This window comes from Rhododendron vialii, chromosome 9a, assembly GCF_030253575.1.
Source record: "Rhododendron vialii isolate Sample 1 chromosome 9a, ASM3025357v1".
Lineage (NCBI taxonomy): Eukaryota > Viridiplantae > Streptophyta > Magnoliopsida > Ericales > Ericaceae > Rhododendron > Rhododendron vialii.
Window position 1 is genome coordinate 30,664,973 of NC_080565.1, and position 68,105 is coordinate 30,733,077.

The window sequence follows — 68,105 nt, forward strand, 5'->3', positions numbered from 1 at the left end:
TTTATGCCCCATATCACCGCCTGCTCGGGCGTACAATCCCTCATCGATATTCTACCGTAAAAACCCATAATCCAACGGCCTCCTTCATCACGGATGACCCCACCAAAACCCGCCTGGGATTGATCATCACTCAAGCTAGCACCAATGTTCATCTTTAGCTTCTCTCTCTCATTAGTCTTTTCATCCAGGAAGTAACCCTCGAATTTTTTCATGGGGTAGCTGCTGGAACTTTCAGTGAAGCCGCCTCCAGCGCCGCTGGAACTTCCAGCAGCTACCATCAATTTCCCTTTGTCATTGGTCTTCTCATCTTCTGATGCTGAGGATGATAAAAGCTTGGTTACGGCCCACCCCGCAGCCGCCACTGTCGCCACGGCCGTCGCTACCCCCACCGCAGTCGCCACCGCAGTCTCCGTGTTTTCCCTCTGTCTCTGAGCCGAATCCTCCTCACTACTTCCGGCGGCGTTCGACTCGTTACTCTCAGTATTTCCCATTATGTGCTCTGCTAGATATCTATTCGGATGTTTGTTATAGATGGGTGAGAAATGAGAAGGGAGGAGTTTGTTTTATATAGAAAAAAAAAAGACTGAGAAACTCCGTTAGGGCAGTTTAACCGCTCAGTGGTGTTTTCGCTTATTAATCTAAAATAATTATTTTTGTCTTTGCTACTTTTGCACTTAGGTTGGAGGACTTAATAGGCTGCAATGCAATAGTTGAAAGACGAAGTAAACGAGTTTGATAATTTGAGGACTAAGTAGAAACGAGTTTGATAATTTGAGGTCTAAGTAGAAAAATGGTGTATAGTTTGAGGGGGAAAAAAAAATCTCTTTGCTGTCATTGTCCATAGTTTTGAAGTTCTTTTTTATTATTATAATAGGTCAGTAATTTTCGAAGAATTAACTCAGAACTAGAAAAGATGAAAAATATTTAAATAAAGACAAAAAAAAAATTATTTTTGAATTATTAAGTCAAAACACCTCTTATTGTTCCTTCATTCCATGATTTCAGAAAAGATATGAAAGGCAGAAATAAGTGCAACAAGAACAAATCTTTAGTTGATGATAAAACCTGATGCATGCATGGATTGAGGAATTCGTGGGTGCAAATAGGATACGGTTGACGTGGTATATTTTTCGCACATTTGAGTCGTCAAAAAATATAACCAATGGTTGATATTGAAATTCACTTTTCCTTTTTCTTTCTCTTTTTTCAACCAAGAAAGAATTTATCGGATGCATGAAAGCAAAAGCAGCAGCATCAACTATAAAAACTCCAATCAAGCAAAATCAAAAGCTAAAGCAGCAGCACCAACTATGAAAACTCGAAGCAAGCAAAAGCAAAAGCAACAGCACCAACTAAGAAAACCCCAAGCCTACCCATTCAAAAGGTTGTGGGATCACTTGCTACTATAATTGTTAGTACTATTATTCTACAAATGTAGCATCCCCTGAGAAAAAAATCCTAAAGGCCTACCTATTCAGAAGGTTGTGGGGTCACTTGCTATTATAATTGCTAGTACAATTATTCTGTAAAAGTAGCATCCCCTGAGAAAAAATCCTAAGGGCCTATCTATTCAGAAGGTTGTGGGGTCACTTGCTACTATAATTGCTAGTACTATTATTCTGTAAAAGTAGCACTCCCTAAGGAAAAAAAACCCTAAGGGAATTGATTTTTTCACCCTTATTTTATCTAAGTGCATTTATTTTTTTGTTTGTGTGCATACGAAGTTATTAAATTACCATTTTATGTGTGAAGAAAGAATATATCTATAAAGGATAACTTTGTAATTTTTACATCGATAAATACAAAAAATAGAGTACACTTAGACGAAGTCACGAAAGAAAGTGCTAAAATCAACCTTGGTAATGGATGACCTCTCACATATCTGATGTCATGAAGGAGCCTTAAAGGATAAGCTAAACAAAGTCAGCAATTCCTAATCAATGCAGCACCTATGGACCTTGGCCTTTGAAGTTTTATGTATTTTACAAATCAGTCCCCAACCCCTTCTCTACAAACAATGACCTCAACTTCTAGTTTCATTCAATCAAAAAGAGAAGGAGACTATTGCAAAGAGTGAGGAAAGAAAGATTGCAAGAAATACTCTATATTTCTTGATAGTTCCTGAAGTGATTATCTTTTTTCTATACCTGGTGTCTTGCATTTGATTCAACTTTACAATAAGTGCTACAGTATTATTATTGTGTAAATTTTCATTAGCCATAATTTGACCCCATTAAAAATACAACCCATGCAGTCATGATAATTAATAGTCCATCTGTTTCACAAAGTTAGCCCACTATATACATAATTTAATTTTTTTTAAAATACACTATAATATTAAAAATCTCAATTAGTTTGTATATTGTTGATTCTTTTTTGATTGGCATTGGGTTCTTTTCTTTTCTTTATTGATTGGCTTTGGGTTCTTTTCGTGATTTCTAGAACAGTAAAAGAAACGCTACAAACTCATGAATGATGAATCTTTGAAAAATTATCGTACGTGTAGTTCTCATAGCCAGATGATAAGATTGTTAAACATATTCTTGGGGAAGGGGCGGCGATTTGAGATCTCTATAGGATTTCTAGAGAGAGAGAGAAGCTCTCAACACTCTCTTTCTCATACCACAGTACTTCATAGGGTCATATAAAACTAGTTAACATAAAATATCTCAAATTTAAAGGGGCTTGTAAGTCTATCTGTATGGAGAATATCGTAAGAAGAGGCCCATCGTATTAACATAACCATGCAGAGCAAAACATTAGGAAGATTGGTATAAACCTCTAAGGAAAAACATAGCAGGCTAAAAAACAGACGAACAAAGGAAAATAACATCAAGATATATAGGAAATTGAAATCGAATTCCTTCCGGGGGCTTTCGTCATGTTCCTTTTTCTTCTTTTTTTTGCCCCCCCACCCCCCCCCCCCCCCCGAGGCGTGAGCGAAGGAAAAGATCACAGAACTAAGAAGAGGCCGGCGCGACATCCGCGGCAAGCAACCTCTCTTAATAATTATTATTTCCGTTTGGTGGAGTGGTGAAGATGGTGAAATATTTATCACTTCGATCCCTTTCATCGCTTGGCCAATTTATCTGCTGCTAACTCTGTTTCCTTCATGAATCTCAATTTTCCAATTTCCTATGGGTATTGATTTGTCGTAACAGTAATCTGTTTGGAAGGGCAACAAGTAACAAGGCATGATCTCATAAATTATCTAACTTTTGTTTTTCTCTGTAGTAGTATATGTTGAGTAAACAGGGTTTTATGGCTAAATTGGATAGGTTATTGGTCTATGATATTTAAATGGTAAAATTTGAAAGAAAACAAAACAAAATGCTCTACTGGAGCAGGAGGAGTTCAATTCGCTGCTAATCACCATTATTATAGTTAGAATTAGAATGCCATTGCTCAATTTAACCGAAGTTGGGTTAGTGTCATGAATGAGACAGACACGTAACCTACACTTCAGTTAAGGATTCTACACTGACACAATCATGTATATACTCCTATATGGAGAAAATTCTACATGAACAGAATTTTCTTTTTTGAAATTACTATGAGCTAAGGATAAAGTCAATAGTTTTGAAATGGTGGAGAGCAAATAGACATATATTTATGCCCTGATGAAATTCGCCTTAATCTTACCGGAAAATGATGGCCCAGGACATATTTTGATAATTAATACCCCCGTCAAAGACATACTGAGAACATTTGTTAATGCTGAAAATGTCTTTGGCTAGTAGTATTAATTATCAAAACAAGTCATTGGCTGTCTTTTCTCCTAATCTTGCTGAGTTATCCTTATATGTTACTCCCTCCGTCCGAATTTAATAGTCCTTTTTTAGAGTTCGTGTTATTTTTCAATTGATTATATCTTCCAATTTATAATGTTTTACGTGATTTCGAAAATATTATATTATAGAATTAATCGAGATTTATCAAACAAGATCTATATTCGATATGAAATTCATTACGGATTCAAAGATATAACCCGTTTTTTTAGCCGGTTAGAGCATCCATAATGGGTTTGTTAACTAGTGTGTTCTAAGACTTTGCAAACAAAAATTTATTTTTTGTGCCACAATGCTTGTGTGCTAGAGTGTGCTAAATCTAGTAGTGTGTTAGCATGTGTGCCAAATTTGACAAAGATGCTAGCAAACAATAAGTGGGTCTCACCTCTATAATTCAAACTTCAAACTTCAATCATAAAATATAAATATCCGCTACTTCTAATACACACTTGTGGGACTCATTTTTATCCTTACAAATATTTTAACACACAAATTTACCAAACTCATTGTGGATATTCTAACACACTTCTATATTATCAATGTCTAACACACACTTGCGAGACCTATTTTTATCCTAATACACCTTTTAACAAATATTTTAACACACAAATATATTAAACCCCATTGCGTATGATCTTAGAATAGAACTATGGACAATTAAATCTGGACGGAGGGAGTAATATTTATATACAATACTGTAAGTTGGCATGCCTACAAACTATAGTACGCTTAGTTAAATTTTATCTTGATTAGCCTGAATTTTATTTGTCTAAATATGAGCTGGATATTTTTGTTGATCATCTGATTCAACAGTGCTCATAAGTAGATCTATCTCAAATAGCGGCATTCGGCTTTGGACCAAGGTATTGCATTCCTCCGTTTGTAATAAATAGCTCTCCATATTTTGAGATTTGAAGCAGAGATGGATTTTAGAGCTTGATTGGACCTCGTTATTATTCACCCTCAGTTGAAGATATGGAGTTGCAATTTGTTGCTCTAAGAAACATATATATAACATAGTGGAATATTGAATGCTTATTTTGATGGATTTAGAGCTTGATTGGACCTCATTGGTATTCAATCACTAATGAATGTATTGTATTTCTTATGTGCCTATAACAGAGATTTGGGACAAACAATCACTCCCAGAACCAAAGAAAGAAGCTGAATCATTCTGCAAACTTCGGTTGTTGAGGGTATGGCGTTGTGTCCAATTGGTGTATGCATTGCCTTCCTATATGCTTCCTCAATTACAAGAATCTGCAAATCCTCGAGATGAAATATTGTGTGAAGGTGGAGTTGCTGGTCTCAATGGAGCTGAAGGAGAAATAAGCGACCAAAAATGCCTGATAGCTAGTAGAACATTTTCAATATTAGACATTTAATGCCACCTATAATATATGGGTTTATTTCTTGGTTAAGTTGTTAGGCTTGGTTGTTTTGTGGACTCTCGCAATTGATATATTGTCCCGTTTGTTATTCATACTTCATATATGATGTAAATGATCTCTTTTTTTTTTTATCGGGGATTAATTCACTTCTAGTAGTACTCCTAAAATGGCAACAAAAAATTGGAGGAGAAAACGTAAACGCTTTAGGGTTGTTTCCCATTTGAACTACAAAAGGTTTTTTTTGAAATTTCAAAGGATTACCTGTCTCAACATAAACTAATTACTTAAGAGAATTGGCTCAAAAAGAATTTAATTAACTTCTTGAAGATCTTAATTAATTGTCCTCAATGCAATATCCTCTTTCGATAACTTACAATTTTCAAGGATAATAATTCAAACAAGAGTCAGATATAGCTAGCAACACTTTGGCCTCGAGCATGTTGTAGAAGTTAATCACCAAAACTTCAGGAACAAATCCTAGTTTTGATTTCGACATGAACTGTTAATCAAATACTGCTTGGAAATTTTGTTAACACCTTTCAAGTAAGGTTTTTAATCTCGTGTTGTACCGACCAGCCGGTACATACTAGCAGAGTGAGCCTAAGTTAAAGCTCGAGGTGCAGTCGTTTTAGGTCCCAAAAATTTACAAACTGTAAGGGCCCTTATACTTGGTACCCAGTTACCCACTATAATAGCCTGATGAAAAAGGCCCCTATTTTTAAATTTTGTTGTAGGCCCCCGAAAAGTGGTCCCGATGTACCGAATTTGCCTAACCCTTCTATTTTCATTTCACTTCGAATACCCATCAATACCAGCCATATCAGAAAATACTGGACTGGGTGCACCGGACAATACCAATCCTACTATACATTTTTTTGGGAGGGTAATTCCACAATTAAGACCTCGGACTAAAAAAGTGCATATAATTTTTTTATTTCTTAATATGTGAGCTTCATAATCATGAATAATAATGTTTTTGCTCAATATTTTCATGTTAGTTGATTTTTTTGGGATCTTTTTGAGCATACATTGATACATATAAGTATGCATATTAACATAGATATATATATATAGCAAAAAATTCGAAACGGTACCTAAAATTATACTACTACGGGTACTTACTGTACCACTAAAAAATACGGTACAGCTACCGGTATGACATTCAGAACCTTGCTTCAAAGTACAAAAATATTCGGAAAATTTAGCAAAAATGATATAGATGTTTGTTGTTAAAAGATGAGTTGGATGGTACCGTACATACTCTGTAAAGTGTAGACACCTTCAGATTGGAAAAAATAAATATCTACATCGGAGATGTCAAGCCAACAAGGTCGTTGTAGTATAGTGGTAAGTATTCCCGCCTGTCACGCGGGTGACCCGGGTTCGATCCCCGGCAACGGCGCTTCTCTTTTTTCGAAACCCCTGTTCCACTTAATTTTTTTACGAGTGGAGGGAATGCATAAAAGACCGAAAATTCGTTCCCGCCATTTAAGCCTCTCTCTCTCCTCCGATTTGTTGAGCTCGCAGCGTTTGAGTGGGAGACAACGATCCTGAATCACTTCAATGGGAAACCCAACGAAGAGAAATCGGACGGCCTCGAAGTCATCTCAATCGGAAAGCTGTACAGTGGCCCCTAGGACAAGAAATACTGGAGCTCCTCTAGGGTTTGTTTACATGTTCTGCTGCGCTTATATAGTATACGCCTTTATATATATATATAGACAAGCAAAACAATGTGTGCTTGTTATCATGTTTGAAGAGTGTTGTTTCAGTGAATCTGTGAGGATTTGAAGTTAGGTCGAAAATGTCATTCGGTATACACACAACAATTTTCGATTAGGTTGACCTGTATGTAGTCGAAGGATTGTTTGCAGTTATTGATTTTAGAGATTGACTTATTCACGGAGGAGCCATGAACATGTCTTAATATAATTCGCGTAATCCGATTGATGACCCAATCAATCTATCTATCTAGTCCCAATTTCCGTCTCAACTAGACAGGAAGTTTCCCAGTGATGATCAAAGTTCGAGTCCCACGAGGGACAGGGCTTTGGAAGCAAGAGTTATGAATAGCCTCTAGACCTCTCACGTGCTAACTCTAATACACCCACTAAACCCCTCTATTGTATACAATATTGACAAAAAACAAAAACTAGACAAGAGGTTTTGATTAATGAGTGGTTGATAACCCGATCGATCTGATTTATGCTTTTGATCTCTTTTAAAACCGATTGATCTGATCGCTGAAGACATCCAACCTTTGATCAGTCGATTCACTTACTCGCAATTACATGAAACATGACTCCTTTCGCTTAATTTCTATACAGACTCACTACCTCGAGAAAAGTTAGTGTGGGCCCTTTCAAAAGAAAATTGAATAGCTGACGGCCCAACATTACTATATGTTTGGGCTCAGTTTAAGGGCCAGAATTGTGTAGAGAAACGTTACCCTTTTGTGAAATTAAATGTCCGATCCCAAGGAATATTTAATCCAAAGTCAAAAGAATTTGATTGAATACAAAATATGTGACCAGAGAGAAGGTCCTTCTAAACATACGAACTCATGCTTTGCAACTCATTCGAACTCGCAATCATCGCATTAGATAGTTATTAGATACTTATTACACAAGGATATATGAAAAAGAAAAAAAAAAAAAACAACTCGTAGTAGTATCTAATACTGCGTAAAGGAAACTAAAGCATTACGTATATGAAAAGCCCTAGCTAGTTGTCTTCAATGGTTCTGCAACACAGGGTCATCACTTCATTCCTGCAACACCAACTAATTAATTAAACACCAATCTTGCAAAAGAAAAAAAAGGGGGGAATTTCTTTGTAATTTTACTTTGTTTTTGAATCCTAAATTTATAGAGCAAAAAGAAGGTAAGAGATATATATTGGCGTTACTATATCCCTTGCCATATTTTTCACTTCACAAGAATTCGTCTACAAGTTCTACATTCAAACAAAGCCATACATATTGGAGATCGAAAAATTCCGTATAATAATAGGAAATTTAGTGATATTTTTTTTTTTTTTTAAATTCATGTTTTCATTCGCTCCATATATGCATCGATAGTTGATAATTATCGTTTCTTGATTCAAATACAGTGTTTTAAGGAGTAGCTGATTTAGCATTTGGAAGATTAATTGTCAATCCACATGGAAATGAGTTTTGTTTTTTCATTCAGTTCCTTAATTTAACAGAAAACATTGGTTAACGACTGAAAAATGTGTACTTACAATTAATGTTGCTGCACCCAGACATTGACCCGCGGGTTGGCGAATTAATGCGGACCGTTCCTGGCCCACTTTATAGTAATTTGCAGTAATTAGAAATTAACCAAATAATTAAAAGAAGGAAATTAATTTTAGCATTTCAAAAATTGATGAAGTAACCATCAATTTTTAGGGTGCCAAAATCGCAATCCTTAAATGAAGCTTGTTTATTGGTAACGCACACATAAATATATCAGCTGATTTTAAATAACACTTACATTACGTTTAGCGGTGACAAAAGCATCTTGATGTGACATATGAGGATTGGCAGTTTTGAGGCGGCGTATCTCCTCGCTATCATGGAATAACACATATAAATACAGCACACTTGATATATATATACACGATGCAAAATTGAGAGAAAGGCTGAGATTGATTTGATCTAAGAAATGAAGTGTGTTTTCTAACTCTATTAAGAAAGTGCCTACACTCCGTCAAATATTTTACAAAAATGCCATTAGTTTTTTTTACCCACTGGTCATCAACTTCTATCGTTAGGATCACCAAAAAAAAAAACAACGCTGTCTTTTGGGTCTCTCTCTCTATTCTGCCCATTCCTCTACTTCTCCAGAGCATTCCACCACCGTCCGCCGACGTAAACTCAACTCATTCACCATTACAATAAAACACAAGGGTGTGGGGTCCACACAAACACAAGTTAAAAGAATGGCTGAGATTGATTTGATCCAAAAGATGAAGTGTGCTTTCTAACTCTATTAAGAAAGTGCCCACACTCTCTCAAATATTTTACAAAAATGTCATTAGTTCTTTAGGTTAATTTTAGAAATAGTCCCTCTAGTTTTTGTGCAATCTCAATTTCGTCCATATAGTATTAATTGTGTCATTTTTAACCCTATAATTTATATTTTGTCTAAATTTGGTCCTTCTCATTGACGCCATTATTAAAACTAATGAAACTCGTGGGCAAAATTGACATTTTGCTCTTAGAGGGACGAAATTGAGACAAAATACAAACAAAAGTGACTAATTTAGAAAATTTACATTTTTTTTATTTTGCAAAGACAAGCTCACACCTAAAATCTTTCTCTGATTGAATAATCAAAATGTATTGAGGAAATTAAAAAAAAATATTTTCAAATATATTACAAATAATATTATGAAATTCGAAAAGCATCCCTTAGTTAAATACCTTTGCATTGATTTTTTTCCAGTGGATTTATCTTAATTTTTACAATCCCGTTATATATGTTCTTTTCTATGCAATTACGAAAAAAATTGTTATGAAATACTTTGTTAATCTTTATATGAAACATTTTTCTTCTTTCTAATAGCGAAAATAAAGAATTTTTTTTCTGGTGATTAAGGAAAAAGTTGTGATGAAACATTTTGTTACGAAACATTTTTTTTTTTCTAATAGCGTAAAAAAGAACATAATGGAATTGTAAAAATCAAGATAAATCCATTGAAAGAAAAAACTCAGTGCAAAGTTATTTAACTAAGGGATTCTTTTCGAATTTTATAATATTGTCTATATTATATTCTAAAGTATTGTTTTTTATTTCCCTAATATATTTTGATTATTCAATAAAAGAAAAATAATTAAGGTGAGAAAGTTATTAGGTATGAGTTTGTCTTTGCAACATCAAATGTAAAATGTAAAATTTTTAAAACAGTCCATCTAGTTTGCATTTTGTCTCAATTTCGTCCCTCTATGAGTGAAATGTCAATTTTGCCCCAGAGTTTCGTTAGTTCTAATAACACCGTCAGTGAGAGGGACCAAATTGAGACAAAATATAAACTACAAGATTAAAAATGACACAATTAATACTAGAGGGACGAAATTGAGATTGCACTCAAATTAGCGGTGGCAAAAGCATCTTGTAATTCATTGTAGAATGTCCCCGAATGAATTTCCAGGGGGAAAGATCAAAACAAAAATTTTGCAACTTTTCAAAGCTATCCATATGTGTTTGCGAAATTGAAAAGAAGTGGGAGAGAATTAGGAAATAATATTATTGCATGTACCAAAAGAAGTTCAAATTCTTGTAAAAGGATCAAAGAAATGAGACGAAAGGAGGAATAAATACTTGCGTCATGGACTCGAAGGTCCGAAATACGAATACCTATTAGTGCGGCATATTGTTTAGTAGATTAATTACAAAGTCACTTTTTTTTGTTAAAAAATAATTATTTCTAAAAATATTTGGGTATAAGTAAAAAATATATATATATACTTTTTCGATTTCTCTTGTCGGGACAAATCAATAACCACAAAAGTTTGGAGCAAAACTAACAAATGCGAGAAAAAAAAATTCGAACAAGGACAAAACTCTCAGATTTAAGTTAAGTTCAAAAGAACACAGCCTAAGTCTTATTGCTGCTTAAAATTTCTCTCTTTAAGTAGGAAAGGATAAAATGGAAAAAAATCTGAAAGACAGAAGAGAGAAGGAAGAAGGTAGTATAAATTGGAGGTTGAATGAGGAAGTAAAATTCAGTAGGGGGTAGGGTTACTTCATGAAATAAAATAAATCTCAATTGAAAATAATTAAGAGGGCTAGTTCAAAAATTTCTAGAAATATAGGTAAATTTACGTGGAATTATATTCTTACCTGACGAATTTATTGTATTTGGTTTGAGGTTTGGGGTTTATCTTAGGAGCTGCAAAACAATTAACACAAAAAATTCGAAAACTCATGAGAACAATAATATGTCTAGATCATGGGAAAGTCTACAATACACACCCCTTAAAAGGGTGTACCATATGCACCTATTTTGTGGTTCATTCATAACATTTTAGAGTGTTTCGTAACTTTTGTTCTAGAATTCATAACTTTTCAGTAGTACGATTCATAACATTTTCATTATAATTCATAACATTTTGGTGTATCTCGTAACCTTTGTACAATTCGTAACTTTTTAGCAATACGATTCATAACATTTTTTCTATAATTCATAACATTTTTGGAGGTGCATATGATATACACCCAAATAAGGGGTGTGTATTGTAGTCTTGGGGATCATTTTAATTTACTGATTGAATATATAGTAATCGAAAGAAACGGAGGGAAATATCGATATACATACGCTTTACTGCTTGGGGAGGTGGCGGCGGTGGTGCGGATGAGGTTGATGATGAAGACTGCCCCATCTGGAACATAGACAAAAAAAATATTAATAATAACAATAATCTCCTTTATTGAATTCTTTCTATTTAAGAGAAATGAAAATATAGAATACAATAAGGAGGTCAAAAAAGAGGAAGCTGCAATCTGTAGGATTTTCTGTTTTCTTTCTTATTTTTCGGCCTAGCATTTGAATTAGAATGATAGTACTGATTACTGAGTCAAGTGATCGAGTGTTTTTGTATATAACCATTATATAAACTATGTGATTGATACTGATGAGTCAAGCTTTTTAACTTCGATATTTTTAAATTCTGAATTTTTAGGATTCCATTTTCTAGGATGGAAAGTACTAAAAATGTTGACAAAAACCCTCTTATCCACAGTGGTATATTCAAAACAAAAAGGTTTATAAAGTTAGCAACATTTACTTAAAAAGAGCTCACATTGGAATAACCAAATTTAGAAACATCTTAGCAACTCATCAAATTTTGGCCTTCGGATAATCAAAACTATCAACCTTTTGCCAATAATCAAATTTAATTGTCGTCATATTTTCTCAATCAAGTATATCATCATTACATAGAAACTTTCTTTCTTCCATTTTCAACATGTTTATAACATAAATACTTTTAATAACAGTTTTTATTTTCTTGCAAAAATAGTTTTTTTACACTTTTTTTTATTAAAACTGTTTTTCCCCATTTTTTTTAAAACAGTTTTTTTACTAAAACTTTTTCTATTCAAAAACTGTTTTTTGAACTTTTTCCAGAAAACTTTTTTTTTAATCAAAGTTTTCAAAAAACTATTTTCTCTTTTTCTAATAACATATTTTTATTAGTTTGAAAACTATTTTAAAAAAAATTGTTTTCTATGTTACAATTTCTAGATTTTTATAAGTTAAAAAGATGATGTGGCAAGTTTTGGTTATTCAATTTTGATTGTACCACTGTGAACCTCTACATTGCTAACCTTAACAACTCCTTAAATGGATAATCAAAAGACGATGTGGCACCTTTTGATTATCCATTTTTGATTATTCCACTGTGGATGCCTCTTAAATCAGTAAGGCCCCGTTCGGCTAAATAAGCCAATTGGTTTTTTTTTGGTCCTTATTCAAATTTTTTTTCGTATTTATTAGTTTTTCGTCAATTTTTTGGGGATTATTGCATTGTCATGATGAAAGGAATTAAAAATAAAAAAATTACGATCGAAATCCTTTTTTTTTTTTGAATAAAAACGAAAAAATTGGTTGACGATGCAATAATCCCCAAAAAATTGACGAAAAACTAACAAATACGAATTTTTTTGAATAAAGACAAAAAAATAAGTCACTTTGCTTATTTAGCCGAACGGGGCCTAAGTCTGTTCACAGACAATTCCCACACAAATTGCTCACAAATCCGTATTTGGGGCCCACTACAGGTCCCACACAAATGATCTGAGTCGTTCATTAAATGTAAAACATTTTTTTAAGGAAAAATTAGCTTAATCTTATACCTATAGGTGCTCGATTCAATCATCTAACTTTTCATTATCCTGAAATCTAAATAAAAAGTTAAATGATTAAATGGAGCATATATATATAAGTATCGGATTGAGCCAATTTTTCACGGGGTCCTTGAAAAAATATTTTACATTTAATGAACAACTCGGATTATTTGTATGCCACCCATAGTGGGCCCCACAACAAATTTGTGCACACAATATAGGATTCCATTTTTTAGGATAGAATCTAAAAATGAATGAGTGGTTTCGTCTATATTGTAGATCTCATAAAAACGCATACTATGGTTTTAAAATCATGTTAATTGAAGACTGAATTAGAATGTAAAAGGAGTAAAAATAAAAAATAAAAACGATGTTGTGCACACACTCTAGAATATCAAACCACTGCCCAGCGTAGTTGGTTTGTCATCTCTCCCCTGAGGGGGAGATCCTGGGTTCGACCCCTGCTGGGGCAATACCTTGGGGTCTCAAGCTATGGATAGCTTCTGGACCCCTGTGTTAACTCTAACACCTCTCATTAACCCCCGCTGATGTATGACGATTGTAAAAAAAAAACCCACCAAAATACAGTTTCGATTCGTTTTGCTTTTTTTGTTCCATTTACATAGTAATTGGTATTCAATTATCATGGTTATAAAACACAATCGTGTGTTTTGACGAGATCTATAATACGGACGGAACCAATTATTGAATTAAGTTCTCAATGACCGAAAAAAGCTCAACTGCACAGTGTGCAATTTCTCTCGGAGAAGCATATCCCTTAGTTAATTGCGAGAAATTATATAGACTTCATACTCTTACCAATATTACAATATATTATATGTCTATATATTATATATAGATACACAAAGATAACAGATAAACGATGCTGAGCTAGATCGAGTGGAACCTGGGGACTAGTTTTTTTTTTGAAACATGGGCGAAAGACTTGATTGCAACTCTTGTTCATGCATTGCACTGGTACTCTATCCAACGACGTCATTTCCTTTGGAATCTCAACCTGAGAGAGAGAGAGAGAGAGAGAGAGAGAGAGAGAGAGAGAGAGATGTCATGCATGTAGGAGTAATATATATTCACGTACCATATTTTAATGACTTGTAACTTGGAAATAAATGTAAAAAGGATAAAGGGCATGCAATGGATTGAGAGAACATAATATAGTTAATTTTATGAAGAAATATAAGGGAAATGATATTGGCACTCCAAAAATTGATGCAGACACTTCAAAAAATAAAAGAACGTGGCTTTGGTGTTACACTGATTTTGGAGTGCCTGTATCAATTTTTGGAGTGCCAATATCATTTTTCAAATATAATTATTGATCAGTTAGTACAGTTGCATTGGAAAAATTGAATAACAGGCGGAGGGAATTAAAACATAGTATCACAAAGATTGGATCGGAATTATGTTTTCTCTACATGGATATTGGATTCGTGTAGGCTATATTCAGGTCCGGGTAATATTTGTGTACGTCGGGCCTGTTAGCATTTGATATAGTACTGGAAGAAACGATAGGAAAAATAATCAAGGAACTAAAGGTGTGAGGTTTCATTTGGTTTTTCTTCCCATAGAGCCGAAAAATACATTCAACAATCATATGGCAACCCGACTCCCAGTAGATATCACGATTGCCAAGATATTTCATTTCAAACGTACAGTTGAAGACACCATAGAATCGAAAAATAGTGCAGCTGAAAACGATTTGTGAACTCAAAACAGAAGAAGAAGATAAACATAGAGATCTCTACTCCATTTGATTAATTTAATTAATTGCAATGGAAGTAATCAAGGGAAACGATTTCAATATGCACAATAATCCTTTGTTTAATTAGTTTGCTTGCTCTTTGTTAGGGGTCTTCGAAGGGATAGCTATTAAAAAAGGACAAGTGATGAGATGTATAATCCATGCATATATACCATAATTAATGACAACATGATTTAATTATTTCTGACTTGATGTTTTCTCTAGGGGATTCACAAATTTCATGCACGTTGCAGATGAAAGAGAAAAAATTTATACATATTTAGGCTAGGCATTGAAAGAGACTCAAACTATGTATTCATCGCGGCCGATCGAAGTATAAACATATACAAATCTCTCTGTCTCTTGTTAGATTTGACCACACATGCAGACACACACACGCATATATATATTTACCCAAAGAGAGGTGTAGCAGTGTGGGCAACGGACGGAGGTTATAGCAGAGGCCATAGCAATGGTGCATATATGTAGGTAATTGGAGCTGGAGAAACTAATAAAAGAGAAGTACTGGTTTTGATGTTTGGGTGTTACCTATATGTATATATAGCTTCAAAGGTGGCAAATAGGTAGCCTAGATGTAAATAGAAAATCTAGGCTATACTACTATGTTTATTCATGGTACTGATCCGCTTTTATGAGTTGCACGCTGCCAACCGCACGCCGTGTGGAGTCCATTCTCGGGATCCGGGGGTGCTATAGTGCACATCCGTGTAGGACGACACACAACTGTAGATCTCATCAATTAACAGTTCACATTAAAAATCAATTATACAGGTAATAAATTATTCTTATTGGTCATAATTCAAAATCACATTGTCAAGATCAATGGCCTGTGTGCACTTTACAGGGTGTCTTGAAAGGCCTTGTACTACAGAATTTCCCAATCCCCACTCCAGACCCCTCACAGCGGCTCTTCCATCAGCGTGGGGCCCTTGTTTAGTTCTTTATTTATGACAGTATATATTATGGGTTTGGACGTTTGATCGTATATCTTTTTTTATAATATTTCAAAATACCAAAAAATATATATCTTTTTTATAAGCAAAAATATTGTTATTAACTTGATAAGGATATATGGAGAGTAAGAGAGAGAGAGAAGATCACATGCAGTATGACTTGCGTAAACTCAAAATGAAAAAGAAATTCGATATACTAATTGATTTGGTATTAATGATGTGGACTACTACAATAAACATAAAAGACAAGGGCTTTACTTGTGATTGTTATAATTTAATCACAATTTTAAAACCATGGTGAATTGGGATGTTATCAAAAGTCACGATGATTCGATTACAATTTTTACTCGTTATTAAAAGTATATATTCACACTGCGGAGTAATATTGAAACCCATTCCACGAGATCATAAATGAGGTAAAAGCATGATTTATCCAAATATTGTACAAAATAACGTGGTTAAAAATATTGTACCATTGCGGTGTGCACAAAAATCGTAGTTAAATTAAAATATGTCGTCATGCGGTTATATTCAGGTGAAGATAATAGTTTTTATGAAAAACCATGGTCATTTTCTTAAGGGCAAATTATAGTTACCCCCTCTAACTAACCCTCGCGTACACTTACCCCCCTCTAATTTTTTTTTGGCACTTAACCTCCTCACACTAACTGAAATTCAAACGGTCATAACTTCTTCGTCCAAAATCGAAAATATGCAAATTATATATCGATTTTGAGGTCTTGAAGTCAACTTTCTAACGACACCAAAATCACGTCATGATTCAAAGCACACAGAAAGTTATGATCAAAACGGTCTTTCTGTCTACCAGCCCTTACTCTTTTCATCATAACTTTCTGTGTGCTTTGAATCGTGATGTGATTTTGGTGTCATTAGAAAGCTGACTTCAAGATCTCAAACTCGATATATAATTTGCATATTTTCGATTTTGGACGAAGAAGTTATGACCGTTTGAAGTTATGACCGTTTGAATTTCAGTGTTTGAGGGGGTTAAGTGCCAAAAAAAAAGTTAAAAGGGGATAAGTGTACGCAAGGGTTAGTTAGAGGGGGTAACTATAATTTGCCCTTTTCTTAAATAAAAGATTACGTTCTTACGTGGGAAACCGTGGTTTAATGGTTTATGCATATTGCCAACACTTTTCATTAAAATTGTTATACTTATTCTTAAACTTTTTAAGTGTGGTCTTTATCTGTATTCTAGTAGACTTCTTGTTAAAGATGAGTTGGATGGTGCCATCCATACACCATCCATACTTTGTAAACACCTTTAGATGGGAAATTAATTTCTTGATTTAATAAATAAATATTTATGTATATCAGAGTGATTGTGCTAACAAGGTTGTTTTGTAGTATGGTGGCACGTATTTTCGGCTGCTGCCAGGCGGGTGACCCGCGTTCGATCCCCAACAATGACGCTTCCATTTTTTGAAACCTCTTTTACCACTTCTTCAATTTTTTTACGCACTTAAACGAGTGGAGGAAATTAGAGAAAAGAAAAGAAAAGTAGGAGGAAAATTCTTCTTTGTTTTGTTATTTTCTTTTTTGTTTCCTCTCAAACTAAACAAGGGTAAATTATTTGAGTTTAAGTTCTGTCCGGATGAACCCGAAAAGATGGCTTTTCTGCCACCGCCCGTTGCGAACCCTACTAAGCATCAATTGCAGTAATTTGTACCGTTCATCTTGTAGAGTTCGCAAAGTAACGCGTTCACGCAAAAATTTAGCTTGACTGAATATCAATAGCTATATCAAAAGTTGATTTTTGATTTTTAAAAGGGATGACTAGATTCTGTAACTAGTTTTAAAAGTTAAATTGTTCATAACAGTTTTATTTTATAAATTAAAATTTAATTTTTAATATAATTATTGATGTCTTTGTGAAGCTAATTTTATGCGTGAGTAATACTCACTTTGTTTAATTGAGCTTTTAGAAAGTTATTTTTGAGAGTTGGAGTGGTAATGAATGGAAAGAGATAGAGAGAAAAATTTATTAAAAACTGTGCCGAAAGTTGAAAATTACTCTAAAAAAAGACAACCAAACACAGCGAGTCTTATTTTACAAATTCTACAAAATAAACAATTTATATTATAATAATGAATGCATGATGAAACCCACGATGGGCGGCAAAAACCATGGGATTTCCACCTCATTAAAAGAATTTAAACTCAATTTATTTTCCTTTCTTTTCCTCTCTTTTCAATAGGATCCAAAGCAAGCCTAAAACACCGAAAATTCGTTCCCGCCGTTTAAGCCCCCTCCCCTCTATTCTCTAAAATTCGTTCCCGCCATTTAAGCCCGTTCTCTCTCTCATGATTTGTCGAGCTCGCAGCGTTCGAGTGGGAGATAACGAGTCCTGAATCACTTCAATGGCGAAACCCGACGAAGAGAAATCGGACGGCCTCGAAATCATCTCAATCGGAAAGCTGTACAGTGGCCCCTGGGACAAGAAATACTGGAGCTCCTCTAGGGTTTGTTTACACGCTCTTCTGCATTAATATAGTATACGCCTTTATATATCTGTGGACAAGCAATACAACGTGTGCTTTTGCTATCGTGTTCGAAGAGTGTTGTTTTGGTGAGTCTGTGAAGATTTGAAGTTAGGTCGAAAATGTCATTTGGTACACACACGACGATTTTCGATTATGTTGACCTGTAGTCGAAGGATTGTTTGTAGCTATTGATTTTAGAGATTGACTTCCGTGAAAAACTTATTCATGGAGTCGCGCAGTCTCACCGGTTCATCTCGGCAATCAATGGTCCGGATTTAAAAAACACTATTTCGGCAAAGAGTTACTCCTCCGTAAATAAGTTTTTTTCTTGATTCTACCAGGCGCTTTGTCTTTTGGTGAATTGTTGTACAGATACGTTCCTTTTTTTTTTTTTTTGGTCAACAGAAGTAGCATATCCATTTAAATAAGCCATACAACATCTACAGATTAGCTCCGAATACAGATTAAGCCATACGACATAAAACGATTCCCTTGCAGATACGTTTGAAAGGGAAAAGCAGGATAAGATTAACGCTGAACACAGTAGTGAACCTATAGTGTGAAGACTACTGAATTGAAAATCCGCTAGGGATTGAAATTGGTTCGGAAGACGACAGTTGAAGTACCTGAATAGGTAGATCGATAGTGCTATGGCAAGTTAAGCAAACAGTGAATATAGGGGCCTGATGCAGCAAGTGCATTTGATACTTTTGAGCTAACTCAAGTCTGCGGTAAAATATAAATGTGCTAAGTTGAACAGGGATCGACTTCGAAGTGAGAAAATTGTGGCAACACACTTGGTGTAAAGTAATAAACAACACCTTAAAGGAATATAGGACTTACTAGAGAAGTGGACGGAAAAGAATAACCAACCTGGCAACAACTATAGGTGTTTAGAAACATTAGGCATTGACAGCTACAACTCGTATTTAGTCTCAGTGATGTTGGATATGATGTGATGATGATTCAATTGCATTGTGTGCATATAAATCATAAGTGAAGTTGGAACTTAAATGAACTTTAATGTATTGAGTGAGGTGGCATGCAGAACAGTATTGTCATCCCATTGTCTAGAGAATGGTGCATCCTCCATGTATAACAGACGCTAAACTGAGAAAGTCCAATAGATTTGATGAATAGAAGTTTAGAACAATCAAATGTATAACTTATTCTAAAACGTCCATTTTAAAATATGTTAACTACTAGAATGTTGAGAAAAAGCTAGTTTCAGAAGTCTATAAAGCACTAGGCACTAGCATTTGAATGCTGTGCCATTGAATAATTTTTCAGCTGAAGGGACAAAATATTATGCAGCATGGTAACTTGGTAAGAATTCAGGAAGTGAGTGAGTTGTTTTGACATGAGCTGATGTGCTAACTTTTTATCTTCATACTGGAGTAATTCAAAGGAAAAAAAAGCATGTCCAAAGAGATTGCAATGCTCCCAGTGGTTTGATGTATGGACATTGCATTATTAGAGGGCCAAGAGCAGCTTGTTATTAATATGCTCCCAGTGGTTTCGTTAGCTATCCTGTCCTGTGTGGAGAAACCTGCATAATGCTTGATTGTTGTTTTACATATGACATCGCTCTAAAGGTTGTATATGAAGATTGCTAATTTGTGCCTTCTTGCAGGGTAAAGATCGCTATCCTTACCCAGTTGGATACAAAGCTGTACGGACACATAATGGAATGACTTGTAAAATGGAAATTCATGAAGGTCTCAAAGGCCCTTTATTTTCGGTCTGTTACTATTCTCAACTGTTTTTGTTCAGCTTACGTGCCTCTGGTCATTAGATTTGCTAAATCCTCAACCCCTCCCTCCTTTTAATAGTCTATGCATTCGGCAGATTGTTTCTGATGGACCGCCGTGTTCTGGGCAAACTCCAGATATTGCATGGGAAAGCTTTCAAAAGAAAGGCTGCCCTCGCTTAAAGTTGTGGCATGGAAAGAGATATTCATGTAATATCGAGGGTATTGAGGTACATCTTGGTGTTGGTGCAATTTCCTTGGGGCACATGTGCAGTCAATAGCTGTTCTCTGGATCCTGTGACATTTTTTCTGCCAGTGTATTGTGTAATAAATTTTTTTTTTTTTGAAAAGAACTTTGTTCTGATGCTATGGTATGGGTAATACACAAGTTTCTTCTCTATGGTTGTTATATTGTGAATTAGTTGCGTCCAAGCATTGTCATGGCATAACATGGACATGCAAAATCCTATCACACTCGAGAAGGACTTCCATGGGTAAACTTGGTCTACATCGATTGTAACGTCCTTGAATATACCCGTTTAAATTGGTTCTGTTTTAGGTGCAATAACTAATCATTTTTCGTAGAGTTTCATAGAGTTAGAGGATACCTCATCTGTTTATTGAGCTCAATTTTTAGCAAATGATTTGTACTCAAAGTGATGTCATTAGGTCTTTCTGCTTTCTTGATAGCCTTTTGTTTCAACTTGAACCACTTGGCTTCATCACAGTTCCTGTACCAGGAAAAAAATTCTTGTCCAACTGTAATGCCAGCATTAAGTTCTCACAAGTGCTGTGATTTCTTATTTCTGTCTTTAATATTCACCAATCGTCCGTCAATGGATCTATAAAAGTGAAAGAAAATTAAATTTAGAAAAATGATGATGGCTTGCGAACACCTGAAGTGATCTTGGGACCCTTGGATACAGAAAATGGCAAGAACATTGGGAAAATGTTGTTGACTCGAAAACACGTAAAGATAGATTGGACTAACAAATCTTTTTCCTCACTGTTTCTAAGATTTAGTGCCTAATTTCCTAGGCGCATTTAAGCAAAGTAATTTGGCCATATATTAACTGTTGACTGTCCATGTCCTAAAATGCCTCAATGTTGGGGTAGGCGTGTGCATATAATGCACCATGCATCGGCCTCACTAACGTGCATTTGTGGACTATCGTTACCTATGCATTTCTTTTGAACCATCACTAGCTTGAATTTACATTCTCATGGGGTATTTCATAACTACAATAGTTTGGCTTACTAGAGGTGCCTTGATGTGTTAGTGATCTTTCTCTTTGCCCATAATGCTAAACTTCAATTTCCTGTTCTTTTGGCTATGGTCTGTTGTACATTGTTTTGTGTCTTTTAACCTTAATGAATTTTGAAGGACACGGAAATCTGATATAGCTTATTGTGCTAAGTATAGTTCCTTTCTTTGCATCCTATGCAGTTTTTTGGATTCAAAAACCCCTTTGTTCAGAGGTTACTTAGGGAATTGGTGGCAAATGTTGATGGAACTGCAGAGCAGAGTTTCTTACCATCCAGCTGTAGCAATGGGGATTTGGGAACAAAGCATCATTCTCAATCCACTGAATCATGTACATCTCCTGATGACCAATTGCACTCTGCAAAACCACAGATTAAAGGGAAGCGAAGCAGGAGGGGAAAACCCACAACTTTTAATTCAACATGTGAAGCTAGCTTTAAAAAACTCAGGCCTAAAGATCAGAATCTTCAGATGCATAATAATGATGACACTACCAATTCCAGACAAGGGTTTCAGAATTATCTTAATGGCAGGACTTCCATCCTTTACCCTGATTCAAATCAAGAGCATGACGGAAGTAATGATCCGGAAGCTATGGAAGCATCAACAAGCTTGGAAACTGCAGTTCAGAGAGAAAATGATTTGGTCAATGATAGTTTGCCTTTGGAATCATCTCAACATTTTGGTCATCTTGGAAAGGAATTGCCTCCCCATAAAGAAAGCAATCATGTTAGTTCTGAAAATTGCATATCCACTGGAATAGCTGGCAACTTATCACCCCTTGATCAACATGTAAGCATCTTACCTACAATTTAGCACTATGTACTTACTTTTTCTTCCGATGCACGAGACCTGAATTTTGTATGCGTACATGATTATGGTTGCAATTTTTTTTTCTTATATACTTTGATTTATTTTTGTTAGATCTTTTGCCAAAATAGCATCAACGAACAACTTTGGGTAAATTTGTCGTTTGCGTCTTCTTTTTGCAAGTAAAAAGAGAAACCAATTGGTTTACTACAGGAAACATTCTTAATCTCTCACAGCTTGATAGGTCAAAAGATGCTGAAATTCAAATGCTCTGTTCATCAATGCTGTCCAAAGATAAAGATGGTGAAGTGCCAATTCCAAAAGATACTCAAAATGTCAGTGATATGGATCTTTGTGCTCCTGATTCTTTGGATCCTCTGCAGGGTATTACTCAATCCTATACTGTTTTAATCTGGACTCCCCGAAAAAGAAGCATATACCTTTTGACTATGACACTGTATCTTCTAATTGAGTTCTTTGAATTTCTTCTTGTTTGCGACTATGCGTCGACAATGTTTCATCATCAGCCCCACCTCTCCCCCTATTTTTCCGTAAGTAAAGTTTTTTTTGGCAGATACTACTTCTGATCCTCAACCAAATAGGCTAAAGAAAAGTCCTTGCAATGCGAGAAGTGAGTTGACTTCTGAAAAACTAGTGGTTTCTGAGAGTCCGGCACCTGAGTTGCATCCACTCGAAGAGATGGGCACGTTAACTGCAAGTTCTGAAAAGAGTGATTTTGATTCAGTTGATCAGGACATAGCCAATTCGATGATGACATTTCTGCTTCCTCGAGCACTCCCACTGCTCAAAACATTTTCGAGGAAGAAAAAGAAAATCAAGAATGGTTCAGAAAATTCTCCTTGTTGGGAACAAAACCAGAAGAAAGCTAACAGAACAGACTACCATGCAGATCTCCCACCCCCCGGTAAACCATAACTTGCAAAGCATGGCATTTGTTGTTCATACCTGGCACAGTTCATTTATGTGTAATTGACATTCTTTTCCTTCTATTGCATTACGATTTCATTTGTTAAAATTGCAGCTGAAGCTCATACTCAGAGTCCCCTTTTAGACCAGAAGGAAAAGCAAAAGATGCAAATCTTAAATGCAGAACCCGGTTTAGTTGTCCCAAGTTTTGAACTATATCCACCTGTGGTTCATGATAGCGTCAAGAATGGTAAATCTGGTTCTGACGCCGCTGAAGCTGGTGTAGCAGCCTTGGGTGAAAGCATACCTAGGTCTGACGATTCGGGACTGCCTGTGAATGTTGATACATCAGCTCAGTCATTAATTGGCCATGCTGGTGGCAGTGACAGCAATGACATCTTCACTTTCAACAAAGCACCTATGTCCTCAATTGGCAGGCCTAAGAATGGTGATAATCTCATACCTGAATCTACCTTAGGTTGCATGCTTTCTAGTGAGCATGTTATCCTTGCAAGTAACAAGGATATCTGCAGACATTCAGATGAAAAGGTAATGCACTGTGATATCCATTCCAAGGAAAAGGACCTAAATGAATCACCAAGTTGTGTTAAAGGTACTGTTCTGAGCCATTGATCTCTTTTGGTTTTTTGCTTAAAAGTTATACCATGGGGCATTCTTCTCCAAAGTTGCTTAGTCAGATTCCTTTGGCAACATATTTTTCCACTAGCTTCTGGAAAACCAGTTATTTTATCATTCTTTTTTGTAGACTGATATGCAATTAGTACAAAACTTTCTTCTGTCAAAAGATCAAGAGATACCACACAAGAATTTGGGATCTATTGATCTTGAAATTCAAGAGCTATGGTTGCACCGAAATTGCCTGATAAACCATTTCAAGATTTGAAGTTTTTTATTCCATTTTCCTTTAGATCAAGTCAAATCCTGAAATCAATCATGTTCCTACAACGATAGGTACAGTCGATGACAACTCGACAAGCGTTGCGAGATCTGTTCAAGTATCACATGGGGAAATCATTTTTAAAGAAGGAGAAGCTGATACTAGCAATACTTCCTTTACCCATATCCAAAATGAAGCTTCGACAAGAAAACACAATGGTCCTCTCACAGAAAGTATCATATTCAGAAACGTTAATGACGGTTATGGCCCTAACATGTATACTGCCACAAACTTGTTGCTTGCCTCAGATATTCAGCCAGCTAGCCCCTTCAATTCCAACCCACATACAAGTTATTCATCTGGTGTTGATGCCATAAATGACGGACAGACCAACAGTTTGCACGTGCAGAAATTTACCAATAATTTTAATGGTAGACTTCATAATGTGGCAGCTGTTTTACAAAGCCAATCATTTATGGGTCCCTCCAGTTTCGCTACCAATTTGGAGGTTATTAATCAAACTTCTTCATGCAATGAAAAATCTCTGGCCGAAGTTGACAAGGAGCTGCAGAGGCGCCAAAATATTGTTGATATGAGCAATCCTGTATCACGGTTTCATAAACAGGGAAGGGATATCTGTGTGAATAACAGTGAAGTTGCAGATGATTCACGCTTAAAGCTTCCAATGGACATGGGGGATAATGACAAAATGGAGAAAATAATTGACTTAGTTGGATGTTATATCCACCCCTTGCCAATTTCATTGGTGTTATTGAGTACGAAAGAGAAAGAAATCTATATTTGTGTTCTATGCGGTGTTTCTGCGGATAAGAGAAGAACCCTGTTTGTGTACAAGGTATCGCTAGAACAGCAAAGCTTAGGATGCCCTTCTTTTATTGGCCACACTCAAATACTCTTGCCAACTTCAAAAGATGCATTTGGTAGAGAAGTAAGTTCTTATATGCTATAATTGTGTTTTCATAGTACTGTTCTTTGGGGTTGTTTCTTGTCTGCTCACTTATTTATGTGACCCTTGTTTTCTTTGGACTAGATTACTCTAGAAAGATCTGGTTTGCAATTCACTCCAGATGGGCAGTGCCTTGTCTTACTGAAAAGTATGAAAGCTCCTCATTGCAGGTGGATTTTTTTATGTTGTTTGCAATGTTACATTCAGTTTATTTTGTCCTGAAATCATCAATCATGGAGCATTAATTTTTGATCCATCTGTTAGGGAAGGGAAACTTCAGTGTCCATGCTCAGGTTGTAGATCGGAATGCTTTGAGAATTATGCAGTAAAGGTTGTGCAAGTAAAACATGGTTATATTTCTGTTGTGGCAACTTTAAAGACAGTTGACGATGTTCACTGTCTATTAGTTTGTGAACCTAACTATGTTGTCGGCGTTGAAGAGAGTGGGAAATTGCACCTATGGATCATGAACTCAACGTGGAGGTAATGTGTATTTTTTTCCAATTTAGATCATGCCTTTTCTTATAGTTCCTGCTTGTCCTTGGAATCATGGCCATAGTGTTTTTTTTTTGTTTTTAGTGGTCAAGGTTCCGTTTTCTCAATCATTTGTCAATGCTCTGCTTTCTACCAGAAAAAATCCTCAGTGTTCGTTTATATAAAGTTTGCAAAAATTTTATGCTATTTACAATAAAGTTCTTTGTAATTAGGATAATGGCAGCTTCATGAACTTAATTCGAGGCATGGGTAATTTTACATTTTGGTAGAGCCATTTTTTAAACCTGATAGTTCTTGGTAAATTGTTGCTGGTTGTTGGTTTACTTTATCAGCACTTTCGTCTATCTTGATGTTTTCGTCTTTCATTATCTACTGGCATTTCAAAACGCTTCGGTTATATTCTAATTCACTGGTTGCAGTGCACAGATAGAGGAATGTGATCTATCAACTTCTGACTGCATATTTCCGTGCATAGTTGAGTTGAAGAGAGTCCCCCATTGTGCTGCTCTTGTTGTTGGCCATAATGGCTTCGGGGAATTTGGTTTATGGTATGGTATGCTGCTTTTTATGTTGCAGTTCCTACTTATATGTTGTATTACTTTTTCCTATATATGCACCTGTAGTTTCCTTCATGCACAAAACTACCCGTTCTAAGGTCTTTCAAGATACTCAAAAATTGCATGGCGTGGTTAGATATTGAGAATTACACTTCTACTAAAAGCAGTCACAAAAAGGAGTTACTGGATTTGGACTCATTACCTCCAGGGACATAAAATAAATGTTATCTAGGTGGACCATTAATTTCTTCTAAAACAATTCTCAATTTTGTCCTATTCCATTCTCTTGAATGTATTTCTTGTTGAAATGAATGTTAACGTTGAATGCTTTTAGTTTCTGCTAGGGCAGGCTGAAGACAGCATTCTAAAACTTCTAAGTTCATCATATACCGGAAGATTTTGCACTAGGAAATGAATGATGCACTGTTCAAATTAGGCGTGCTTTGGTAATGGAAAATAGAAATATGGTTTTCATGAAATTTTATTGTAATTTGATATTTGTGTAAATGGACAAAATTGGCATTTGGCTATTCTAGAATCCTTTGACTAATTTACAAACTACAACCGTATCTCTTTTCTCTTCTGGTAGTTTGGGAAGTTATTTGGTTCTTACTGGAGTCAGAATCCTGTGTACGCAAGTGGGAGTGAGGAATGGAGTATACTATGTTCTATTAATTTCCTTCTGCTTTCTGCTACTGCAACATTTTTGTTATTTGATTATATCCCTGTCTATGTTGCATAGTTATGGTCTCAATACTGTTATGAAAAAGATGGTTACAATATTGATTGGTCATTTTGCAATGATTTTGATGCACAGCAGTTTCCATTATTCTCAGGGATATTTCCACGCGGACCTTTGTAGCAAGATTTTCTTCTCCAAGTACTTCAGTTTGTCAATTCCTTCCAATCGCTCTATTTAGATGGCAAAGTAAAGCTCATGGTCACATCAATGACCTAGCAGCTGCAAGAAAAGCATTGTTTTTGGAGCAGTGTGGGAATCATATGTCTACTCCAATAGATGGGGAAGATGTTGCTGTTTGGCTTTTCATCTCAACTGTCTGCAAAAACGATGTTCAACAAGACTTTCAGTCTACTGACCGCAAAACAAACCCAGTTGGATTCTGGAGGCTAGCTCTGCTGGTGAAAAACAGGGTGATCTTGGGAAGTGCATTGGACTCAAGGTGCTAATAGTTTCATTATAAAGAAATGTGTCTCCATGTTTGAAACTAGAAAGTACAAGTCGACTCCCCAATTCTAAACTTGAGATGGAGTTTTGAATTTGCATAGCTGTTCAAAAAATAGAGTTTTGAATTTGCATGGATTTTAATTGCCATTTGCTTTAGAATAATGATAACTGAACCAAATAATTATGGCACTGCAGTATAAACAGAATTTATGACCAGGAATTGCAAAAAAGAAAGATGTTGCTTATTTAAATCCTTTGATGGGACAACAGAAAGCCATCATTGTTGTTCTTTCTGTATTGCAAAAATGTTTCTGCAATGTTATCCTACTTAGTTCCTGCACTAAAACTTTTTATCCATTGCATATTTTGATTAACGAGTGATAATTTCCACCCAGAATGACAAGGTTGATGCGGTTGTACCACATTCCAACAGAAGACCATCAAAATGCCTTGCCACATATTTTAGCTGGAAATTGAGTACATTGTTCATTACTGCCTTCTGCATATTATGCTCACATTGAACATTCTGTGAAAGAGAATCCTCTCTGTGTAACATGACAAGTGAAAGCATTTTCATGCAGTACTAGGATCACTTTGAATTTAAGAAATTGTGTCTCTCGTTGCTTTCTATAGCATTAGCAAGGGTGTACATATTTACATTGTAAATTGAGTTCACCCTCGAGAGTCGAGGGTGGCTTCTTGCCTGACAACGCTAAGTTGCTGATGTGAACTTGCTAATTACTTGAAAAAGAATTCTGAAATGTAGAATTCACTATTATGTAGGGCTGCTGCAATTGGTGCATCGGCTGGCCATGGTATTATTGGAACAGGTGATGGACTTGTTTACACGTGGGAACTGTCTACAGGAAGCAAGGTTAAGGATCTCCTGTGTTTCAAAGGTATGTTTCACTTTCACCTCGTAACTAGTACCTGTTCTAATGCGTCAGTTACAGACCTCGTTTACTTATCTGGTCTCAGCATTCAGCATCGGAAAATGAAAATGTAAATCTTACTACAAAAGCTTCAACCAACTACGTGCAATATTTTGCCCTATCCTCGCTGGATATTCTAATTGTAATGGTCAGTGCATAGTAGAGGATCTATTTCCCAGGAGGCAATTAAAAAACCTCCTTGATTACTGGAATTAAGTTTCCTTATAGGTTGTCAACATCCATTTTTCTTGCAGTTGGTGGGAATTCCAGAATATGGTTAAATTTGATGTGCATAAATTTCATTTGTTTGTCCAGCTGACCTATATAGATATTTGCTGGACTTTGTTCAGCTTTAAAAGCATATTGATCGAGTTGGTTACCCTATAAATTGTACTTGTACCTTCGAAAAGCACATATAAAGCTGGAGTAATACTTTAAGAAAAGCACAAAACGCCGTGTTGTTTAATTTACAGACCTGATGTGTTTTACCAGAAAGCACTAATACCCTAGTTAATGGTGTTTGTACCTAAATAAAGCTCTACTGCTCTAGGCAGTAGGCAGTCAGTACGACCTCTCATAGGGTTTTATCTCTGAAAATAAGTAATTTCGAAGATCATAATCTATAGGACCAGTCCTATTGTACCACAATTTAGGCATGTGGCGCATTGTTATTGTGTTTCGCTTCCGTTCCTCGTATTGGAGCAATCTGCATCCCAGGGGACATAGGACCCGATACTTGCAATCAGCATCCTCCTTTTCTAAGCTTTGTTTGGCCTTCTGTACAATTGGAGTTTTTTGTGTCAAAGATGTATCAAACTGAGGCACACTTCATTTGTGCTTTCTTTCTAACTTTTAAAGTGATAACAGGTATTGGGGTCTCATGTATCGCTACGAGTAACTCAAAATCAGGTCTTCTGGCAGTTGCCGGTGGAGACCAGCTGAGGGTTTATTTGCACTCACAAGGGGGCCTTTTCTGATCTACTTGGTGGCTTACCGGTAATTAGACAAGTTACTCATGCTCAAGGATGGTTGCATATATATGGATCTGTGGGCCAGGCTGGATTTCTATTCGTTTTAAATTGTGGCACGTAAACTACCATCCAACGCATAGTGGACAGTTTTTGAGGTGTACAATTCAGGTGAGAATTTGTAACTTTTGCCGTAAATGGCTTAGAAGTTCGAACTAGGCATGATGTAGCCCATGCGGTAAAGAAAGTACGAGTAAATCATAGCCGAACATCTGTGCATGTAAATTTTTTCATTTCCTTATCCATTTTATCATATCCATGTACTCCTCACTTGCTAATCTCGTTGATCTGTTGAAAAATAATTCCAAAAAATTATTATTCAAGTTCAAACACAAGTTCCATAATATGCTTTGATGACAGCAAAATCTGCTGAAATTCGGTAGAAATAATGCGCTTTCAGTGTCGGGTTAAGCTTATTTTTAACCGATCGAATTACTTGCTCGGATCAGCTATTCAACTCGAACCAGGTAAAATTGTGTTCCTCTTACATTTGCAGTATTTTTAATAGAGAGTTTCGAATTTTCACCGCGTGAACTTCGGCATTAAATTAGACCATGTTATTGGATACCCAGTAAGGGATTGAATGGGGACGGATTGCATTACAGCTATGTCTAGACAAGTTTCAGGACTCCAATTTGAATGTGTTGAACAGGAACATGAAATTTTCATTATGTTCAAAGACAAAATGTTCTTCAGTTCTGTTTACGCTAAATTTCTGCATATTTCTACCGAGTTCAAAATGTTAGTACTTCGACACCCTCACGTGCAATCCATTTGGTGCTTCAACTCTAGGGAATTTTAGAAGCTTCTCTTCCCCAACTTCTTCCCATCTGGCAATACAAAGACAAAACGTTTGCTATATTAGAACATATAATAGTAATTGAAGACTTGAAGTATATAGGTTGAATAGTGAGTAGTATCATTAGAGCATGTACACCAAGACTTAGGTAAACTAACTATTAAACAGTGTAAAATTGGAGTATTTTTGCTAGTCTCTTTTTCCTTTCATGCTACACCAGTATTCTCTATAACCTTCTCTATCCCATTAAAATACTATTACTCAACATTTCTATACACACATAGTTGTCGATTATCCCCGTTGGTTTTGTTCCATTTTGCCGGCGACTGTTCAAGGCCACCTGAGTTGTGCCCTTTTGCCTGAGGTGGGAAACTAGATTTGGTGTTGTTCAATTTGCGTGTAGGAAATGGCAAGAAAGTTGTTGGGTTTTGTGTGGGGGTGAGATTGGTGTGGTTGATTATGAGATTTGGGCAGAAAAATATGGGGTTTTAGATGGGTCTACCCCAATACCTTGATCCGCAACGTCGGAGATGCAATTGTACTCGAAATCCGCTGCCATCGCCGGTGGAACACCACCACTCTGTCGAAACTTGTTTAGATCCGTGGAGGGGAGGAAGGAAGGTTAGATTTGGGAGGGACGGAATCTGTCAAACCCGGAGAATGGACCCATCGGCGACATGTCAGCGTTGGCGTCAGAGAAAGAGATGGCCCGGAGTTAGAGGAGATGGCCGGAAGTGGCCGGATTCACCGACTTTCATGATCAAGAAGAGAGAGATGAGGGAGGAGAGAGAAAAAAAAACAATAAAATAAAGACTGGCTTTTAAACAGTGCTTAGTTAAAAGTACCTAACAACTGTTCATAAATCCTTTTTACCTCATTTGGTGCAGTCTGTTTTTTGTGCTTTTTCTCTTCAAAATAGCTAAAAATCCTTTTTAGCTCAACTGATACACTTGCTCTTACCGGATTAGAACATTGAGTTTATTAGCCAATTCTCCTTCATGAGATGAACTAGGAAAGCTTAGCTAGGCAATTTTTAAGCAACGGCAGCATTACATCTCATGAAATTTCATAAAACACGTGTCCAAGATATAATCCCGCTGCTCCATGTTACATCGACTCAGGCGCGAGTGTGCCTAAGTATCAGATTCATCTAATACATACTCGTGAATATTTGGATCTTCTCTTTTCTTGGATATATTGCATTTGCTTGATGTCCTGTAGCATTTCATTTATTATGCTTGAGCTTTCTACACACAATTTCCAAACAGTAAACTCGAACCATTGCACATGGTTTTTAAGTGAGCTTCTAGATATTTTTTCAGACAAGTATCCTGTACTGCACCCTTACGCAAGTGTAGAGTGTCTGACACGAGTACTTTAAACGTATAGAAGAGTCTGTAACATAGTTGCTGCCAGTGCCACCACAGGACTCGGAATTGGACGAGTAATACAGAATTTGAGTACCTGTATCTAGTGACGAAGTAGTGAAGGAATATCGCAATTGTAACTATTCCCAACTCCTTTCCCGGACAAAGCCTGGTTCCCCCTCCAAACAAGAAGCAGTAGTTGTGAGATTCCAAGCTCTTTTCCTGGCGGGTGGCATTTAAGAACCATATCCTCAAGTTTTAGACTCGTGCACAAGCAAAAAAAACCTTAACAGCTCGTAAAGAAATAGATTTTCTTGTTAGCTTACCAGCCATCTCCACGGATTAAATTTCTGAGGCTCTGGATATAGGAAAGGATCGTAATTGATCTCCCTTGTATAAACATAGATTCTCCATCCTCTTGGGATAAAATATCCTGAATAAGAGTGAACATGAAATTGCATATCTGTCACTCTTTTGTCTGCAGGAAAACCCTGATAAACAGGCGGCGAAATAAAATTCTGCCCTGATTCGACCTAAGAGTTTTGTAGCATACCGTTCAATTCCATTCCTTCGGTTGTCTTTCTCAAAACCCCGTTGACAACTGTGGCCAATCTTGATGTTTCAAATATCACCTGCATTGAGAGACATACAGTTCCAATAAGTATATTAGGAGGGGAATTGGTACTGAGAGGTGCAAGATCCTTTATTCTCAAAATCTTTGTCCCCCTCTACCATTACACTTGCGAGTTGCAACTGCATGATGATGTCTCGGCATTTGGTACCCGGAGACTCTCCATGTTTCATTTAGTTTAGAGTACGTTAGGAGAGAAGGACAGATTCACAGTGGCAGGATTTCTAGCCGTATAGAGTGGGTCTGTCAATTCGCCTACCGCACGCGTAAAAACCATCGACTTGTAATCGTTCCAGTCAAGTGGCTCTTCTGGCTTTTTCCTTCCTCTTATTGCAAAATGCTCATCCTACAGACAATTGCATCGTAACAGAGTTATTGACCCTACAAGTTTTCACCAACGATCGATTTTCAACAATGTATAGACTGTTGCTAACTCTGATTTCTTGAAGAGCTGATGGATGATCATGAAGATACTTGATGGCCATCATTGAAGTAGTCGATACGGTTTCGAAACCCGAATATAGAATCATAACTACTTGATCAAGAATTTCCTCATCATTGAGTTTGTATCTTGGATCCTCTTCCTTTAGCAGATAGTCCAGCATGTCATAATTCTTCATCAAGGAATTTCTCCTCTCCTCCATGACATCTCTCAAAATTCCAAGGACACTCTTTCTTGCCTGCAAAAGAACATCAACTTCAATAAGCCCAGATTCATTACCACCATCAAAATCAGTTGGCAGAATACCTTTCACAAACTACATTTTGAAATACGAACACTTGTTTGTGTTTCTTATCCTATTTGTTTTCCAGCAACAATATGTTTCTCGAAAATGTTAAACCAAAATTGTTATATTTTCATACGGTCTTTTTCACACACAAAATCCTAGAAAACCAAGTTGGCAAAAGCTGTCAAATATTTTCGTCCTCGATAAATTACCAGGAAACCACGATGGTAAGTTGTTCCGGGAATGTTGATTGGCAGCGAAAGTGTCCCCGCCATCAGCTTATCAAACTCTGCTTTGAAAGCCTCATAGATAGAATCTGATTCAATTTCCATTATCTGCTTGAAGGCTATCAGCAAAGCCATCTGAACGAATATATACAACACGTCAAACTTAATTCCTCGAAGACAAATATACACAACACATCGGATTGTGATCATCTTAACTTACATCAGTGGTTATCATTTGGATATCAATAGTTTTGCCTTGCAAATCGCGGAGGTGGATTCTCATGTTCTTATCGATCTTGGGAAGGAGTTGGTCTTTGAGCATGGAAGGGTTGACGAGAGAGAGAAATGATCCTCGTATGCGTCTGTGATCGGATCTGTGTACAGCAGCAATGTTGGATTTCCCTAGTATGTCGAGCGCGGATTGAGGGTAGCCGGGGACAAGACCCTTTCCTTCATTCAGGAGGATGTATCTGTTGAGCTCTGGATCCATGGACACAATCGTAGGACTACCTAGTATGTGGGACTTGAAAACACTTCCATATCTGTCAATTCAACAGTTTAAATTTTCTTGCTATTAATAGCTGTTTCAGTTAAATCTTGATTCACTAGATACATATACACAGACACAATGTGTCAGAAATCCATAACCGCAGAGAGAAACTCTAAGAAAGAATCAAGAACTCAATGAGAGATTTTTCAGTGCCGAGCGGGTATATCTTACGTGGTACCCGCTCGGCGCATCCGAGCCGTCCGATACACTTTTGGACGGCTCGGATTGAAACCCTCTCTCTCCTCTCATCCCAACACTTTCTCTCTCATTTTTCTCTCTCCAAATCTGAACCGTTCAAACACGGAATGGATAGTTCGGATGCGCGAGTAGGTGCCATGTGGTACCTGCTCGGCACTGAATTTTTTTTCCCTTCATTTGCCTTTATTAGCTTTATTTTGTGAATATTTCGTTAGAACTGGGGATGATTCCATGGATACCGTGCTCTGCACATCCGGACCCCGGGTTCTTGGTATAACCTATATATATAGCATAAACTCTACTTATCTTTTTTGGGTAAGAAATAATGCGTCCCAATATCCAAGAAATATTCGCGAGTCTTTAGCAACCACTGGATAAACCCTTGTTAACTTTGGAAAATTCTTACCCTCACGTATGTAAGTTTTTTTTAACCGATGTATTCAGACGAGCATATGCGCACCTGATTAGTCCTGAGGAACCAATCTCATCGCCCGCTAAATATGTAAATAAGTTGTGTTCGAATGAGCATACGTGCACCTGATTAATCATGAGAAACCAATCCTACCGCCTACTAAACAAGTAAATAAGTTTGTGCGCCACTAGCACAGCTCTAAAACTTTTGGCCAGGTTTGATAAAAGGGTTTTATAGCCGATCAGGACCATCTTGGAAAATACTCTTTCTCCACATGCATTGATGCAATGATCGGCACCCAAAATTGATTCAATGATCACATCCAGGGGTGGACCAATATTTGGGGCACGTGACCCATGTGCCTGCCTCCACTCAAAATTATTTCTTTCTTTTTTCTTTTTTTTTTTGTAGAATTAGTAATTCTTATTTGTAACAATAGTGGAGAAATACCCTGTAAGAAAGGTCATTTTCAGAAGCCTGTTGAGGTCCATTCTACTTTAAAACTTGTTTAAAATTTTTCTACTATTTTTTAGAAACTTCTGTAAAATAAAATGCGTTACAGACATTTATGGAAAATACAAAAATGCTTATTCTGTAATGCTTGTTGTGATCAACTAGAAAATAAATTTTCTTTAATCATAGTCAATGTTCCAAAAGTCGCTAAACGCTACCCAGACGGAAAAGGCCACCTAATCTAGACGTTGGACCACCGCCTAGCGCCAAGGCGGAGTATAGTCGGCTAAGATGGCCAACTTTTAAAACACTAATCATAGTTAGTAAAAAATACTTTAAAATTTTGATTCCTCACTCTGTCACTTATCACAAAAGAAAGTAGAATATTGGGAGCTCTGGTTGTCCAGAGAAGTGAAATTTTGAGACTCATTCACCAAAAAACTGAAGTCCTTCTGGAACACACACACACACAGAGAGAGAGAGAGAGAGAGAGAGAGAGAGAGAGAGAACTTCTTCTCAAACATGTAATGGGAACTGACCTTGCTCTCTTGTGTTTCATGAAATCTGGACCTTGCCTCAGAAACTCCGTTGTCTCTCCGAAGACAGGCCATCCCATAGTCCCTGGAGGCAACCCTTTCCCACTGTACCTTATCCCATTCCACTTCAGAAGACCAAAGCAAAGAAAGAACCCCATGGCCAACATGCAAACCCCCACCATCACAATCTCCATTTTTTGCTCCCAATTTAGAAGCTCTGAACAAAATTGAACCCTCTTCAATGGTTTTGCTGTAAGTTAATGATATGGGTTTGGCTCAGAATCATATGAATGAATGTTGAATCATTGGACAGGTATATATAGTGAGAGAAACAGAGGTTGCAAAAGCATTTATAGTAGTGTTATTTATTTAGGCCAAAACCATGCACCCCCACTCATGCCTTTACCAAGTATGTGAGAAGTCGGTTTTTAAATCACGGTATCGAAAACATAAAGGTATTATTGATATGATCATATATTGACCGATATTGGACCATATCGGGTTCATATGTATCATTAAGCAAATAAATAAGAGTATGAGATGTCTAAAATTCCGTAACTAATGATCGATACGATAAATAACGATCTTTATTTAAAACCCTCGTGAAAAGCCATAAGTACATCGAATCATAATCTAGTTCCGTTACATTGAAAAAAAAAAAACCCAGTGATTGATTGAATTACAATTTACAACCATTTTTGTCTTGGATTTTGCAGTAAATGCTCACCTGGCCGAAGAATCTTTTTTTTCTTTTATTAGGAATTTGAAATGAATGTTCCAAGGTAGAGATAAGTTTGACTGGTGCTTTTGGTAGGGTATGAGTATGTGGGAAAGCTCTGCACTCATCCGGATAATTGACATTGACATTGACCTTTTTCCATTGATGTATGACCCTTTATTTTTTAAAATTTAGACTTTTTTCCAGGGAAATATTTGGTCAGTTTAAAGAAAATCTACTCCTTGATATCATGTCCCAAATCTTAGAACATCCGCACCACTGCCCCTACTTTTTGCTCAAAGTTTAGAATAAAGAGCAAAACGGCAGAAAGTCTCCTGCATCAACCTCTTGTCCTTCCTCTCTACTTTGCAATTTGTTTGGTTTTGTTCGGTTTTTATTTTAGTTTTCACTTTCATTTTTATTTTCAATCATTACTTCTATCTTTCTCCAATCATTACTTTTATTTTTAATTATTATTTTAATTTTTTCTTTTTATATCTCTCCAATCATTACCCTTATTTCTCAATTATTACCTCTATTTTTCTCCACAATCATTACCTAAAAACAAAACCATAACTCCTATCCGAACAAAGCCTTTACCTTTACTATCGTGCCTCTTTACAACAAACGAGGCACTATTTATCATACTATACTCCCTCCGCTCTTTTTTTAAAATTCAGTATTCCATTTTAGACTGCCTCTTAATAAGTGTCTATTTTATAAAATTAGTGGGTAAAAGTTTGTATATTTTCCATTTTGTTCCTAAAAGTAGATTCTATTTTGAAAAGTTAGTAAGTAAAAGTTGAGGTAAAAGTTGATGTAAAATGTGTAATCATGATATTTTCTTAATAAGTTAGAGTTACAAAGCGGGATACTTAAAAAGGGTCGAAGGGAGTATTATTTTACTAATTAATTGTACCCCACCAATGAGCCTTTTGTTTTCTTTTTCAAATCGGATGTTTGAACCAGTTTGCGCGTTTCAATTAATTTCGGGGCCCTGAAGGTAACGTCCGGGCATAACCCAAGTGCTCTAATTTCCAATCCGTTTGAATCGGTGCGAAGATCTTATTTGTTTTGTATCATTTTATCTTAAAGTGTCATAATTATTTTTTGTCTATAGAGCTCTCATAATCAAGTTTCTGCTTTACATGATCCAAAATAAAGAGTAAAAACTTAACTATGAGAGCCCTAAAAATAAATTAATTATGACTCTTTAAGATAAAACGATAAAAAAATAAGATTAAAAAAAACAATTCAATATTATTTTGGAAGAAAGAAATAATATATTAATAGACCATAAGTTAGAATAGTGAGTCTGATGCAGTATGTATTTTAAAAGTGACTAGCTAAAGTAATAAAGTGATATTTTAAGGTATAATTTGATCTGAAATTAAAAAAAGCCAATGCGGATGCACTTATAACGTAAAAAAACAATGCTACAAAAGCAGAGTTTTTCTACATAAGACTGCAAAAACAAACGCAGAGATTCCACCTTATGAGAGAAGCGCTCTATGCTATAATTTTCTATGTCAATTTCTACGATTTCTAGCTTTGTGTAAATTTGAACATGTTCCAGAACTCATTTAGTTTCCAATTTCATGATGAAAACTAGTGCTATTGCGGCTACATCTCCTGCTTATGCAAATTAAAACTGCAAACTTCGTTCGAAAAACTCCAGCACAATCGAGGATCAACACTAGAGACGGATGTATGTTGGGGCATATGGGGGTTGCGTTGTTTCGGGGGGTTTAATATTAGTTATTTTTTATTTGTTAAGAACACCCAGATATTGTATTTTGTATGAAGTGTTATTTAGACATTGAAATTTATTTAAGATTGTGTTCGTTTTGGGTCCCAAAACTCAATTTCTCTCTCCATACGGTCTCTCATAAGTTTTTCTTCCATTATTAATCTCATTTTTCTTTCTCTCTCTCCTCGTTACCCAAAAAACCTCCCTCAAAACTTAAACCAAACAAACTATTAGATTTTCAAAACTTGAAATTTCAAAATCTTGTTGTTCATAGTTCGGTCCCTGAGTTTACGACATCCTAGTTCCATCCCTGATCAACACCCTCCTCCAGAAATAATGAATAGAGCCTCACTTTTGAATTAAATTCTTCTGGTGGGTTTTGTTTTGTAAGTCCATGGTTATTTCTCCAACAAAAGTGCAATGTACAAAGAATTTTACCTGGAAATCACCCGAAATGCACTATTTATGACCGATCATAAATAGTGCATTCCGAGTAAAATTTCTTTGTACCTAGCAGCCGTCTTCCTCCAAATTTGCACCCAAAAGTCCCAAAAAAAGCATGCATACCATGACGAGCATTTGGTAGGAGACCAAACACACCTATAAGAGTAAGAGTACCCCCATCTTGTCCATGTCAAAATAAAGAGAAAAAGCTTTCAAGATTTTTGTTCAAATCTGTTTGTAATTATAACAAGCCAGCCAGGTACACCCCATGTTCCTCCTGTGATTTGCATTCAGCTGACCCCCACGTACGTGTAGTTGTTTTACTCTCTCTCATAATTCACCATTGTTTGGGACCATCTCCCCAAAGCCTGGTTCCAATGAGATTTTTTGGGATTTTTTTCTTGTTTTGTTCTTATTTAAATTTTTTCACGTTCGTTAGTTTTGCGTTTAATTTTTAGAAATTATTGATTCGTCTTGTCGACAAGCCGAAAAAGGTAAAAAAAAATTAGGACTTTTATCTAAACATTTTTGAAAATATCCAAGACAAAGTCCAAAAAACCTCAAAAAGCCGGTTTTTGGGACTTTTTCTTGGATATTTCTGAAAATATTTGGGTAAAAAATAAAAAAAAATTACGTTTTTGATTCCTCTCTTCGAAACAAATCAATAATTCACAAAAATTAGGTGCAAAACCAGCAAATGCGAAAAAAAATTGAATATGAACAAAACATGAAAAAAAAAAAAAAAACTCCAAAAAGCTTAATTAGCGGAACAAGGACTCGTTGGTAGTTGGTTTGTAATCACTAACTAATCACTCAACAGAATGACTTAGCACACCAAATTAACCATGGTTAACTGACCAACTCAATGTCATCATCATGCATGCATGCACTTTTTAAGGTAACTTCAGGTCGTTAATTATGTGGGTTCATGTGAAATGACAGCACATCAATTAGCCTAAACAGGAATGGGTATATATAGAGAAAGTAAATTCGAACTAATTAATCATATTCCAAGCAAATTATTAGGTACACTTTTGTAACTACCGAAATGAAGGCCTTGTTCGTTTCACATTTTTCATTTTTCTCTGTGCTCTTGTCTATATCTTGCTTCAAGTGTTCATTGGATTTTTCAAGATGTTACCAATGTAATGACGATTTATCTCTGTGGACCTTACCGACACTACATGATACATCTTGTAGTGCATAGATGCACTGTAGGGCCCCGTTATTCAGTAGAGTATGGGAAACCGTTTGCTGAGGAAAGCAAAAAATTCAGTTTTACGCCTTAAAAAATGCCTAATATAATGAGTGTAAATTCTCAAAATCGAAAATTACCATTGGTGGCAACCTTAGGTTGAGTAAAAGTTGATATAACAGCATCCACAGTGGAATATGCCTTGAAGGATTGGTTAAGTTCGTAGGTTAATGTGCTCTTGTGTCAATTAGGCGATGGTTTGGTTTGGTTTGAAGAGTATCCGGCGCAGTTGGCACTACGTTAATATTGTCAATATTTATATTGTCGGACGTTGGAAAGGATGAGAGAGAGTGAAAAATGTGAGAAAATGTACTAACTAAATCAATACAACACTTGATGTTGAAAAGAAAATTATCGTGGCATAACATTCCCTTTTTAACACAAAATGTTTTACATCTCCATGAAGAACTTTGGAAATTGACGAATATGCAAATCAAAAGCTCTCTTCGACACTACTTGCACACTTCGATAGATTGGGGGTGGACTCGACTTCTCTTCACCTACAAAACAAAAAGGCTCTTTTGACAAAATTGAGGTTTGATTGATTAATAATTTTAAAATCCCGAGATTAATCATGGACCTCATGGTGCACGTAAAATTCGCCCAAATCTCTGATTACCAATTAAAATAAATAATTAGGGGTGAATATTGCAGCAATATATAATTAAGTAAGGTCACGTGGTGCCTATGGTAGTTGAAGGGAGGCAATCTGTAATTCTTTTTTCTTTATTTCTTTGTCCCAGACAATATCGAACAGTAGCATTTTAATACTCCCTCCGTCCCAATTTATTTGTCACTTTTGGGAGTTCGTGCCGTTTTTCAATTGATTATATCTTGTAATTTATAATGTTTTAGGTGATTTTGAAAACATTGTATTATAAAACAAATCGAGATTTATTAAACAAGATCCATATTGGATATAAAATTCATTACCAATTTAAAGATATAAAAAGTTTTTTTATCCAGTTAGAATAGAACTGGGACAAGTAAATTGGGACGAAGAAAGTATTTGTTAGATTACTACGAATGCCAATATCCATAAAAGTCGAACCCCCACCCTCACGCTCCAAGGAATGCTCTTCGTAACCATTGAGCCAAACTCCAAGATTGATCAATTTGGTTGGGTTGGTTCAAGCCAACAATGGGATTCTGCAGACCCGCCCAACGGCAGGCCCAGCCCACCTGGGGAAGTTTTGACCCCTCTCTCAAGCAAACGGACCCAGGTTTAGGGTTTAGATTCTCCCTGTGGAATCTGGTGTGGGATTGGCTTGGAATCCCAGACTGATAAAATAGAATTAGAATGATATGTATGTTCAATTGTTCTTACCTACTACCTACATAAACCCTTAGAGAGAGAAAGAGAGGAGAGAGAGACTCACGGAGCAAACATGCCGACATTAACGAAGCTATACTCAATGGAAGAAGCTTCTCGGCACAACACCAACGGCGACTGCTGGGTCGTCAAAGACGGCAAGGTATGTTTCAATTGGGTTCCTGTTGGATTTGCTTTGAATTGCTTTGTGTGGATTTCAAATTCTTGGGTACACTAGCATCAGTTGAATGCTTAAAGCTCGTTTTTTGTTTTTTGTTTTTCTTCTTGGGCTGCTGGTTGTAATGTCGTTAGAGAAAGTGCGTGTTTGCGAGAAATAGTTTTTATAGTTTTTGAGATTCTAGCTTTTCAAAATCAGCTTGGAGTGTTTGTCAAAAATTCTAGATAAGCTAAAAAGTAATGAAATTTTAAAATCTCAAAGCTGGATTTGGGTAGCTTTGGGATTCTACAGCACGAATTCTCAATAAGGAATGAAATTCGCATAATCTCGCACGACAAACATGTTTCTTAACTTCTACTAAATTTCGGAATCTAAAATATGTATCCACAATCGTTGCAAACACACCCTTTATGGGTGCAATTATCTAGTGTTCTAAAAGTTGCTAGGCGGTAGTCGGGCGGCCGGGCACTGCCTAGACATTTGGTGGATTTTCTATTTGTATATCTTTTAAAAATATTCTCCTACCCCCTCCCCAAGTTTTGAGAGCAAATACAACAACACAAGTAAAACAAAATATTAAATATGGCACTCCAATAAAAAATTACACCGCCTAGCTGATTAATCGCCTAGCACCTAGTCCTTAATTTTAAAAAATTACAACGCCTAATCGTCCGCCTAGCCACTGTCTAATCCGCCTAGCGCCTAGCCAGCCTAGCCAATTAATCACGCCTAGTGACCGATTAATTGGCCCGCCGCCTAGACAACTGCCTAGGGCCCTAGGGGTACCGCCGTGCTTAGGTGCCAATTAATCGGCCGCCTATTAGAACAGTGAATTTATCTCTTGACTTAGGCAGACCAATGGGTAATTATTAGTTTCTTTGGGTAAATATAGCTTAGTTTTGACGAAGAATTGGCTTAGAAGAAGTTAATCATTAGTATTTAACTATTTTAGGGCTAGTGGAGTTGAATTGAGCTTATCAAGATGGCATAGGCTCGTGAATACTCCTCCTATAACACCGTCCCTTCCTGAAATCTTACAACCTTGACTGTTCAACCCTGGAAAAATTAAATCATTGGTCATTCGTCAATCTGTTGTCTACGAGGTGCTTCCATTGTAAGGTGGCCCCGTTCCAGAAATCTTCTTAAAAAATAAGCAGCTTATTTCACATTTTCAAACGCAAAAATAAAGTAAATGAAAAATAATTTTTTAATTTTTTTTGCATCGTATAAAAGATCTCATCGAGATCTTCCAAACAAGATCCATATTACATATTTTTAGATTTTAATAAGTTCATAATTTTTGAGCTTGAAATTGCCTTCTTACAAAATAAGGACTTATTTTTAGTTCCGGAATGGAGCCTAAAAGTACACAAATTTTGACAACTTAATGGAACATATCGGCCTATGTCTTTCGTGATGTGATTTGTGTTTGAAGTTTGAATAAGAAGCTGTTTTGATGTGCGGGATAATGGATACGTAGCTATTAGCTAATCTACCTTATATTATCTTTCACGTGGCTTGTAACTTTGTGATGTCTTTGATGTGGCTTGTAACTTTGGGCGAAAGGCTTTTCTGTACACCTGATTCTGTGTCTTTTGGTGTACTATCTCCCATTAGCCGTTTTGGATGACCCAATTTTTTTTTTCTTTGCATATGCCCTGTTTTCACCGAAGTGGAAACAATAATCTTCCAACTGCAACTTGAAGGGTTTTCACCATGGGAGGAAGCACCCTACCACAGGGGCTTTGCAGGATCCGGTCCCCAAGCAAGGAATTGAATTGAGATCTTTCCTGCTTTAGACTTTCCCATTCCAGGGTGACTCCATTTGCGCGTGCCCTAATCGAGGGATGGCAATATTGTTTCAGTCTAGCCTTTTTATCAATTACTCAAACATTTAGGCTGTTCTACAAGGCATGGTTGGTTATACACAGCACTACAGCAGCATAGAGTACTTCTAGTATGCTCAAATCCGTTCTTCAGGAATTAAATTCGGACTAATTTCCTGGTTATCAGAACTAAATCAACTGATTCCACAGTATAAATAGGTGCATATTTCCCCAGTTCCCATGTTGTCTTCCCCAGCCAAAGTCATTCTTGAGTTTCTCCCAAATAGGTGTGTTTGATTTTTTGTGATTTTAGATGCATGTTGTTACCTAATTGTAGGAGATTAGTTTTGCCACATATAGCTTTGGTGTTAGTTGTCCAACGGGAGTATTAGTGTGTGCTTTAGGTTATACGATCACTAAATGCCAGTAAATGGTGAAGGTGTCTAAAGCTGGAGAATGTGCTGCTGTAGTAGGATGCAAACATGATGCTGAAGATGTAGCATAATAGCGATATGAAAAAGAAGTCTCATATTTTGATTCCTTTCATACTTTTAGGAATTTGGTTGCTCAATGAGCTCATATCATGTTTCCAGTTCAACTTTATTGACCATCTAAGATGTGAAGATCCGAGGGATTGTTCGTTTTGATTGAATAGGCCTTTCTTTTTGGTACACGTGGACATGGTTTGATGCTTTCGTATTAGGTGGCATCCCGATACAAAATTGATGTTTCCAGTCGATCAACTCCTTTATCAATCTTTTCCGAAACTAATGATGCCTTTTCATATCCTTACATTTTGCGTCTTCTACCATGTCAGGTTTATGATGTGTCAACTTATTTGGATGAACACCCCGGTGGAGATGATGTTATCATTGCCGCAACTGGTACATATTCCTATGCATTGTAGTGGAAACCCGATTTACCATAAATGCACCATCAAGTGGCCACCTTAAAAACGTAATTGATTGGAAGATGTAGGTTTCTGTTGTCTGACTTGGGATTGTGTTTTTTCAATGAAGGGAAAGATGCCACCGATGATTTTGAAGATGCAGGGCATAGCAAAACCGCAAGAGAGCAAATGGAAACCTTCTGCATTGGGGAGCTTGATCCAACCTCTCCTGCCATCCCTGAACTTGAAATTTTCTCCAAGAAGCAGCCATCAGAAATCGCCCAGAAGCTCAAAGACTTGACAAAGCAATACTGGGCTGTTCCGGTCGCAGCTGCCGGTGTATCCGTGGTCGTTGGCTTCTTGTACTTGCGAAGGAAGTGAAGGGACGACAATTTTTATTGCTATGGTCACCAATTTTGATCGATTTAAACTGTAATCAGTATTATTCATACCGATTTGAGGAGTTGGATATTGAATTTGATGGTGATGTTTCTTTATTCTTATATAAGAGTTGTGACACCAATGAGGTTCAGGGCGTTTGAATTAGGAACTACTAGCATCTTAGATTAGCTAAAGCTTTGCACCTGGTCCGAACCACATGAGAGTTGTGTGCTCAATTTTAAGCATACAAACCTCTCTGGCTCCACATGAAATAATCTATATAACGATGAGGTGATTTCCGCGTCCACATGGTTCACATCTTCCGAAACATAATACTCCACTAGATTGCATGTGTCTTCCATAACGGGGTGTAATTTCTTCACCAATTATCCCAACAAGGGGAAAATACAAAAAATCTCTTATGAGTTGCGTATGCTCTTACATTATGCGCTTTACGTCAATGATGCGGGAGTGAGAGGTGTGAAAGAGCCTTCTGAATAGAATAGCTCAGTGGTTGAGCTTGCTCCTTTGAAGCTCCTCCACCTACCAGGTCGGGAGTTCACATCTCCCGAACCAGTAGATGGAGGAAGAAAAAAACAAAAAAATGCCTCTCAACTACATCTTCTACTACTAAAATTTGGGTTATGTGCGATCTGATATGGAGAGGCGTCTTTGCCGATCTGGGGCAGCAACTGGGGCTGGTTCCCCTGGTTTTGGTGGTGGCATGGGTGCGTTTTCTGATTTAGGCGGATAGGCCTTTTTTATGCGATGTATTCGTACTACTCTGAGTATTTCTAAACTCAATTAGGGTGTTTGGGCTTCGTCCCATTTGGGTGTCCTCGATTGATTTCTTGCCAATCGTAGGTTTGGGTCTCAGATTTGACAGAAGATTGTTCTTTGAACATGATATTGTTTTCTTACTTCTATTAGTCTTGTAACAATTTCAAGATTAATGAAATTTTTTTGCCGTTCAAAAAAAAAAAACTAATCATGCTGACTCCTTATCCAAAAACAAAATTTTGAAAAATCATGCTGACCCGACCCATCATACAGAGCCATGTATTTGCATGTATAATGGGGGCAAACTTAGGGCTCGTAAGTGAAGTGGGATGGGCCAATTTCAGTGGGCCCACACAAGACCACATAAGACTCCGGAATCACCCCTTTCTGAGCTCTTCGTTCTCTCTCTAACAGCACAGCCCAGAAGACACTGAGAGAGAAAGAGAGAAAGAGAGAGAGAGAGAGCGCATGAGTTGATTGTTCGTCCAACTTCAGTAATCACTCCTTTTCCAACGATGAATCAACCTGTTCAGAAGAACACTCTCTACGTAGGTAATCACCCAATTCCTCTCACTCCTATCAATGCACAAACATCAAATCAATCTATATCAACGCGTGTGTATGTGTGTGTGTGTGTTTGTATTCAGGGGGTCTAGCGGAGGACGTGAACGAGTCGATACTGCACGCGGCGTTCATACCGTTCGGGGACATTAAAGACGTCAAGACGCCGCTGGACCAGGCCACCCAGAAGCACAGGTCGTTCGGCTTCGTTACCTTCTTGGAGAAAGAGGACGCCGTCGCCGCCATGGACAACATGGACGGCGCAGAGCTCTACGGCCGTGTTCTCACCGTCAATTACGCCCTGCCCGAGAAAATCAAGGGTGGGGAGCAGGGTTGGGCCGCTCAGCCCCGTAAGTTTACCCAAAACCCTAACTCTACGCCTCTTACATATCTCTTTCTATAATTAGGGCTGATAAACGCAAACGTACTCGAGTTCAAGCTCGTGTTCGTTCGTTAAAAGCTCATTCAAGATCGCTTTGTTACGTAAATAAACCAAGCTTGAACAATTTTTCGATGATTGTAAAGCTTTTAAACCAAGCTCGAACAAGCTACTAATAGGCTCGTTCCTCTTACGAGATACAAAAAGTCAAGCTACCCGAGATTGGATCGTGTTCGGCTTGATTAAAGCTCGTTCAAGATCTTCGTGTTGAACATGTTTTGAAGCTCGTTAAGTTTTCAAACCAAGTTTGAGCAAATAATTGCTCGGCTCGTTTATCACCCCGATAGACTACAATTGGATATACGTCTAGTAGTCTACTAATCTAGATACGCATGTATGAATACCGGTTTTGGGGTAATGTTTGTTTGCTTAGTGATATTTAATATTTATTTCTTAATTCTGGGTTGTCTTTGGTGTTCAAGGGCTTAGGGTTTTTGTAGTTAGCAATGGTGCTTCTATTATCAGTTAGCGCACTAGGGTCACCTGTACCTGTTTGTCCTTGTACCAGTATATCTATTACCCTGCATTTTAAGTTGCACAGAAGATACCGGTCATAGTCTTTTGTGTGATCACGTTGTTGATATTTCACAGGAACAGAGGTACAAAGGCATTTTCGATACAAATGATTTGATTTCATCAGTTAGAAGATGAAAAGTTTCAGTTTGTAGTAAATGAGAGAATTTGCCACTTTGTTATGAATATATTTGTATCTGTATGTACATTCATTCCTTTTATGCCTCTAAATGCTCACCGTAGTTTTTTTACGTCTACAGCTGTGTATCAGCATACGTATGAATATCTGGTTAGGCTTGCATTGTATTACTATGACATATATCCCTTAGCTGTTCGAACTCTGGATTGTGATTGGTTTTGAGGGCTAAAGGGTGAAAAGATTTAGTTTGTACTTTGAAGTTTGAACCAAAAGATGGAATTCAGATTACCTAGAGATAGTGTGAAGACTCTGGAGATAAAAAATGAATGGAACTTTTACCATACAGACATGGTGAAAGGATAATGATACATTTCTCATTAACCATGTGTGAAAAACTGTAGAAGTGACAATTGGGGACAAATACGACATCCTCAATATCATGAAGTCGATCTTAACATTGTTCAGGAGACTGTCTTCGAAATTGTTTCTCACGTAATAAAATGCCACGCTCTTAATGCAATTATATTTTGTTATGTAGGGTGTGTGTATGCTTGTTTGTGTAAATAATTACAACATTCCATAGTATCACGAGCTCTTGGATTAAATAAATACCGCCTTCCATAGTATCATGAATCTTGAATAAATAACGATAAGTATAAAGCATAGGCCTATAGGGCTTGACATACGGGGACTTTTAATAGGATTATACATTTCATTCCTTAGTCAGTGTGTTCAATCATTTCAATGGATGATCAAGATATTTAATGGGTATCCGGTCAGGGTGTTTTTGGGACACAGGTTTCTTTGATTTTCTCGTCTTGTTTCCAGTTGTTATCGATATTAAAGTCTCTGGCTTAGTAAGGGACGCTGAATACGAATAGTTGAAGTGCTTTGTTAAATATAGTCTGCTGGTGGTTATGAGGTTTGGGCTTGCTGTTGGATACTGGCATTGTGAGCAAATCTTGTTGTGTGTTAGAAAATACTTTCCAATTTACCCCTCAGCTCTTGTGCTAACTATGCTGAAATATGTGCCGGGTGTGAGTTACAGCATTAGGATTAGTATTCTTCCGGTTTAAGTAATGGTTTCTTTTTTGTTTTCCGTATGTCTCAGTTTGGGCGGATGCTGACACATGGTTTGAGCGGCAGCAACAAGAAGAGGAAATGCAGCGTATTCAGGCAGAGAATAAAGCTACGATGGAGGAAGCCGAGGAACTTCATAGAAAGAAAATGGCCCAGGAGCGAGAAGGTGAAAAAGAAGAAGAGACAGAGGGCAGGGTCGACCCAATGGCGATGGCGGAAGCTGAGGTTTTGAAAGTTGAAGCAGATTAGTGGAGCAACGCTGGAAAAACCATTAGGGTTTCATTCCCTACGATTGCTTTTTCAGCTCCAATGGATTCATACTATGGGAACAAAATGTAATAGATGTTGGAGATTCAACCAGTTACAATCATAGAGTTCAACCAGAAAAGATATAGGCTATTGGAAGTATTGTGGCTGAAAACCAGTATGGTATTTGTGTGAATGATCCAGTGGTATTATACTTTAATCTGCATTTTTCTAACGCATGTTCCAATTTCCGATCATGTTCTATTTGGTAGTACTTGGTAGCAGATGGCTGAGGGTGGCAGGCGGTGTAATCTTGTGGGAAATGGCATTTTTGGTAATCCTTGACTTGCATATGTTGTTTACTTGTTTGATTGTGTTGTTTACCTGTTTGATTATGTTACTCAGATAAAGATAATGGGCAACACGTGCCATCTCCTTGCACCTCAGCTGCTTTTGCGAGCGCAGAATTTTTATCTTAACGGAAATGTTATCACTGTTTTTGCTCCCTACGGTGAAAACAAACCCCTCAAATCCCAATCATTGTTACAGACACAGAATCTATCACAAGTATTCGTGCAAATAGTTATACAAGACAGCTAAAAAAGTTCTGGAATATACTTATGTTGATGCATCCAGCCGAAAAAGCCTCCAAACACAGCCTTTGCTTTGGCCATATGGGCAGTTGCAGCATAGAGAGAGATGGCATTCTCAGCTTTTCAAACAATGCAAGCTGAAGCTGAGAGATTCAAGTTTGCACCAATGCAAGCTGAAGCTGAGGGATTCGAGTTTGCACCATCAGAGGAGAGGCCTACAACAGGTTAGCATCAAAATAATCACCACCAGGAATGCCGTAGTCTAGATCATTAGCTACATGAAATCCCAGAGGTTCCAACGGATAATGGTTATGCATCAATGGTTTTTTTTTTTTTTTTCCAGTACTTCGGAAATTTTATCAAAAGGTCATGTATCAAGGTGAGAAAGGCTCACTTGATGAAATGAGAACTGTTCTATGAAGCCAAATAGCCCAACAAATAGCCATGTCGATGGGAAAGGCCAAATACTCGTCAAAGAAACTAACAGGTGATCCTCATCAAAATTCAACCTCTGATTTTCTCCATGCATTTAGAGGGGACACACTGGAAGAAAATAAAGAAATCGATAGATTTATTTATTTTCCAATGTTCCTCAAATGCCACCAGTAAGCAACTTGCAACCCCATAAAATACTTATGACAGTCTTTTCCAAGGAGAATCCGACAAAGAGAATCAAGTGGTATTTTCTGATGTATTAGTTCTTATCATCAAATAGACCTCCTCCTTTTCAGCATCGCATCACAAAGCTTCACAGCATCAAGACAATCTCTAACGTTATGCACTCTAACAATATTTGCACCACAAAGAACCCCAGCAGTAACAGAAGCAACACTCGCCGGATCTCTATCAACTGCAGCAGGCCGACCACAAACATCACCTAAAAATCTCTTCCTAGAAGGTCCGATCAACATAGGAGCATGAGACAAACCTAAACTCCTCTTTTCAATCTCCGCACGAATGTTCGATAAGCCATTGAGAAGGTCCAAATTACTTTCAGTATTCTTCGAGAATCCAATTCCCGGGTCAATAATGATCCTCCAAGCCGGAACACCTGATAATTCTGCATCCCTAACCCGCGAGTACAACTCAGATGCAACTTGTTGGTAAACATTTTCATACTTCAAGTTCTCACTATTCTGCATCGTAGAAGGGTCCCCCCTCATGTGCATGGCAACGTAAGGTACCTTAAGGCCAGCGACAACACTAAGCATTTTAGAGTCTAATTGTCCACTTGAAATGTCATTTACAATATGAGCCCCTTTTCCAACCGCTTCTGAAGCAACCTCTGAATAAAAGGTATCCACGGATAAAAGTTTCCCCTCAACCTCAGGCATTTTCATAACAGCTTCTAGGACTGGAATTAGTCTATCTAATTCTTCTTCGGCAGATACCCTAGTTGCCATTGGCCGCGTCGATTGTGCACCAAGATCGATTATATCAGCACCGTCTGATATCATTGAACGGACCTGAGAAACTGCAGCTTCAACGGACTGAAACTTCCCTCCATCGCTGAAACTATCTGGGGTGAGATTAAGGATGCCCATGATAGAGGTCCTTTGTGACCAGTCCCACAAGTGATTTCCAATGGGCAAAACGCGTTTTAATCCATCTTTCCCTATGAGGGATTCACCGCCAAGTTTTTCCCATGATTTAAAAAGTCCACCGGAATGGATAGATAAAGCATGCCAACATGCAATGGTATCACTATCCACATATGATCCTAGTAAATCCATCAATGGAGCCATTACAAATGGCCTCTCCCATATTCTTTCATGTGGGACTGTAAGAATCTCGGATTGTATTTTGAGTTTCCCATAGAACAATATATCCAAGTCAATTGGTCTTGGGCCATAACGTATGCCATCAGTACGTCCCAAGTCCTTCTCGATTTTCTTAAGCACACCCAATAGTTCATGAGGTCCGAGTTTTGTAATGCCTCTAACGGCAGAGTTGAGGAAGAGAGGTTGATCCGTCACATAAGCAGGTTCTGTCTCATATAAGCAGGCATGCCTTGTGATGTGTATGCCTGACTTGTTCATCAACTGCAATGCTTCGTTGAAATTGTGAAGTCTATCCCCCACATTGCTTCCTAAAGCGATTACTACTTCCGCTTCTTGCGCATGAACTTCCACGGATGTGTGTGGAGGGGAATGAAATAAAGAAAAGCATGCTGCCACACGGAAGATACGAGTATCAAGAAAGCAGCTGAACCCTCCATTCATTAACAAAATATGACATGCAATTTATTATGGCTGTTACATTGCTGTTATCTGACATGGACTTTTCAAAATTGTGCAAACTACTCATGTTGGGCACTCTGAAACTTGGATCATAGTATGGGTATGCATTTGATAATTTTAGTTGGACATTCACCTCAGAAACATATCCAGTGTCTATGTTTGAGTCAGAAATTTTATTATTTGAGGTGCCCTCTTATCCTCAAAATGAGAATTGATGAATTCGACATTTGGACACATACCTGATACTATGTAACATAACATTTAGATATCAAAAACTTAAGTCATTCGACATTGGTGTTGGAAACTTTTTCTGCTCAAAACATTTGTCGGCCACCAATATCTATCCTACCATAATTTCTGATGATACAATGTCAATTATCATCTAACTCAAAATTCAAAAACCCAATTATACAACCAGATCCAATGGATGAATAATGAACAGGAGCTCCACATTTTCTTGCTTCCTTACAGTGCTATAAGAAATTGAGTATCCAACTAAAATCATGAGCAAGCAAACAAGTGAGTTGAGACTACCTCTATAAGATTCGATGGCGGCCCCTCTACACCCATGTTTGGTGAGTGCTAGCCGTTTGAAAATGTTCATTAGAGGACTTCAGCACTGCAAATACAGCCATAAACGCATATACTTATAAACTCAACATGAGCTAGAGACTAAAGACTGCTTGCAATTTACAAAAGCAGATGTGTAAGTTGATAAAATCGCCAAATGGGCATAACCCAGTTGTCTAATTCGCTGAAATCGTATGAAAAACCACCTGGGCAATGCTAAAATTGCACAAATATACTGAATTGCATTCTGGGTTCGATGTCTCGCGTACGGCGAATCCACAAAATACATACGCGCACATACAAATGCATATATAGATATTATGGGAAGAATACCTTATGGGCTCGTTTGGATGGCGGATTGGCAAGGGGGATAACTTATCACCCCAGACAAGGACGTGCGCCCAGTTCTTATACCTGGTTTGGGAACCTAAATGGCGAGGGGTTTTCGTTAATCCCCGTCCTTGCTTAGTTCGGCGGGGTTTCGAGCTGTCCATAAGTTATCCGGCCTAATCCCCTGAAAATTGGACGATTTCACCCCTCCTTATCCCCCTCCCCCAACCCCCAACCCACCTGGGTTTTTCACGATTTACAGACAGTGAAACAAGAAGAAGAATGGCATATCAGAGAGAGGGAGGACGAACCAGACCGTGACGTTCACCAAGGATCGGAGAGAGGGAGTGTGTCGTAGCTCTTCTTCCGCCGTTCTTCTGCCCTTTGGCAACATAGGTGAGAAAAGAAAAGAACGCTGATTAGAAAGAACAAAGGAAAATTATTAGGTGTATGCGTGAGCATGTGCTATCCATAATCAATTAAAATGAACACATAATTAAATCGTAAATGTAAATTAAAGAAAGGTACCCACTTAAAAAACACTTTAAAAATGAATTTTAACTTTTTTATACTTATTAAATTAATTAATTTATTAGTAAACTGAATTATTATTGTTTAAATATGAAAAAATTAATTAGTTTTGTTGAATTTTACAATTTATATTTAATTTAATACTCCACGAGAGCAAACAAGTTATTTTACAATTTTTTACATCATTCACCCTTTCTTATCCTCCTATTTTATCGCTCAAATACTATTTTATCTTCCATCTCTAATACCTAGTACAAACCAACATAGTACTTTTTATTCCCTCCATAAAAATCCCATTAATGTGGGGGTCCTTCCTCCATAAATAATACTCACTCCGTCCCAAATTGGATGTCAATTTTTAATATCTGTGCCAATTTCAATTACTTATATCTTTCAATATGGATCACAAAATATATGCAATATGGATCTTGTTTGATAGTTCTTGATTAGTTCTATTATACAAAGTTTTCAAACTCATGAAAAATATTATAGATTGAAAGATATAAGCGATGAAAAATGACACGAGTTTCAAAAATTGTCATCCATTTTGGGACGGAGGGAGTACCTCTAATCCTTATCCTCGCATCCAAACGGGCCTTATCGGTAGATGGATATGTCCCAGCTGTAACGTCTTCTATCGGCTTCGGAGAACGAAGGGCTTCACTCGACTGGTAGCTTTCAATGGTGTTTTTATCCAGTTGAACTGTTATCTGGTATAATAAGTGGGGCATTTCAATGACATGGCGAAACAAGTAAATTGACAGTAAAATCTCAAAATGGAAATTTTTTTTTTTTTTATAACCCAACTGGAATTATTGGCGACTCTACTATACTTTTTTTTTGTTTGCTGGACCCAAAGGATGGAAAGGGGCGACCATTGTAGCTTCTCCATGTGCGTGACTAGGGCTATAAATGAGTCGAGCTTTGTCGAGTTCAAACTCGACTCATTTACTAAATGAATCAAAATTTTGAGCTCGTGCCTTAACGAACTGAGCTTAGTTATTTATTAAACAAGCCTCTTTAATCGAACCGAGCTTTTGTTGAACGACTTTCTAAACAAACCAAAAAACTCAAACTCGAGCTCCTCGCACGGTTCATTTACAGCCCTATGCGTGACCAATGTGGCTTCTGCCCACTATGAAGATGTTCAGTTGTGTGTTCCGATTAGGATCATCACAACAGCCCATCACCGTAGCCCCTAAGGTGCGAGTGGGCCAAGGTCCATACAATATCTTGTTCAAGAGTCTTACCACCCGCAAGTAGGATTCGAAGCCAGCCTGTCACCGTAGTCCCTAAGGTGCTAGTGGGCTAAGGTCCATACAATAGTTTGTTCAAGAGTCCTACCACCCGCAAGCAGGATTCGAAGTAAGTGCGAGTGGGCCAAGGTCCATACAAATATCTTGTTCAAAAGTCCTACCACCCGCAAGGAAGATTTGAAGCCAATACCTTGTGCGAGTGGGCCATGTGCATAGTGATTCTTTATCAAGGGGTATGAGATCAGGAGAGATTTTTTGCTAGGTCGAATTTGGATTTTATGTTTTTTTTGTTTATGGTACTGTTCCATATGGTTTGGAAAATTTGATTTTTCAGTTCTCAAGATGTTTGCAAGAATAATTGTTGCTTTACTTTCAGTCGTTTCTGATTTTTTGTTGGAAATGATAAAGTTGTTTGTCCGTTATAATAATAATCTAAGATATGACTGTAAAGAATATATCTAAGGGAATCCATGTAGGGAATTCGTCCACAAGTATGTCCATGTAGTCATGTGGCATCATTACGCTTGTATGCTTTCACGTTCCTAGATTTTATGTTTTTCCTTTGCAGCATGCGTGGAATTTTGCAGATGTTATAGAGGTTACCAAGCAAGCTCGAGTTTTAGTCAAAAATTGTAAGAGGTCTTGATGTTATCGAGGTTACCAAGTAAAGCTCAAGTTTTTAACACGGGATAAATTAACATCAAGATCTCTTACAATTTTGACACTAAAGATCACAACAAATCTAATTTTTAGTCAAGGAGGCAGCCCAAGCCTAGGCCATTTAGACCACGGCTTACGGCCTCCAATTTGGAAAAGCCTCAATGTTTAGTCCATATGCATATATTTTTGTTCGTGTACAATATGCTTTGGCTTCTTAAATTGTCTAAATAACAACTCTCTTAGTCAATTCTTTGACTTCTAAACAGGCCTCCTGATACGACTTCTCCAAAGGCCTCGAAAAGTCCCGCCCGGCCACCCCTGACCGGACGTACTTGCTCCACTTCGACACAGAAATTCTTTTCGTATTGTTTGCGACAAATGTGGCTTCCAAGATAAGCTCGAGGAGCACAAACGGTGATAGAGTTCCTCATAAGTCTTAACTGATCCACCACATCCCTTATTTTCTTTTCTCTGATGCTCGGGTAGATTTCGCAAGTAAATATTTAGAAACTGAGCCTGGTTTCCTTATGAAACAAAACCTCCCCTGGCCTTGTGCTAATTTGGCCTTGCTACACCCATGCAGAATGTTGGAAATTATTAACAGAATGCCGAATATGCCCTTCACTGTTGCATACGTAATCGACTAACGGCTGATGACAATGACACGTGCCTTCCCTCCAAAAGGAGTCGAAGAAAATGTTGAACCCGGTCCAAAGGGCACGAGGTAAATTACTGAGACACAATAACGGACGCTGGAGCCTATAATTCGATATTAGTATCCCTTAGACAGGCCGGGATTTCGCAATTCTTGTACAGGGAACTTATTTCCTTTTTTTTTACATATAGTTTTTCGTTATTCTTTCGTGGGATATCAGCTAACTTGTACGACACCAATTATGAGCTGTATGGATAATGGCAGATTTTAGATAGGTCATTTTTCAAAGATTCTCTGGCTTCTTTTTTCTTCTCTCTGCTTGTCATGGTGATCTGGTACTGATAAAGAATTCCAACAGTAACATAATATTTCAACTCCAAAATAGTATAAACTATCAGGTTGGTGTGGATCCGGCGGCCGGTTGCAGATATTCTGCATTTGTGGATCCAATCTGACCTGAATTGGAGATTCCTTGTTGGGAGGGAAAAAAAAAAATCTTCTGTGCTGATCTCATTCACGTAAGAAGTATGCATCCCATTGGACAACTTAGAGGGCATCTTAAAGTAGAGTAGGTGAAGTAGCTAAAACTTTGATTTTGATGTAGGATTTTCAACTGGTACATCGACATGTCTTTCCATTCGCGGAAAGGTTACTTACGGAATCTCAAATCTCTCGACATCAAGAATTTTTCATGTGTCGAGGTCGACCAGAGGTTCGGCCTCCTTCTCCCCCGCCTTTTGAGCATTCTAGGCCCCTGATTAATATATATATAAGAACCCCGGTATGGAAAAGAAAAAAGAGAAATTGGGCCATGGTTCCGAGAGAGGCCGCCTTCTCTTAGGCCAGCAGTCTTATACTTCCCTGTTTCCTGGGCACTTGTCGCTCGTCTACGCTCCGACCCAGAAAGTACTAATTGAAAAACGATGTTTCCTTGACTGCGTTAGTGATGAAGTATTTTCAAATGCTATTGGTTCCAGAAAGTGGCTTAGAGCAACTTATTTCAATATTTCAGCTTTTAGTTCCTTAAATCCTTGTATCTAAGAAGTAGCAGCACACAGGACATGAATCCCAGAATGGCCTCCAAAATATGCATTCTGTTCAAGAATCCCCAGAGATTCTGTGTTTTATAGTACTCATGATCCTAGCTAGAACCCTCGCTCTCCATCTTGAGAGGAAAACAATAAATGAATCAAAAGAGAAGATATTGACGAGTGTTTTTCTTCTTTTCATCGTCGAAAGGGAAGAGATGAATCTGTAAGAACCTGGAATTGAGACATAAGCGAATTCGAGACTAAAATGAGAAGAGCATTTTGTATTGAAGCCTTGAAACTTATTCACCTCTTCTTCCAAAAGTATTCTCACACTTCCTTAACCTCCTCCAAAAGAGAGAAACAAATGCCAAAAAGGACATATAACCCAACTCAAAAAAGGAAAGGAAACCAACGGAAGAGGAGATTCACAAATATAAACCTCTGCTCGGCCCTACTCGGAAAATTGAGCACTATCAAGTTTAGAACTCGCCGCCTTCTCCAGAAACCAAACCAACTTACCCTTTGTAGGCCGAACCATCCTCGCTGGCAACGATGGGCAGGCGGGACCCACATCATCAATCGCCAAGTGTACGGCCTCCGACTTGCTGCCACCTGTCACAACCAAGGCCACGTTGGACGCGGAGTTGATGACAGGGAGAGTGAAAGTGATTCTCTCAGGCGGAGGTTTGGGTGAATCGGTGAGGAAAGTTACCCATTCGTTGTTTTCATCCAGCACAGGGTGGTTAGGGAATAATGAAGCAACGTGACCGTCAGGACCCATTCCCAGAAGGATTAGGTCGAACTTAGGGCAGTCGTTGATCTCGGATACATTGATCACACGTGTTCTTACAAGCTGTCTGATTACAAATTCGTAGTCATTGGCAGCTTGTTCAGCTGAAACCGAGTCGTTGATTGAGTGTACGTGACTGGGAACAATTGGAACCTGAAAATTACGAATGTGTAGCATCTTCAATATATTGTCTAATAGATAAAGATAACAATATGAGAACATATAAACATCCACATGTACATAAACACAGGATCGACGTTGAATTATTTATTTAAAAGACGTGGAATACGGAGTAGATGGCTACTTGCAACTATCTTAATCCAGTTGATAGCAATGTTGAAAAGATGTATGCAATGTAACTATATATTCATGTCTGAGAAGTATAAATGTCCTTGAAAATGCATCAAAGCATAAAGCTTAGAAATTGGGACCTGAATTGAGCTGAGTATTCTCTCAATCATATACCTCATCAAATACTTGGTCAAATAACAGACATTTTGTGATCCTAGCAAACTTAGAAGTTTGAACTATATATAACCTCTCTCAACCTTCAAATCATCGTCGATTCATATTATGAAGACGCCCGAACCATACAGACTACTCTGGCAGAAGTTCAAGAGCAAGGGAGTTTTCCAATGGTATGAACACTAAGTACTTCTCCTTAAAAGCTAAAATACACAGGGTAGCAAGAGAGTCATCCAGAAAATCTTAAGGATCTAATCATGAGCCAAAAAGTATATAGGACTTAGTTGCAAATGTTCCATCAGGTTCTTTTGGCCGCTGGTACCGTATGTCGAGTTGAGTACGGAAAGGCTACTTGGGACAGGTCTAGCTGGAACTGCTGAAGTAGATTCACAGCTGCATCAACTACTCTCGAGGGAAGAAATTGGCCAACTACCACTGTATAACCTCCTAATGTTATATGGAGTACTAACGTGTTATTATGTGTCATGCCCCAGCATGTCCGACTAAAAAACATATATGAAAAGACCATATACATGTTCAAGCATCTTTGACTCGTGTCCGCAGCGTGTCCCGTGTCCGTGTCTGACACAGAAAAACGTGTCAACATCCAAAACGTGAGGATGGGAATTTGTCAGTGCTTCTTTGGCCCTTGCAACAACTGAAACAGCAAAGGTGCAAACAAAAAGGTATACAGGGCAGGTACTACTCCAAGGAATCCCAATCTAAGTATTTAGCACAAAGGTTTAGTTTCTCCACATCACACATCCTTTTGTAGTTCAGAAAGAGAAAATGTGGCAAGGAAAACAAAATCCACCCTTTCAAAAAAAAAAAAAAAGTCATTTACTCCACCAATTAAGTTGAAATATTTATGCTGGAATCAATTCTAAGTTTTCACCAAAAAAATGTGCTACAAAGTTGAAAACAAGATGTGGAAGAAACAAGGAAAAATGGAGAAATGTTCAAGATGATAGTAGTTGGATGCCATGGATACTGTACCATACAGCACTCTAAATGGCAAAATAAAAATGAAAAAAAGAACCCCAAATTTGACCAATCCCTTCCTTCTCATTACCAAATGCCACTCCTTCATGAAAAGAGGCAAAAAAACACAAAACAGCACATTTATAAGGTTCCCTTTGTGGCAATCTTTCATCTTTCTTCTGTTTTTCAATTCCGTTATGTTATGAACATTCCCGTAGTTGTCCATGTCGTCTCTGTTTGATAAAAACTTGGCATAGAGACTTCATAAATTGTTTACATTCACAAATCTGGCAAACCAATAAATACCAAAGATAAGACAAAATAATTAGTGAAGTATTACCCAAAATCAGTCTACCTATAAAGAATCAGAAGCCAAAATCACTATGAGAAATACACGTTGAGTACTTTCTTGAAAGTTCATTCCATCTTTGACATGAATCACTTACATAAAAAACAAAACTTCCCGGGGGAAACAATTCCCTACTCAACTAATTTTCCAAGGTTATTGTGGCTCATGACGCACTTCTTACTTTTGGTGCGAGTAAAAGGGAACATGAACAAAGTAATGACTACTATCCACAAGCCAAAGCTATACGGTTGGCAGGAAATTTAAGAGAAGATGTCCATTGAACTGCTTTAACAGGCCATGGAAGTCAAAGCATGTCAGCAACACAAACCGCTGCATTGATGCTTCCTCAACAAAATTTATTACCACACCACAGTGAACTATGTGAATAGGCTAGAAATAGGACGTTAAGGTATCACAAAAGGTTGGAACTATTAAATTTAGAACTTGCAATTACTTTCCCCAACATAGAAACTTGCCACTGGAAAGATCATTCCTCAATGCTGGTCCCTGAAATTGAGGGAGCCTACAAATAACTATATGTTTCGTCTGATTCACAACAATAAGATACCTAATCATAACTGAAGCAAAATAGGTTCTGTTTAGTGAAATGACACAACGTGCAAGCTTCAGTGGTTCATTGAGTAATAGTTGAACTTCGAAAATCATAGTTTGATATGCAACCTATCCATTGTGTCTTGTTCTTGGACTGACAGTTATTTTTCTAACACAATCAAGAAACTAGGGACTTTCTACTAGAGGAGAACTTGCAAGACCTGTACTCCTTAACTGACCAACCTACCAATTACGTACTCAAAATAGGAGAAGATAAGAATATAACACAGATCAGAACAAAGAACATTCTTCGCAAAGTGGTTTTGAAGTATTTGGGATTGATTACTGGGATTAGCGACACTGAATAAGATAAGGACAGACTCTGTATTAGAAGAGGTGGCTTTCACTCAAATAGCTCATTAATTCTCTAAGGGCGGCAAATTAGATGTATGAGCGTAAATTAAACTAGATTCAATCAGCCAATACCTTTGATAGAAGGCCATCCTTTGCCAGCTTATAATTGCTATCAGCATGACTTTTACCCACGACACGCTCATCGGCCCAAAATATGTACCACTTGGCCCAATCAACAGTCTTGTTATAAGGAGCTTCACACAGTTTCCTGATTTCAACCAGAAATACAAGCAAAATGCATAGGACCACTTAAAAGAAAAACGGAAAACAAATAAACATTGGAAAAGGAAAGTATTGCTACCCCATCAAGCCAATGAGAGAACCACCAGATAAAGCAATGGCAAAAACACCGCGCTCCTTCACCGACATTTCTGATAATTGTGCTATATAGTCTGCCAAATCTGTTCTTAGCTCATCCAAACTCTCATGAATCCTCTTCTCTCCTGTATCTTTATGTGCCCCAAAAAGAGCCATGGCTCTAATCTAGAGGACAGCTCTGATTAGAGACAACCAACAATACAATGGATCAAGTGTTAGTCCAAAATGTTCCGTTAGAAATGCATTAGCTGCAACTTCGTTAGGAATTATGAATCTCAAAACAGCAAACATGGAAAAAAAAAAACAAGGGAAGACAATAAGGAAAGAGAGTCCAGTATTTCTTAAGAATTAACCAGAATTAGGAGGAGGTTCATGCAAAGATAACTGGCAGACACCAGGTTGCACAACTCAGCACTCATAATTCAGAAATTCAAGACAGTATTATCATGAGCAAAAACAAAAAAAAAACCACTGCGCCAACCAAAAAAATAAAATCACTGCATTGATGGAGCACAAATTATGAACAAGGCAATACAATTCCGACTAAGGAAATGACAGTGATTAACTAAAGATCCAGGCAAAAACCCACATCCAACAGGCATATCAAAGGTCAATCACAACTGCAACTTTAGACCAAACCCAGATCAAAAAACATTGTCCCTCCAAAACCCATTTGAGCAAAAGTCTGTAATCCAACAAAATTACCATATCAAAGGTCAATAATACATGCAATTTTAGACAAAACCCAGATCATAATATGTTTCTCATTGACATCCCATTTGTGTACTAAACTAAAATTCAACAAAAATAAAAATAAAAACTTAAAAACAAAATATTTCGAAGATTCCTCCACGAATAGAAGAACATTCGAATACAACAAGAGAACTTACGAAGGAGGAGGAGAAGAAGAAGAAAAAAGAAGAGAGATGGTTGGCAGAGAAGGAAGGAACTGAAGAGGGTGGGAAGATGGGTATCAACGGATTATAAAAAAATATACATACAGATATAGAGATAGATACATATAAAAATGTAGATACACAATCATCTAATCCAAATTTACTGATTATTAAACCACCTGCCAACTGGGAAGAGCAAAGAATTTACCCTCTGAGCTTCCACGTGCATCCAATGATCTTGACCAAACACACAGAAGGAGGGAAAACTCTCTCTCTCTCTCTCTCTCTCTCTCTCTCTCCAAAGTAAACGCGGATAAAACTAGATAGAGAAAGAAAACGAAAATAGAAGGCCCATCTCTATCTTCTTCTTTTTCAAGAGAGAGATGGGAGAATGAGAAAAATCTCTCCCTATACATCCTAGATACTCTCTGCTATATCATGTCAAGCCGGAGAAAACAACATGCAATAAAGTAGTACTAGTATATAAGCAATTGCATCTTTAAGGAAAAAAAAAAAGTATAGACAATTATGAGATACATGCACATTCCAAAATTTAGAGCGTCCCATTAAAATTACACTACAATTTTCTTTTTCAGTTATAAAACAAAGGGCAAATAACCATATATGTGTCCTTGTATAATTAATTATACAATGGCACATATATGGAATGTGCATTAATAACCATATATCTGAGTCATTTTGCACATATCTTGATTAACGATCGGGTGAACTGTAAACTCTCTATTGTTGGAAGATCACGCTACCAGATGAGAAGAAGAATTCTACCAAACTTTTCACTCAGGCACGGGCGTCAAGGTCTTTGCTTGGCGTCTTGCCCACTTTCTTTTCTTTTTCGTGTGGAGCGCCTTTCCATGCCACCAATGGCAAATAGTCTAGTCCCCAAGTTGGAAGATTCGTCTACAAGTTCAAACCAAAGGTTCAGTTCAAACTGTAAACTCTCTATTGTTGGAGGAAATCAAAATTTTCTTTTTCAGTTATAAAACGAAGGGCAAATAGGAATGATGACTTGTCGCAGAAAATTGGGCATGAGATAACTACTTGAAATTCTTGGTTCAATACTTGATTTCATGTGTTTTGAAGTCGTTTGGTAGAACTAAATATACTCCCGTAACACGTGATATGATTTTAACTTCAATCGAGATAAGTTCGACGAGATATTCTCATTTAAATATTGCACGGAAAAATATCAATTGAAATATTGCATTTTTGATAGAATATAATATATGTGCCCTTGTATAATTAATTATTGAATCTCATATGCACAAGTAATTATTGTGAACCTGAAGTTATATGAGTGGCATTATTTTATTAGACACAAATGTACAAAAAATCATTAATTATGTCACGGTGCTCCAAGAGCACAAAATAATCACTTCAAATGGACAACTTAATTCTTTCCTTTTAAATGCACCACTAAAAGCACTCTTTCATACTAGGTTCATGTGTTTGGGAAAAAAAAGTAGTGGGTTGAAAAAAAAACAGTTTAGAAGATTACATACTCAATCAAACAGCTGTCCCAATAAGACGGCGACAAGTGTGCCAATGTGGTAGTGACTTGCAAATCTGAAATTGAATTATTAAATCTAAGGTGGTGGTTTTTAGTATTTTACATTATCTTAATATATCTACAACACACATATAGAGTTTTCTTTTACTCAAACTTTCTTTTGTTTTTTTGGCACATAACTTTCTTTTACTCTCAGGGGGAAAGAATGTTTCTATTTCCTTCTTCCTTTACTTTTTCTATTTTTCTTTTGATTGTCTCCCCAAAACCAGCTAATTGTCACTTTTTATATGTCTCTGTATGTATTTTACATCTTACCCTTTACCCATTCCCCTCTCGTCTTTTTTTTTTTTAACATTCACGTTTTACCCTTTTTCTCTTTAAATGCAAATTCAGGTTTCTGGACCAGCTTACGCGCACCTTGACTAACTCTAACGGCCCAATTCTACCGCGTGCTTGCCACATTTTCACCCTTCTTGACCCCTCTATGTCCCACTAGTTTTTTTTAAACATATGTTCCACCATTGGGAGACCTATTAAATGTTTTGAAAGGAACAAATTTTTTTTTTTTTTTAAACATATGTTCCACTAGTGGGAGACCTATTAAATGTTTTGAAAGGAACAAAATTGTACGTACCACCTTATGGGTACGCCCATCATATATGGAGTATGTAGCAAAGCCATAAAGCATACAAATGGGACCACTAAATTAATTTGGTTCTGAATGTTCAATTTCCACTTGAATATTTTTCACTCAAGTAGAGATTTTTGACAGTTTGCCCCCGCAAAGTTTTGAAAGGAGTACTGATTTGCCTCTTATGTATCAGTTGGAGCAAATTACCCCTCAATGACTACCTCATAAGTATTGTTAAACCCCCACTTTCCGATTAGGAGAAGGAGTTATATAAACACTCATTCTGCTATTTTCATTAATCAGAAATTCTTTGACATCAACGTGAGGCGGTATAATAACATCTTCCTAATTTAACCCACAAATTTAGCAGGTATTTGATTACTCTGATCAGCAAGAGGGTAATTCCACATACCAACTCACTTAGGCAATTGCTGACTAGGGAGAGGCATAATGGACCCCTTAAACACACACACACACACAATACCCAAACTCCCGATGTGGGAGTCAGCCCAGCTGACGCAAGCCCAAGAGCCTCGCCACTAAAGAGTGGCACCAAGGGCCCTACACCAGAGGTCAAGCACCCAAACCACAACGGGTGGGCAAGACTTGGTTGCTTTGAAGGAGGGCAAGAGGGTAATTCTAAATACCAACTCACCTAGGCAATTACTAACTATGAGATGCATAATGGACCCTTTAAACACACACACACAATACCCAACTCCCGATGTGGGAGCCTATTCTGATCATTGTTGAGAGTGTGATTATGTAACTTCTTTTCGGGGAGAAATTTATTTTTTGATGAGTGTCACATCAATACATGGTCTAGAAGGCTTTTGCACATGCATTGCTCTCTCCTCCATGCATGGACCCTCCAATTCATTTTGAACCAACTTTTATGTCAACTTTCCTTCCTCTACGTACTGTTTTTGTATTGAAATTAACATATCATTATCAACCATCATTTTCTTTAGTCTCTCCCCAATATCCACCACCTTGGATGTATGAAATGATGTGCCATCAACAAAAAGAAAGATAGATGATGATCATATCAGTGAAGGTCATTTTGGTCTATATGTGTCATACACCACTATGACACAGAACAATAGAGAACTTCTATTTCACACCCTTTTTCATTTCAATTGACATGCCATGATATACTGTAACCCTTATTCCTTTTATTATTTTTAACATCAGTCAAAAAGTTCAATAAGAACACCCACTCACCTCATCCCACTTCAATCCTTTGCATTAGTACCTTAGCTCCATTGCTAGTTTGTACGTACCACCATTCCAACTACGTATGTTACCACCCGATCTCCCACCACCCAAGTTTCATAACTTGCACCACCACTCCTAAGTCCCACCGTGCCATCTCCACCGACAATCTCATTAATTCCCTCTCCAACCCCATTGTTAGCTCCCAACGCTTCCTTTTCCCTCCTCCCATTGTGAAGAAAACAGTCATCTTGTTTTTAATCAAAATAAAACAGATATAGAAAACACAAGAGAAAGTAGGTTGGTTAAAAAAAAGCGGTTCGAGGGCGGGGTTGGAGAATCGGCTTGGGGCCTAGCTAAAGTAGTGTCGTGTAATGTCACATGCAAGCCCCGTACCCCGCTATTTAGAATGTTATTAAAAGGTATGTGTACTGAGATAATTAATAAAGTGTGTGGAAATTGAAGGTCTCAAACAGTTCTGTCGAGAGAAAGGGAGGTTCAAAGTGCAAAGAGATATAAAGGCCCTCCAACTAATCAAAGAAACCACATCATTACAAATCAAAGACTTTCCTACCCCAGTTGATCAAGAATCTTAAATCATCAAAAAGCCAAAAACATTGACGAAATCTTGCAGTGTTTACTCGTTTTGGAGGAAACATGGACCATGAAACAGGCCATTCATCCCCTCTTGATTCTACATTTTCAAGAAAAAAATTGAAACAAAAATTATGGAAAAAAAATTAAAAATTCTCACTTTTACAACTAAAACTTACAACTGATTTGCCATAGTAATTAGCACGTGACCTTTATCATTTCGATGATTTAAAACATTCATTTTATAGAGCGTGTTGAAAATAGTAATCATGCCAAAATTCATATTTAGCTAATGTCCATGAATGCATGATCGGAACACATTTATCTTCTGTGTAAGCTAGTTACAAATGTGTTCTGATCATGCATTTACGATATCCGATCAATATGAATTTTAATTTGGTATTGTTACTATTTTTAAATTTTTTTATAAAGTAAACATTTTTGACCATCAAAATGATGGCTCGATCTCATATGCTAATATGGCAAATCAGTTGTAAGTAATTTTGTAACGACCCGGATTTTTGACCTAATTTTTTTTAATACAAATTTATATTGTTAAATTTTTAATTCAATAATTAATTAGATTGAATAATTAAAATATATTATTACGTGTACAATTGATATTATTTGCGCTATTATTTAAGATATATATTTAAACTTTAGATATACAGGAAATTAGGGATTTATATTCATCTCTTATCTTTCCTATCTAAATCCTAATTAGAACTCTATTCAAATTACCTCTCCACTTCTCTCTCTCTCTCTCATCCTATATATATATGCGTCCACATACATTATCACCTTATACATAAACGCGTCCACATACATTCTCATCTTATACAGATATGCGTCCACATACATTAGATTAAAGAAAATTCCACCAAATGTGGCACTTGTTCTCTATCTCTCTTATCATTATCAATATCACTCTCATTCACTCTCTTTCCCCATTCCACTACTTTCACACTTATCCTCTCACATTCTCACTACCTTATTCTCTCTCATTATATATACCCACATAAATCTAAAAATTGAACACCATTATATTATTTCACTCCCAATTCTATTATTGAGTCTAGAATAGAGAGAGAGAGAGAGAGACGGATTTCTACATAAAATTCCTCTGTACATCATATTCAGGTTCCCAATCATTCACTATATCACCAAGCATCCACAAACCACCTTCCAATTAGCCTCGAGTCCCCCATTGCCGCCGCCATCTTTTTCATTTTACCAAAATCATCCGCAAACTAGTACCCACTCTTTCGGCCGGATTTAAGGTAGAATAATTGCTTCCCTATTTTCTCCTAAGTATTAAATAATTTCTACATGATGAATTTGAAAAGTTATAATGGAATTTATCATACCAGCGAATCAAACCAGAAGTACTCTGTTTCCTGAAAAATTGAAAACCGAAGGCCACTGTAGCATGCACAATTTTTTTTAAAGTGAGATATTATGAAATTGCAGTTTGCCCCCTGAATATACTTTAGTTCTCAATTTGAACCTAAACTATGTGGTTGATTTATTTTTAGTAGAATAAGCGCATGCTATAATTAATTAATTTACTTGTTCAACGAATCTTAAGAGTATCGGTCCAATCATAAAATATTATGTGTTTACTTACTCGCACAATATTATTTGATATGTACTTTTTATCTCATTGAAATGTATTATGTTATGAATCGAGATGTTATTGATTGTATCATGTTGTTCGTGTTGGAATGGGCTTGGGTTCATGGTGGTTTCGAGTAGTGAACAAGTAGACGTGGTTAAGTAAAGGATAAAATGGTAAAGTTGATTAAGGATGTTGGGTGCCGGTAAAGGACCCTGGTACGGTAAAGTACCTTTAGTTGAGTTGGGGAATGGTAAAGGGCCCCGAGTACGGTAAAGTACTCAGAGTGTGTGGAGGACGGTAAAGGACTTTGGGTACAGTATTTGGGATACGGTAAAGGATCCTAAATACGGTACAGTACCCAGTGTGTGTGTGGAGGACGGTAAAGGACTCCGGATACAGTATTTGGGATACGGTAAAGGATCCTAAATATGGTACAGTACCCAGTGTGTGTGTGGAGGACGGTAAAGGACTCTGGGTACAGTATTTGGGATACGGTAAAGGATCCTAAATACGGTACAGCACCCAGTGTGTGTGTGGAGGACGGTAAAGGACCCCGGGTACAATATTTTGGAAAACGGTAAAGGATCCTTGAATACGGTATAGTACCCATTGTGTAGATTAGGGGTATGGTAAAGTACAATGTGTAGAGTTGAGAGACAGTAAAGGATCCTAATAATGAGATAGTGCGACCTCTAATGCTGAGTTGTCATGGTGAGCTGTTCCTTTATTATGGTTGTAAGCGAATCCAGACTAGATACATAATTTAGCAGTATTCACTTAGGACTCTGGTGCAGGACAAATAAAGGGAGAGTTATTCCATGGGACGGTCAAAGTTGGTGGATATGGGAGGAAATGACCTTGTGGAGAGGATCCTTAGATTTCATGTAAGATAATAGATAGTAAAGGAAATAGCGATGTGTTATTATTCTGTACCTCCTATGAATTGATATATTATTGATCTGCTAAATGTAGAGTAAGGGGTTCATAGGATTAGGATTATTCTATTGAGTGAATTATCACTCACGGATACGTTTGTATCCTGGTAAATCGGTTGCTTCGGCGATCAATTTGCCAGAGGGTGCAGGGTTCAATGGTGGAGCTGTTTGACACAGGAGGAATACCAAGAGCGGAGACCGAATATGTTTGAGATCTGAATCAAGACTAGAGTTGCTCTGAAGATATTTAAATAAAATGTTAGATTCTTTTTTTGTATTTTTTTTAATGTACATTTTGTATTTAATGTACATTTTGTACAATGACAAATAAGGGCCTAGTAGTTTATAAAATTCAGTGTATTTTAGGGTTCCGAAATTTCTTGGAAAATCGGGGCCTTACAAATTTGGCTGTAAAAGTGGGAGTGTCAATAATGTTGGAAAAATTGTGAATGAGTTTGGAAAATTTGGAGGGTCTCCTGAGGCAAACGAACAAATCTGTATTTGTTCATCGAATCTAGACGAGGCATCCCTAAAGTTCAGCAGTTACAGATGGTTAATACCCTCGTGCTGTGAGATTTATGGCACAGAATTCATTCCAATGGTTACGTGTATTTAATTCTCCTATGCAACTCAAAGGTCCTCCTTTGTGTATATATTGGACCTATGTCAGATTTCTTTATTCAATACGTTTTCCACGATATTTCGATATTATTCTTTGTGTGAAAGAGAGGCAGACGTTGAGTCAGTTCGCCTAGGCTATTCACACTACAAGAAAAATTAAAATTGGTGACGTAAAAGTGGCGACGGAATTTAATTTTGTTACTAAATGAGCATATTTGGCGACGAAAAAATAAATTCGTCACTATTTTGATAACTTCCGTGACGAAATAATTTCGTCACCAATTATACCTGTTTAGTGACAAAAAAAATATTTTTGTCATCAAAGGTACCCATTTGGTGACGAAATACATTTTTTTTTGCCGAAAGCTTAAAAAAGGTGACAAAATTATTTTTCGTCGCCAAAGATAATCATTTGGTGACAAAAAATATATTTCGTCGCCAAATGAGAGCAATTTAGTAACGAAATATTTATTTCGTCACCCAATGCTTAACTTTGGTGACGAACTTGTTTTTCGTCACCATTTTAACGCTTTCAGCGACGAAAAATATATTTCGTCGTCAAATGGGCACCTTTCGTGACGAAATTTATGAATTGCACCTTGTCACTAAATATATTTCGGACGTAACTCTTTACTAAAAACTCCGATTGAGATAATTCAAATTGGGTTTGAACAATAACTCAATTGCCTACAACTTTCATGTTTGTCAAATTTGCTAATTTTAATGTTTAAAGGTTCAAAATTACATTCGAAATATATTTTCATGTTAAACATATGTGTTATATATTAGATATTTCAAATGTTTACTGAAAAGCGTGTGTAGTGCAGTTGGTT

At 37.2% G+C, this 68,105-nt stretch overlaps 7 protein-coding genes and 1 non-coding gene across 17 annotated transcripts in view; 4 read left to right on the top strand and 4 right to left on the bottom strand.

Moving 5' to 3' along the window:
- Positions 1 to 541, bottom strand: part of LOC131301035 (uncharacterized) — a 1,630-nt gene extending 1,089 nt beyond the window's left edge. The window contains exons 1-2 of the mRNA XM_058327129.1: positions 263 to 541; positions 1 to 163 (exon numbers count right to left, since the gene is read on the bottom strand). The exon at positions 1 to 163 is cut by the window's left edge and continues 1,089 nt beyond it. Coding sequence (XP_058183112.1) covers positions 1 to 163; positions 263 to 491 — 392 coding nt within the window. The 5' untranslated portion in view covers positions 492 to 541. The remainder of the gene's footprint in view (positions 164 to 262) is intronic.
- Positions 542 to 6,509: 5,968 nt separating this feature from the next.
- Positions 6,510 to 6,581, top strand: TRNAD-GUC (transfer RNA aspartic acid (anticodon GUC)). Its single transcript has one exon. It is a non-coding gene; the product is annotated as a tRNA-Asp (tRNA).
- Positions 6,582 to 18,047: 11,466 nt separating this feature from the next.
- LOC131301036 (uncharacterized) lies at positions 18,048 to 29,410 on the top strand. 4 transcript variants are annotated; one of them, XM_058327130.1, is made up of 14 exons: positions 18,052 to 18,252; positions 19,907 to 20,014; positions 20,122 to 20,253; positions 21,471 to 22,079; positions 22,334 to 22,481; positions 22,672 to 23,022; positions 23,140 to 23,637; positions 23,997 to 24,871; positions 24,974 to 25,059; positions 25,154 to 25,372; positions 25,804 to 25,932; positions 26,778 to 27,122; positions 27,911 to 28,026; positions 28,927 to 29,410. In XM_058327130.1, exons 1-14 carry the CDS (start codon positions 18,151 to 18,153, stop codon positions 29,034 to 29,036), a joined length of 3,828 nt encoding a protein of 1,275 aa, XP_058183113.1. In that variant the 5' UTR covers positions 18,052 to 18,150; the 3' UTR covers positions 29,037 to 29,410. The 4 variants fall into 4 exon arrangements, with proteins under 4 accessions (XP_058183114.1, XP_058183116.1, XP_058183115.1 ...); XM_058327131.1 differs by lacking the exons at positions 27,911 to 28,026; positions 28,927 to 29,410 and having other exon boundaries at positions 18,048 to 18,252; positions 26,762 to 26,998; XM_058327132.1 differs by lacking the exons at positions 27,911 to 28,026; positions 28,927 to 29,410 and having other exon boundaries at positions 18,049 to 18,252; positions 25,804 to 25,937; positions 26,778 to 26,947.
- Positions 29,411 to 29,610: 200 nt separating this feature from the next.
- Positions 29,611 to 35,302, bottom strand: LOC131301037 (cytochrome P450 85A-like). Of its 2 annotated transcripts, none has more exons than XM_058327135.1 (9): positions 34,992 to 35,302; positions 33,060 to 33,381; positions 32,825 to 32,974; positions 32,319 to 32,564; positions 32,144 to 32,230; positions 31,807 to 31,885; positions 31,580 to 31,670; positions 31,351 to 31,475; positions 29,611 to 29,917 (listed from the first exon to the last, which is right to left on the bottom strand). In XM_058327135.1, the coding sequence occupies exons 1-8, from the start codon at positions 35,180 to 35,182 to the stop codon at positions 31,394 to 31,396; spliced, it is 1,248 nt and encodes a 415-aa protein (XP_058183118.1). In that variant the 5' UTR covers positions 35,183 to 35,302; the 3' UTR covers positions 29,611 to 29,917; positions 31,351 to 31,393. The 2 variants fall into 2 exon arrangements, with proteins under 2 accessions (XP_058183118.1, XP_058183117.1); XM_058327134.1 differs by having other exon boundaries at positions 29,613 to 29,917; positions 31,580 to 31,686.
- Positions 35,303 to 40,359: 5,057 nt separating this feature from the next.
- Positions 40,360 to 43,906, top strand: LOC131301038 (cytochrome b5). Its single transcript, XM_058327136.1, has 3 exons — positions 40,360 to 40,630; positions 43,289 to 43,355; positions 43,491 to 43,906. Exons 1-3 carry the CDS (start codon positions 40,544 to 40,546, stop codon positions 43,739 to 43,741), a joined length of 405 nt encoding a protein of 134 aa, XP_058183119.1. The 5' UTR covers positions 40,360 to 40,543; the 3' UTR covers positions 43,742 to 43,906.
- Positions 43,907 to 44,910: 1,004 nt separating this feature from the next.
- LOC131301040 (uncharacterized) lies at positions 44,911 to 47,734 on the top strand. Its single transcript, XM_058327141.1, has 3 exons — positions 44,911 to 45,073; positions 45,169 to 45,432; positions 47,285 to 47,734. The coding sequence occupies exons 1-3, from the start codon at positions 45,037 to 45,039 to the stop codon at positions 47,500 to 47,502; spliced, it is 519 nt and encodes a 172-aa protein (XP_058183124.1). The 5' UTR covers positions 44,911 to 45,036; the 3' UTR covers positions 47,503 to 47,734.
- A 277-nt stretch (positions 47,735 to 48,011) lies between these two features.
- LOC131301039 (folate synthesis bifunctional protein, mitochondrial) lies at positions 48,012 to 51,674 on the bottom strand. Of its 4 annotated transcripts, none has more exons than XM_058327137.1 (3): positions 51,544 to 51,674; positions 50,867 to 50,951; positions 48,012 to 50,262 (listed from the first exon to the last, which is right to left on the bottom strand). In XM_058327137.1, the coding sequence occupies exons 2-3, from the start codon at positions 50,934 to 50,936 to the stop codon at positions 48,800 to 48,802; spliced, it is 1,533 nt and encodes a 510-aa protein (XP_058183120.1). In that variant the 5' UTR covers positions 50,937 to 50,951; positions 51,544 to 51,674; the 3' UTR covers positions 48,012 to 48,799. The 4 variants fall into 4 exon arrangements, with proteins under 4 accessions (XP_058183120.1, XP_058183122.1, XP_058183121.1 ...); XM_058327139.1 differs by having other exon boundaries at positions 51,236 to 51,653; XM_058327138.1 differs by having other exon boundaries at positions 51,549 to 51,648.
- Positions 51,675 to 55,626: 3,952 nt separating this feature from the next.
- LOC131301044 (probable 6-phosphogluconolactonase 2) lies at positions 55,627 to 60,587 on the bottom strand. 3 transcript variants are annotated; one of them, XM_058327149.1, is made up of 4 exons: positions 60,339 to 60,587; positions 59,218 to 59,412; positions 58,989 to 59,124; positions 55,627 to 56,308 (listed from the first exon to the last, which is right to left on the bottom strand). In XM_058327149.1, the coding sequence occupies exons 2-4, from the start codon at positions 59,388 to 59,390 to the stop codon at positions 55,817 to 55,819; spliced, it is 801 nt and encodes a 266-aa protein (XP_058183132.1). In that variant the 5' UTR covers positions 59,391 to 59,412; positions 60,339 to 60,587; the 3' UTR covers positions 55,627 to 55,816. The 3 variants fall into 3 exon arrangements, with proteins under 3 accessions (XP_058183132.1, XP_058183134.1, XP_058183133.1); XM_058327151.1 differs by having other exon boundaries at positions 60,310 to 60,587; XM_058327150.1 differs by lacking the exon at positions 60,339 to 60,587 and adding an exon at positions 60,125 to 60,238.
- Between the last annotated feature and the right edge of the window lie 7,518 nt (positions 60,588 to 68,105).

What these genes read in the sequence shown, in the direction of transcription:
- LOC131301036 (XM_058327130.1), top strand. Translation starts at nt 18,151, where the DNA reads ATGGCGAAACCCGACGAAGAGAAATCGGACGGCCTCGAAATCATCTCA. An exon ending in ATCATGAACTCAACGTGGAG is followed by an intron (nt 25,373 to 25,803) that starts GTAATGTGTATT and finishes CACTGGTTGCAG; the next exon opens with TGCACAGATAGAGGAATGTG. An exon ending in GGAAGTGCATTGGACTCAAG is followed by an intron (nt 27,123 to 27,910) that starts GTGCTAATAGTT and finishes ACTATTATGTAG; the next exon opens with GGCTGCTGCAATTGGTGCAT.
- LOC131301037 (XM_058327134.1), bottom strand. Translation starts at nt 35,182, where the DNA reads ATGGAGATTGTGATGGTGGGGGTTTGCATGTTGGCCATGGGGTTCTTT. An exon ending in CAGCTCTTCAAGAAATCAGA is followed by an intron (nt 32,231 to 32,318) that starts GTTAGCAACAGT and finishes AATTGTCTGTAG; the next exon opens with GATGAGCATTTTGCAATAAG. An exon ending in CGATGGTTTTTACGCGTGCG is followed by an intron (nt 31,886 to 32,143) that starts GTAGGCGAATTG and finishes CTCTCAATGCAG; the next exon opens with GTGATATTTGAAACATCAAG.
- LOC131301038 (XM_058327136.1), top strand. Translation starts at nt 40,544, where the DNA reads ATGCCGACATTAACGAAGCTATACTCAATGGAAGAAGCTTCTCGGCAC. An exon ending in GGGTCGTCAAAGACGGCAAG is followed by an intron (nt 40,631 to 43,288) that starts GTATGTTTCAAT and finishes CTACCATGTCAG; the next exon opens with GTTTATGATGTGTCAACTTA. An exon ending in TGTTATCATTGCCGCAACTG is followed by an intron (nt 43,356 to 43,490) that starts GTACATATTCCT and finishes TTTTCAATGAAG; the next exon opens with GGAAAGATGCCACCGATGAT.
- LOC131301040 (XM_058327141.1), top strand. Translation starts at nt 45,037, where the DNA reads ATGAATCAACCTGTTCAGAAGAACACTCTCTACGTAG. An exon ending in GAAGAACACTCTCTACGTAG is followed by an intron (nt 45,074 to 45,168) that starts GTAATCACCCAA and finishes GTTTGTATTCAG; the next exon opens with GGGGTCTAGCGGAGGACGTG. An exon ending in GGGTTGGGCCGCTCAGCCCC is followed by an intron (nt 45,433 to 47,284) that starts GTAAGTTTACCC and finishes CGTATGTCTCAG; the next exon opens with TTTGGGCGGATGCTGACACA.
- LOC131301039 (XM_058327137.1), bottom strand. Translation starts at nt 50,936, where the DNA reads ATGAACATTTTCAAACGGCTAGCACTCACCAAACATGGGTGTAGAGGG. An exon ending in CGCCATCGAATCTTATAGAG is followed by an intron (nt 50,263 to 50,866) that starts GTAGTCTCAACT and finishes TCCGTGTGGCAG; the next exon opens with CATGCTTTTCTTTATTTCAT.
- LOC131301044 (XM_058327149.1), bottom strand. Translation starts at nt 59,390, where the DNA reads ATGGCTCTTTTTGGGGCACATAAAGATACAGGAGAGAAGAGGATTCAT. An exon ending in TCTCTCATTGGCTTGATGGG is followed by an intron (nt 59,125 to 59,217) that starts GTAGCAATACTT and finishes GGTTGAAATCAG; the next exon opens with GAAACTGTGTGAAGCTCCTT. An exon ending in AGGATGGCCTTCTATCAAAG is followed by an intron (nt 56,309 to 58,988) that starts GTATTGGCTGAT and finishes CGTAATTTTCAG; the next exon opens with GTTCCAATTGTTCCCAGTCA.